Source organism: Pangasianodon hypophthalmus, chromosome 18 (assembly GCF_027358585.1).
Source record: "Pangasianodon hypophthalmus isolate fPanHyp1 chromosome 18, fPanHyp1.pri, whole genome shotgun sequence".
Lineage (NCBI taxonomy): Eukaryota > Metazoa > Chordata > Actinopteri > Siluriformes > Pangasiidae > Pangasianodon > Pangasianodon hypophthalmus.
This window is the reverse complement of record NC_069727.1, coordinates 10,224,226-10,296,314: the sequence shown is the minus strand read 5'-3', so window position 1 is coordinate 10,296,314 and position 72,089 is coordinate 10,224,226. Positions and strand designations below refer to the sequence as shown.

General features: G+C 38.1%; 2 protein-coding genes and 1 long non-coding RNA gene across 3 annotated transcripts in view; 1 reads left to right on the top strand and 2 right to left on the bottom strand.

The window, feature by feature from the left end:
- lrig3 (leucine-rich repeats and immunoglobulin-like domains 3) overlaps nt 1–8,037 on the bottom strand; it is a 25,543-nt gene extending 17,506 nt beyond the window's left edge. The window contains exons 1-3 of the mRNA XM_026923310.3: nt 7,624–8,037; nt 2,208–2,279; nt 2,055–2,129 (exon numbers count right to left, since the gene is read on the bottom strand). Of these exons, the coding sequence (XP_026779111.2) occupies nt 2,055–2,129; nt 2,208–2,279; nt 7,624–7,829 (353 nt within the window). The 5' untranslated portion in view covers nt 7,830–8,037. The remainder of the gene's footprint in view (nt 1–2,054; nt 2,130–2,207; nt 2,280–7,623) is intronic.
- Nucleotides 8,038–40,902: 32,865 nt separating this feature from the next.
- Nucleotides 40,903–52,618, top strand: zgc:165507 (monocarboxylate transporter 2). Its single transcript, XM_026922648.3, has 4 exons — nt 40,903–41,116; nt 45,170–45,313; nt 45,651–46,451; nt 47,980–52,618. Exons 1-4 carry the CDS (start codon nt 40,903–40,905, stop codon nt 48,237–48,239), a joined length of 1,419 nt encoding a protein of 472 aa, XP_026778449.2. The 3' UTR covers nt 48,240–52,618.
- On the bottom strand, nt 40,994–45,142 carry LOC128321220 (uncharacterized). Its single transcript, XR_008304815.1, has 3 exons — nt 43,354–45,142; nt 42,582–42,738; nt 40,994–41,110 (listed from the first exon to the last, which is right to left on the bottom strand). It is a non-coding gene; the product is annotated as an uncharacterized LOC128321220 (long non-coding RNA).
- Nucleotides 52,619–72,089: the final 19,471 nt, after the last annotated feature.

The following is a 72,089-nucleotide window of genomic DNA, read 5'->3' as shown; positions in this document are numbered from 1 at the left end:
GGCACTTTTCACAAGTTGCTTACACTAGAGAGACACAAATGATCTGATATGCCCTGATCCAGGCAGAAAATTGTAGCTTTTACTTATAATTAGATTGGATTTACAGATATGTATTTTTTGAATCAACCATTCATAATCATTTAATAAATAAAGTTGATGATCTGTGTAATCACAAAGATTTTTGTTAACTTTTGAAGCTGTATTGCCAGGGGCTTTCACATTTATGTCTGCCTCCATTTATATTCTTTGACACACAGTCAAGTGCTCACACTCTTTTCTGCTGGCTCACAGCAGTCATGGTTCTTATTACAGGCGCCACTGCACTGCAGACGGAGTCATCAGATGGCTTTGCCAACTTCTGTTCTCCTTCCAGAACGAAATACCACACACATGCGCACACAAACCTACTAGAAAAAAATAAATCGCTGATAGATCCTCGACTGGGCCTTATAAACATGCTGATTTTCAAAAGACTGTGTGGGGTAATATATTAAACAATCAAACAGTCTCTCAATCACACATCCTAGGAAAACTTAAAAAATTAATTAATTAATTAATTAATTTAAAAAAAAAAAAAGAAGAGGAATCCTTAAATGACAGCTGGATGATATAACATTGACTCTTTTATAAAAATTCAGTCACTTAAATGTTATTAAAAGTTTGTATGAATTTCCAAATGCCTGAAAGTAAAGGCTCACAAGACTTGATTTGAAAAAGCGTTAGTGAAAATCGAGCACACCAAATTACCCAGGGAGGCAGTTTCCAGAGCCAGCTATTTCCTCATTCACACCTGCACATATCAGAAACTGTCTGTGTGTGTGTGTGTGTGTGTTTGTGTGTGTGTGTGCAAAGCAGATCTACGCGAGTCCGCACTTGAACAGCCCTCGGCAGTAGTTCGTGCCCCAACATGTTGACTCTGGGGAGGATATAATGTCTAGCCTTTGGCTCAGTCATATATGATGTCTAGTCTTTAACTCTATCATATACCCCCCCGCCCCCAAAAGAAAAAAAAACCTCAACCTGTGTGATGGGTTACTTTTCTGTTCCCTTAGAAAGGAAGCTTATAAAAATGTGTGTGTGTTCACACACAGTTTCTGAAGCATTAGTTTAAATAACATCTAGGATTGCTGTCCTAGAACTGTATAGCTATCTCTAAAGTGTTGCATATACTCAATACAAAAAAGGGCCACAAAACAGCCAATTCACACCCAAGGCTTTTATGACGTGCTTTTCATTTATGTCTCACAGAACAGATAAGCCATCTTTCTAACTGGTGTTTTAGTCCACAATCCGACTCTGTGAGTCGACAACCGGTTGTATGAAAATGTAAACACATTGAGTCTCCTGTTCTATTTATGCTTCATGTCTGTTTCTTTTTCAGCTGAGAGCATAGGTGAAATCAGGCTCATTACACCAAGGTGGGAAACTGTAGAAATGTGCTGTTCCTCTATTCTTAATGGTACCACAAAAGGAACTGAAGCATTGTGGATTGGACAGAATGAAGATTACATTACACAGGCATGCCGCCTTAAGTGTCATATTCGGTAGGGATTCTGGGTCAGCATGTACTGCCGCATTTAAAAAAAAATTTTATAATGGCACAGCATTAGCTATAAGTAGGACTGGGTGTTTGACAGATATAAGGAGAATTAAAATTAAAAATACAGATAAAAAAAAACCCTCTTTCTTCTTTTTTCCAGTAAGAGCCCACAGAGACTAAAAGATGAAGCAATAGATTTCTATTGTAAGTACATTCATTTTATTACCTTATAAGGTCAGCCATAATTGAAATGATTGGAAAGATAAGTAGAGGGAAAGCTGAAGTCAACATTGACTTAGAATAAGTAGGTCAACATTTGCAGTTTGAGAGACTGAGACCCCAAAGCAAGATTATATGAGACACCTGACAAGCTGAAATGACAAGCGTTTACCAACAATGAAATGACCAACATCCCCAACTAACAGAGATGGACATGCTGAAAAAATGCTGAAAAAGTTCATAGAGCAAAAGATGAGGAAAAAAAGAAGAAGAAGAAGAAGAAAAGCATACTCACAGAATGAGGGTGCTGATATTGCCAGAGTAAGGGCCAAAATCTGGCATCGTCTCCAATTCGTTGTTATCCAGCTTTCTGCAACGCAAGCACAGACGTGGTCAGCACAAAGGAGAGACGGCAAAAACACCTTCGTGAGGTGGAGAGCATACTTACATTTCAGTTAGGTGCTGCAGTCGGGAAAACAGTGCTTCAGGAAGTGTTCGTAATTTGTTATGGCTCAGGTCCCTGTGAAGAAAGGCATTCATCAGAGGCGGGCATGCATCACAGCATGGAGGCTTTCATCACACACTGCACACATTAGCTCCTTGCTCAAATGCACAAGGGAGAATTTCTGCAGCACTTAATCAAATGTGGTTTAAATTGCATCGCAGATAAAGTGGACTAAGCACCAAGACAAATTAGGTCTGATGAATTTAACAGGCCACTGCACCATACTATTCTAGCACGAAATTTAAATGTTCTTATGGATATATGAGTCAAGCAAAATATGATAAAATGATCAGGTACTTCTGCGTAACCATTTCTATTCACACACCTGACATGAACATGTGTGGAGGTGAAATTGAGTCACATTTTCTTAACATGTCTTTCCTCAAATTCCAAAATGACACAGTTATACCGGAAGACAAATTATTTTTTTCCTCTCACAAAATCTAAAAGCACTTTCTATGTTCATATACAGGCATCATGTGATGCTTGTTTGTGTAGTTCTGTTTAAAAAAATGATGCATTACAGCTTGAATAAATATTGTTTTACAGCAAAAAAAATCCTTGCATTATGTTCATTTAATCTAAAAAGAGCATGTTCAAATGCAGTTTAAATGACAATGCTATTTGTTACTGCCGAAAGTCCTTGCTGTCTTGATTTTCTTCCCAGGACCTAAACCACAAACTGCTTGCTTACAGCAATCCCTAATCAAAATCTTTGTTGAATTTCAGTCGAAACCATCAGCGGGGAGGAAATCTCTTGTGGTATAATCCGAGCACTCAAACTATTGAATGTGACCGCCTTTAGTGATTAGTATTAATATTCTTTTGTTAATACTGAAACCTAGACATCATATTGTTACTTGAATAACTCATCCAGCTACTGGGATTACTTCATCAAACTTAAATCTCAGTTCCTCAGTGGAGAGACTGACTCTTTCATTATAGAGAGGATCAGATGAAAACGGGCCTCGAGGAGGGCTGGCAAGGCGAGGCAAGAAGGAATCTGTGCTCAGTAAAACTGGTGCTGGAGTTTCCTGACTTTGCGCTCGATCTCCATTGCGGTGCCATCTGGTCTCAATCAGCGCAGGCACAAAGCAGGGGGGAAAAGTAACAACTCTTAATCTATTCACATTGCAGGGAGAACGAGCACCGCCTTCAATTTCCATACCCATGTGTTGTTGTCCCCCCTGAAGCCAGCTTCTTTTCTGATACTTGACAAAAGTTCTGCTGGCATTTCACACAGGAGAAAATCTAAATGACTCTACATTTAAAGTCATTTAGATTTTCTCCCATGTGAAAGCATCAACAGTTCTGGAACCAATAGCACAATATTTTTTCATGTCCTTCCTTGTATTTCAACCAGCTGCTGTTCATCTATAAGTCCTGCGAATTTCGTACACTAGAGACTGCTTAGGAGTGAGTGCTGAAGTGTACAAACAGAAGTAGATAACATGGTGTGTTTATCGCAGCTGCATTTCCTCTGTAAATCCATGTCATAAGTGGATCAGATAAGGACCCTGCTGTGTGTACACTTCCACTTCGGACCAGGCCACTAGATGCTGCTGTGAAGTGTGAAAGAAAAGAAAAAGAGCCGACATATCCGGCCTCTTGTTTTGAGGAGACAGGCATGCCAGGTTTGTGGAATAATCAATCAGAGGGGAGAGTGGGTCACTGAAAGGCACGTGCTGATTATTTACACCCCCGCCCCACCCCGTGCTGTCACAAAGTAATGTCATTCAATCACACCAAATTTCATATTTAAATGCTTCAGCAACATCTGTTTACAAAAACGTAATACACAGAATAAACACCTGTGATTATAAAGTAGGGACTGGAAACAATTGATTCTTTGCGATATCACAATTCCTTCATGCATAAAATGTTATAAACAGCTTTTTACATGCAAAGTGGAACATGGCTCCTTTAGGGTTCTTTGGATGTTAAATGGTTCTTACTCTCTAAAAAGAACATTTACTGAAAGAGAAATTTTTTCATAGGGTCCACAAGGACAAAATGAAGAAGAAATGTGTTCCAGGAGAAACTTTTATTTCTAAGAGTGCAGACTTGTGCAATAATGTTAAAATGTCAACAGTACATTTCAGATATAAATTAAACAGCTACATTTCCTCAGATCTGACATTACATAGCAACATAAAAATGAAACAGTGCACTATATACTACTATACTATACACTATATAAACAGTGCACTCAATAAAATACAATCTGGGATTTATCCTCAAAAAAGTGACTAGAAGTAATTCACCATAAGTGACATAGATTTATTTATTTTTCCTGCAAAGATCATTTTGTTTCTATAGAATTCCACTTTGCAAGTAAAAGCAGAACCTCAGATCTTAAACAAACAAAAGTGTTTTTTGTCTTTTAATAGAATATTATGACACTGTAACCTTATTGCTTTTCATGGTGGATGAAAATACTCATACTAGAGAGAAATATATATAATATAAGCTAATGAAATCAAAAACTGAGATCCATAAATATGAAAAAAAAAAAAACCTGGTTTATAATCACATCATGGTATCGAAATTGAATCAAATGATGAGATCCCTACACACTCCCACTCCTGTTAAATTATAGCAGTTCAATGTGGGGAAAAAAAACTGTGTAGAAAACACTCATTATAGCTCACACTCAGGCTTCTGGAGATTCACAGATCCCACATTTTCAATTTTTCAGTACAGTACTGTGTTATCAGAAAGTCACATGAATCGAAGGATCGAATCAGAGTTTAAAGTGAAACAGTAAGTCTCTAACAGTTAGACGTGTGAAATACACACGCACCATTTGTTGACGCAACTGTTAGCAGGTAAAACACTTAGGTTACTTTATACACTTATCATTAACTATGTACAGCTATATTTTTTAAGTAAATGTAATGAGGAAGTTCACCTTCACTTGTTCAAAACATTACATTAATGTACCACTTTTGAGATGCTACATTATTTACACGACGTTTTCTTCCCGGCTCTTTGGGGGGCTTGAGGCCTCATTTTCTTCTCCCTCTTTTTCCCTCCCTCCCTCTCTCCTTCTCTCCCTCTCTCCCTGTGAGAGTTACACAATCAGATCCACATCGAGCAGCTCCTTAACGGCTTCACTACTAGGATTTAGCCGCTAATTCAGCAGAAATAATGGGCTGCAGGAAAACAAAGGGCCGGGGCAAACGGGGCCTTACGATGTGCCGGAGAGGCGTTTAGAAATTAGCATGGTGCAGCACAAAGAACTTCATTCCCCCTACAGCTATGACTTGTTTTTTTGGCAGAGAAGCAGAAGGAGGTGCCTGTCTGTGGTGGGAGAAACTTTCCACACTTCTTCTATACAGTGTTGCCAAACAGTTAGCGAAAGAAAGAACTGTGCACAGCCTGCTGGAATACAGCACCACAGAGACTTTTTTATTTAAATGTAATTAGACTTTCAGCATATTTAGCACTCCATATCCTGTACATACTACACAATACGCACCCAGTGTGAATGCACTGATTCTCGGCTAGAACGAGTACAAATTTAATATGTATCTTACTGACACTTCACTTAGCTGTGGGAGTATATGAAAATCCATGGTGTGACAACAACACAAACCCAACATGCCAGTTTTCAGTGCATCCCAGCTGCTGCTTAAAAGTGACATAAAACTGCTTCGGGAGTGTTAAATCATTTCTTCGTTTAAACATTCACACACATCCACAACCTCTAACCTAAACCTTGATTTTGTCATGTCTGGCACAAGTGTTTGAGAAAGTCAACTTGTCTCAAGAACCTACTTGAGTATAAGACAAACAGCTGTTGCAGGACTTCAGCAAATGTTCCACTGGAAACCTGCACTTTTCACATAAATGTTTAACCATCAAACCTTTATATATGAGCAACTTTACAGATTTTGCACTTTTTTTTTTACAGCCTAAAAGGTTTCAGCAAAAAAGGGAAAAAAAAACATTAAGCACCTTTTTAGCTGTTTACATTAATCAATTATTTATGTAGTTATATATTAAAATAGTCAACCTGCAAGCTTTTTACCAAGCAAAGTCAGGAAAGCTGAATGCACCAGACAACCAGTATAAGCACAAAGATTCATTTCAGGTGGAAAATAAAGATTTCAGCCTTCTTTCAAGCTGAACCTAATCCAGATATCAAATGTACCTCATTCTTTAGGTATATTCTTTAGGCCTGGGGGTAGGTAGGTATGAGCAGGTATTGTCTAAACCAAAGGATCTCAAACCTTTTTGTTACTGAGTTATCGAGGTTTGTATTAAAACCTATTCATCACAGTAATAAATATTAAACTTGGATAATGTCAGGGTTTTTTTTTTTTTTTTTAGATGATTTCCAACATTGCCAAATATTTTTTAAATTACTGACTCTCTGGATATGCTTCACAGATCCCTGAATGTCCCCGAACCATGGATCTAAACATGTGAAGACATTTACAGAGGACAATGCAGGCCTTAACAAACCACCACTATTATATTAATGCAATAAATTCATTTGTGTTCACTTTGTATGCTGGTGTGATAGCAACACACTGTATATGAGCTAACTGCACCTGTAAAGATTGCAATAAATTTGGGTATAAATATTACCAAAAAAAAATATTTATGTATTTATTTATTTTTTGCTTCGAGTATTTACTTCTTTCTACATTAAGGTGTGTATAACACTTTTGGTTAAAACTTTCAACACTGGCTAAAAACCTGAAAAGGCTCCAAAGTAGGATGTAGAAATGAGTTATAAAAGTTGTAAATAAAGAAGAGGGTCACTGCAGAGAGAGAGAGAGAGAGGGAGGGAGAGAGAGAGAGAGAGAGAGAGAGAGAGAGAGAGAGAGAGAGAGAGAGAGAGAGAGAGAGAGAGAGAGGGGAACTATCTAGGACCCCTAGGTGGAGGGACCCTAGACAGAAGAGAGTGCATGTTCAGGAGAGCTACAGAGCCTGGATTTGCACATGGCCCAGAAAAAATGTTCATGGGTGTAAGAGGAAAGATAAAGTTTGTTGGTCTTCCAAAACTCTCCATAGCATTTATTACATTTTTTTGTTTGTTTTTACATTTTTTGCAGTTTTATTTGGGACTGTTTTCCCACATGGTCCTACACCATTGAGCTTGAACAGAAACCCAGTGCTGGGAGTGTGTGTGCTCAGGACAGAGACACTTTCCCCAAACCAAACACTGCCTTTTAAAATGCCTTCAATACGCAATACGCAACACACACACACACACAGGATTTTTAGTGCTAGCTAGACTAAACTCAACTCTATCAACACACTTCCAGGACATCAACGAGGCGACTCTGTAGCACAGTGAAATGGTGTAAAAGTGTATTGTATTTATAAAGAAATGAGCTTCACTTACACTTGTGTGATCCAGGATGGGAGTCTGTGAAGTTTGGAGCCTTTTGTGAGTCGGCTACAGTCCAGTAAAGTGCCAGTGCATGTACAGGGACTGGGACACGGCTCTGTGCTCTCCTCATCCCCGTGTGTGAGCTCGGCGGCGGTGAAGAGCACCAGCACAAGAGCGACATATTTCCCAGCGCCGAGCGGCTGCGCCGAAGCCGACATTTTCCTCAAAACTCCCCCGAAAAACACTTTCTTTCTCCTTTACTCCACAAAAGTTCCGAATTCAAAACAAAAACGCTGTTCTTCCTCCAAAATACCAAACTTATTTTTGCTGTTTTACAGATAAACCTGAATACGCTAGTCCAACCACTTCACTCCGTCCATCCTCGTGTGAAAAACTTTTGCTCCTGTGTTTTTTTTTTTTTCTTCACTGTAGTTGAAGCGCGTCGAGCGACATTCCAGAGTCTAGCGACGAGCGCTCTGATTGGCTGACAAAGAGGAAGTGCTCCGAAGAGCACTATGGGTAATGTAGTCCAAGTTTGTTCGTGTTAAAACAACAAAACTGCACTTATAAGGCTAGACAAATATTATAGCCTAGGCTTCTTAGCGTTGGAAGGCGTACGACAACAATTTTATTTTCATTAATTCTAAAATAACACTGGGTGTAACAACTGCTGTTGTTTTGTTTAACAAGGGACAGGTCTGTTATTACCATTTGAAAGAACACACATAATTATTTGGCTATTGTCTCTGGGTTCCTGTGTGAAATGTGCATTTAAATACATTTCTTTTCTTTTCCTAAGAAAGTAACAGGGTTATTTTCCAACTTTTGGGAATATTTTCTAATACACAGGCTGGTTAATTTGTGACTGGAAAAGCAACAATAGTGCAATTTTCTTACTCCAGTCCACAATATCTGTAGTTTTTAACCTGTTACTTTTACTTTTTTTCCTGGTTTGATCATGCAAATGTGACTGAAAATAGAAGCTTATTTAAATTTTTATTGTCTTCACTTCTCACACAGCTTGGGACGCTTTTAGATCCCGAATAACAACCACAGTATACTGTATTCTCTGCACTGGCACCTAGAATGCAAAAGTTTGCAATTAACACAATTTCCAATATTAAACAAGCAAGATTTTGACGAAAAATGAAAAAAAAAAATCAGATATATAAATATGAAATGTGAGTGTATCCTGCAAGATAACTGCAATTCAAAGCATCAAACAAAATAAGGAAAAGTTTGAAATGAAGTTTTATCACTCAGTCACTCTCTCTGTTTCCGCCATACTTGCAAAAATTGTGTCAGGAAGAATAGACAAAGATTTGCCGAGCAGTGTTATAATTGCATTCAAAAGCTGTTCGGAGGATTAAAAAACAGGTTATTTTACATGAGCTAATTTACAAAGGACAAGGGTGGGCCAAATACAAGTGTTTTGAAAATAATTATATCCCATTGAAAAAGGGAACTGATATCATCTGAACTGATCTGAACTGTCTGAACTGATATCATTTATTTATATATAAATACATACACTCACCAGACACTTTAATACGAACACCTGCACCCCTACTAATCCATGCAGTTATCCAATCAGCCAATCATGTGGCAGCAGCACAATGCATAAAATCATGCAGATACAGGTCAAGAGCTTCAGTTAATGTTCATATCAAACATCAGAATGGGGAAAAAGTGTGATCTCTGTGTCTTTGACTATGGCATGTTTGTTGGGTTGATCTGAGTATTTCAGAAACTGCTGATCTCCTGGAAATTTCACAACACAACAGTCTCTAGAGTTTACACATAATGGTGTGAAAAACAAAAAACATCCAGTGAGTGGCAGACCTGTGAACGGAAATGCCTTGCTGGTGAGAGAAGTCTAAAGAGAAGACTGGTTCAAGCTGGCAGAAAGTCCACAGTAACTCAAATGACCATTATAGCCATGGTGAGCAGAAAAGCATCTCAGAATGTATAACATGTCAAACCTTGAGGTGGATGGGCAACAACAGCAGAAGACCACATCACTGGTTTCATTCCTGTCAGCCAAGAACAGGAATATGAGGCTACAGTTTGTACCCCCAAGCCATCAGGTGGCTCAATAATTCATTAGGAACACTTAAAACACAAATATCTGTTGTTACCACACTGCACTATTGGACACTGCAGCATTGAAAATGCCACACTTTATGTCTTCTGTGGATGGTGTATGGAAATGGTTGAATGTTGGATTGGTGTTTTTCTTTTGTCTACATCTCAGTAAAGTGACTCGACTTAAAGTGATTTATTGAAAAAGTTGTACAGGAGCCTTGAATAAAACAAAACGAATTAAGGAAATATTAAACTATGTTATACTATTACTGTAAGATGTACATTGAGAGGTGTTATATATCTTTCTTTTTTTGAAGCAGTCATTTTTTCAAAAGTACTGTGGTATACCCAATAACATATAATTAAGATTTCTCCAAAATGATTTGTCTAATGACTTGTTTAGATTTTCTGCCACAGGATAGAATCGGAATAATCTAGAGCAGCTTTGGTTTGCTGCAGGGCCTCACAGGCTGAAGCGATCACTCAGACATGTGTAAGAGAGAGAAGTGGATGACAGTCTTCCCTGACATGCCAATTGATTTAATCCCTCTAGGATTTAGCTTGACTTGAGGTTTGGGAGGGTGGATGTGTGCGTACTTGTTTGTGCATATATACATGCGTTGGTTCACATGCCTGAGTGGCATGAATCAGCCTTTTTTTTTTTTTTCTCATGATCAGTTGATTCTCATTTCATGCTGGCATAGAATAGGTTCTTTTAAGAATAAAAAGGCTGGATCAGCCAACTTTTCCCAACATGATCCATAGTATAAAGGGAAAAAATAAGTGCAGACTTGTTTGAAATACTGTGACTTAGTTATAAACTTTATATAGCAGCACCACAATATAGTCTCATGTTCAATGTTCTCAGTAGTCCTCTATTTATGGTTGGGGATATTTGAATATTAACTTGTTCAACATTTTAGCAAATAATAACAGAGAGTGCAATGTTTTTCTTTATGTAGATAATTGCCCTCATTTCTCCATTTTATAGAATTAACCTACACCTTGGTTTTGCTTTTGAAAACTAGCTAACCAGACTTCCCTTGCAGCCTTTTTCTCTACTGTACATCGTCCAAAACGAGATTACGCCCCTGAATCTCTGGAAAATGGAGCCCCAAAAAAGCCACTGCCAGGTATTTTGGAGTGCGTCCCAGGATCAGGCCAGGGTTACAAGTGGCCACATGCCAGTTATTATACTTAGAATAGCAATGTTAATAAAAAAAAAAAATTCTCCCAGCATGCTTTGCAGCAAGGAGTGTTCCGAGCCAGTAAAAGCATAAGCTGTGGGGTGGTACTGATGGATGGGGGATGGGAAGAAAGGAGGGGTATTCTTTGCAGGTGATGGCAGGCAGGCGGTGTTTACACTTAAATATTCCCTGAGAGTGTGGGGTAGAAAGGCCAGTTCTGTGCTGCCCAGAGCAGTATGGTGTTGTGTCTACCCCACAGACATTCCACTAGTGGAGCAGTTGGCTCGAAACCTGCATGTTACTGGCCATGTGGAGCTGAGGGGAGGTCTGAGACGACTAATGGACTCGTGTGCATTTTGGACCTGATGAAAGATATAATGACAGTATCACAGGTTTCATCCAATGAACTATGCCATGCTAAACAAGTGTACCTTGTTGTCTTTTTGGGAACTGAATAAGTCTCGAAATGTGTAGGAAACTGGACTTGTGTTATAATTATTACTGTGATTGGTACCATGAAGACGGCTTTGAACTGTAATTGATAAAAACAGTTTTGCAGTCCAGTCTCCATCAGTGAACAGTTGACAAATTCAACAAAATAGACTTCATGTGAAAACTACAATGAATTTCCTGGCTAAACAATTGCTCTTTTTGACCATGTAGTACACAGTTACAGAAGGGAATTATTTATAATTGCACTATTTGGTGTCACCTAGATGAGGATGGTTTCCCTTCTGAGTCTGGTTCCTTTCAAGGTTCCTTCCTCATATCATCTCAGGGAGTTTTTCCTTTCCACCGTCACCTCTGGCTTGCTCATTAGGGACAAATTTATACACTTAAAATTTATATTCTGAATTTATATATTTCTGTTAAGCTGCTTTGTGACAATGTCCATTGTTAAACGTGCTATACAAATAAAATTTAATTGAATTATAATCTTTAAAAGCATTTCATCACTAATCTGAGGACTTCATCAGCAGTCCTGACGAGATGGGAGACAAAATGATTTCATGATTGTAGCACATGTTCAGTCGACTTGACTACTATGAAAACAAATTTCTGAAACACACAACTGCAACATACAGTACATTCATTTTAAGGTCCCATAACTTCTACCAAGTGCTCATTCCAATGAGACATGGCTGCCATTCACATCCTACTTACCATGTCTAGCTCCCGCACTCTACTTAAGCTCTTCACAACATAAGAACTACAGCCTTTTCTGGGGTTAAACACTCATAAGAGGTTGTTGTTGATGGGTAGTGAAGGGTATGTAGAAGTGGTCTGTGTGTTATGCTGTGTGGCCATCGCCCATAACAGGTCAGAATGCCCAAACAAAATACACTCTGTGTCTGCCTTGCTCAGTTCATAAAGAGGCCAGTGTAGGTGCACATACTTGGTGGTTATGATACACATACATCTTATAATTAATGAAATAACAGACTGAATCTCTGAATGGAGCTTTGGTTGACAAAATATGCAATATTTCAGGGTTTCCAATTTTTTTTTTTTTTTTTTTTTTTTGGCATGATACTACAATTCCAGGGCCTGTCTCACACTTATTCAAACTTAACCATGTTAATGATCCTAATAAAGAATCTAATTATGTGAGTTTGAAAGATACAGTAAATTTTTTTCAGCATGCCAAACTGAGATAAGGTTCATTAAGTGACTGTCTATAGACTACATCATTAATTACAGGCGAACAATCTTCCAAGATTGGAATCAATATATAGTAAAAATAAATAGTAAACCCAATATTTTGATGGCTGTCTATTTTCTAAGATGGTACTTTAATTTCATGTCAGTGACTTCACCTTTATCAGTACTTCTCTTCCAGTCCACTTACTAATGCCATTACTAACCCTTTTACGGTAATATGGACACACAAAAATTAAACATTAAATACTTCAGTGACTATGACTCAAATAATACCAGTATAGACATATACTGTATATATTCATATATCAGCAACGTCTTGCGTTCATTTCTAAATGCAATTTTTATTACCATTTGTGCCAGGTATATGCTAGGGTTTGGTTAAATATCTACAGTGCATGAAAACCTGTAAAGGGATGTTCAATGACATCCTTTGTGTCAAACACCATTGGTATAATTGATATCATTCCATAACATGGCAATGGAAAATGTGTTTTAAATGTTATGAACATGTTTTGAATATACAACCAGACAAAACCAATACTTTATCCTCATATAGAAACTACCCAGCATCTTGATTTTAGAATAGGTGCTACACTGAGTAAAACCTTTTTTTTATTATTACATTGCAAATTCTCAAGCAAAGCAAACAAATCCTATACTATAATACAGAACAGTCATATAGACAATCACCCCATTGACCCTCTAACCATCTGAACAATTGAAGTTCTATATCTTATTTCCTTCACTTCTTTTACTTCTCTTTCACTCCATTGTCTGGACTGTTTGCCTGTAGGGGTCAGTTAACAATCCTAATCCAATCCAAACCCATATCACTTACGGAACACAGTGGGATTAGTTACTGGGCTCTAGTGTGTTACATTTGGATTGGGGCTGAAATCTGGAGGAATGCTGATCTAAAGATGAGGTTTATTGACTTTTTCTTGGAGTATCATGTGTCCGTCTCATCACCATTAATCACAAAGGTGAAGGAATCTGTTAATTCTTCTCACAATGGCAGTCTTTCCAACAACAAAGAAATATTTTTTAAAGTTTAAGATGGTTATTTTGGTCTTCAAATTGATTTTCAAGGCCTGGTTGGCTTGCACATGGACTTATTTAAGCAAGAATCCACACCTTACCAAGCCAAAGACTCCACTCCAATCTGACTTTATGCAAAATTGAATACTACTACTACTACTACTACTACTAATAATAATAATATTAATCATAATAATTGTAAGAAAGAATGATTTTATTGGATTTTATACAGAATTTAGTCACAGGAAAAATATGGGTCTGTATGTAAAAATCGTTACTGAATTACTTTTAAAATAGTCTTATAAGTATACTTAGCTAAAACCTGAGAGTGAAAATGTTTTAAAAGCAACTCTAAGCAAGGAATTGGAGTTAGTCCTAGGAGTAAATCTTAAGCATGAAGTACAACAGTGGTATCACCATAAACTGTTCGACTACAACCCATTTCTGTAGCATGAATAAGTATATCAAGATATGACAGAGGTGTCAAATTTCACCTGTGGATATCTCTCAGGACAAAATGATGATGATACATTAACCTCTTCAAGGCGTATGATAAAAATAGACAGATATTAGAGTCCTCCCACTTTGGGAGCCGTTTCACACCACATAGGTTTGTCCTTATGTAGTTACATTAAGATGGCTTAGAGCCGATCTGCTGTACTTCTTCAGAAGGGTCTAACTGTGTGTGGTTAATCATTAGCTGTAAATACATACATACTTTTTCTTTTTCAACAAATATGTACTGTAGGAATATAATCTAAAGAAGACATAGATGTCATGACTAGCATAAACAGCGATTAGAGGATACTGTGATGAAATTTCTGTAATTTTGTTAATTTATTTATATTGACTTACTTAAGTTGAGGACATACTTTTAAATGCCTTTAAACTTCTCAACCCTCAGTTCAAAAGAAGACACCTTATTTTGTAGCCTCCTGCTGAGGGTAATGGAGACAAACTTGTCTAGGAGGCCAGCTGTTAAAACATTGGCAGGGATCAGACCCCATGTGGGCCATTGGTCATGGGGTTAAACAGCAGGGGTTGTTTGGAGGTGTAAACACACATGGCTCTTCTCTATTATCATCTATTTGCTTTAGAAAGAGGTCTACAGCCTTACCATAGGGGTATAGGTTTGGAAACCTATATTGTTAAGGGATTAATCTTTAATAGGCTAACTTAGCCTTTCGAACTTTAACTTACCTCTGTTAAATAACTTACCTCTGAACTCTCTCACACACACACACACACACACACACACACACACACACACACACACACACACTGAAACCCCTCTTACATGAGCAAGCTGAATGTTTGTACAGTATCTCAAGGGATATCACACTCTGTACCTTTCTCTGTTGTCTGGAACCAATCATGGAATAACAGACATAGTTCTGCTCGCCTGAAGATGATTCAGTATATGGACAGAAGATGCTGATCCTAGATGATTGCATTCACTCAACGATCTTTCTGTCTCCATTTTGCTTAAGCTAGTATGTTGTGATTGGACCTCTTCATTTATTTCCTAGAGCAAAGCAGCTCCAGGAGCACTGACAGCTAAATGATGGATCATCCGTCCAGCTGGCTGCCAGTCTGTATGTGTCATTAACTCAAACAAGGATTTGCTGGTAAAAGCTGCTATACCTCTCTGAGCTAAAATATGGTTTATGAGGTATTTGACCGCAAGTCAAACTTATGGGGATGAAAAAGAAGTATAAAGTTACGGTTTCCAGACAGAACAATAATTCTGTGCCACACCAACCTGAACAAATTTACAAAGTAACTTCAAAAGTGGTTACTATTACTCCTTTCTTTCCAATGATGGATAAGCTTTGTCATGTTGACAAATAACATTTAATGTAAATGTTTAAATGAACTTTGTTTAGATGGTTGGATGTTTATGCCATTTCTAATGTTGTTTTTGTTTAATTTTTCATTGACCTATTATTGTAAAGGTTTAATAGTGATTTCTTATACAATATTATGTAGTTAAATGCATTTAAATAGGATATTGAAGTGTGAAACTGACAGTTAGAGAGAGAGAGAGAGAGAGAGAGAGAGAGAAAGAGAGAGAGAGAATTTATAGCAATTCCAGACGTGAGCTTTTCTGGTAACGAATTATTCCAAGACATGTGCTGCAACTCACTGAATTCTCATCTGGTAGTGATCAAGGGAGGAGATCTGAAGACATATTTGGACTGGTAATAAAGTGTGTCACACATCTACATATGTCTTGACGTGTTTTTCACATTTCATTTACAGCCATCTTTCAGCCATACCAGTGATGATAAGCATTAATTATCTCTTCACCACTTGAATCTTTCTCCCTTCTCTGAGTCAAATTTACTAGCAAAAAGAGCTTTCTGAGTCTCAGTTGATTGTGGATTTTTGAAAATTAAAGAGTTCACAGGATAAAAATTTGGATATAATGTATGACAAATATTAAGGATTAAACTTAAATCTCTAACTCTTGTTTCTGCTTTCTCTTAAATGATGCTTGTGAATAAAAGGGAAGAAGAATGTAAAGGAACAGCCATGAGGCTTTAGGGAAGTTTTGTAGAAGTTCAAAGTAAGAGTGTTTCACCAGCTGAGGAGCAGGAGGAGTCTAATAGTGCTTTTCCACTGGACTGTGCAGCAATGCTCAGCAGGTAAATTACACAAGTCCTTTACTTTGTCACTGTTTCCAGCACCAGGTGAGCTGTGCCATACTTGAGTGCTGAATTTGATTATCTTGTGGCCCAGGTACCATACGACCTGAGCCTATACATATGGGTGGACCTAAAAATAATGTAGCCCAAAAATGACATCTCTGCGAGTAAAAATATCTTATATATAATATAATTTATCTTGTATTATAAGATTACAGGAAACCCATTACAAGTCTTAAACCTATTTCTAGACATTTATACTAATGTCAAGTTTGAAATAGTCTTATTCTATTACCAGATAATTTTGCTAATTTTAAGCATTTATTTCTAGAAAAAAAGCAAAATTATCTGATAAAATAATAAGAAAATTCAAAGCTTGAGAAAAAAATATCTAGAAATAGATATTACTCTAGTAAGTTGCCTGGTTTCATTTCAAAATCATTTAATTAGATAGTAGCATTTAACATCAAGTCACCACCCAACAACCTTCTCCTACTGTCGTAGATAGAGTTGTGGTGATGGGGAAGCGACACATGAATTCAGCTAGAATACAGATAGCTCTGGGTGCACATTTGTTGTTGAGCCATGCTGTTTAGAGGAAAAACACTATAATTTTCCTCAGGCTGTGAGGTCGAGGGACTGCTGGTAAGAGGGTGAGGTTGAAGGTGCTTGACCCCTATTGAAAGACGATTATCTCACCAATCCTCCCCCTTCCCCTCCCTCGGACATCACAGCCCCACACTTAACTTTTGTTTAAGTGTAAAAATGTTGGTGTTGTTGCCAGGGTTTCCAGGTCTCTGATTTAACTACGGCTTAAAAAACACACAAAAAGACCTGAAACTAGCACAAAAAAAAATTGTGCATTTTAAAAGGGAGACTCCATTTTCTTCTTTTGCTCAATGTTTGTGTGGGAAACACTTTTATGATTTGAAGTATCTTAAATACACCTTTTTAATGTCACCTAGTATGGACATTATCCACTACACAATCCCTTTTCCCTCTCCTAATGTTTGCAGTATACTGTATCTTAGAACACAAAGGGGTCTGTACATCATAGATACACTGTGTACACTTACACTTTCCCTTTGTTTGCCATATGCTATGTTTGTGAAATTTGGATTTGATTTAATTGCAAATTGATTTGATTTCATTCCAAAATTGATTATTTGGTTTAAAACAAGATTTTGGCAGCCGCTTCCCCCACACCTCGCCCCCCCCCCCCCCACCCCCCACCCCCACCCCGCGCACACACACACACACACACACACACACACACACACACACACACACACACGCACGCACACACACCCACACCCACCAAAAAATAAATAAATAAATAAAAAACCCACCGCCTGCAGACTTAGGCTTAGTCCACCTAATAAAGTTGTTACCTCCTTCATGTTGGATATACTAGAAACCCAGAAGAGTGTTGGATATTTATACTGTTTTACACTGGAACTACTTAGGAGTTCTGAAACTACTAAAAAGGCCAAGACCAATTCTCTAAACAAGTCATTAACACACACTCTCTAAACTCTCTAAAATGGCCAGTTGTAAGCAAAAAGAGTCACATTTCATTCTGTCAAAGATTTAACAAAGTGTTCTCTCTCTCTCTTTCTCTCTCTCTCTCTCTCTTTCTCTCTGTGTGTGTGTGTGTGTGTGTGTGTGCGCGGCTGTATGTTTGCACATGCATGCTTCAGGTGCTGTGGAAAAACACAGCTGCTGGATATGTCTTCTCCCACCCACCTTGTTTCAGGGCAAGTAAGGAAAGGTTTGTGTGTGTGTGTGTGTGTGTGTGTGTGTGTGTGTGTGGTGTATGTGCGCATGCATACATATATGTTTTATTAAATGTGCAATACACTTGTATGGTGGTAAATTTTCTATGACAGCACACAGCCTCTTGTTTAAACAGTGTTACTATCCTAAAATGATAAAATAACCTGTTTCAGTTAAGCGGTATCAAAACATTATTGTTATGCTCATTTTATATTCTTCAAATTAATGAATAAAATATATTTTAAAACACACCATACTGGAATGAACCCTAACAACACCAAAACTGTGGACTAATAAATTAACATGGGACAAATAATAACAGATCTTCATCAAACTCTGTTTGCATTTTGATTGTGCAGTGAATTAAGCAGTCTGTTGTTATTTTATTTACAATTCATAACTAGTTCACACTTGTTCTTTTCCATTTACACAGAAAAATAAATAGTACTCTGATGGTGTCTATGAATGGGTCTTTATAATACTCGTTTTGCCTCATTTCAGGTACAAAAACATCTCCCAATAGCCGGGTCTCACTGGCTAAGTGGTAAAGACTGCCACCATGTGGTGGCAATGGACTAAACAGTCAAAACGACCTTTTTACATTGAATGTAATTTATTTAACTGCCTATTTTATGGGGTTTTGATAGACCATGTTCTATGCAAATAAGATATTTAATCCAGTGTTTTAAAACTACTACTACTACTACTACTACTACAACACCCAAGGTGTCTGCTTTACAGAGGAAGCAGAGTATTAAAACCCCAACAGACAAAAAAAAAAGCCCCTCATGTTTATTATAATACACTAACAGGAGAATGGGGTGTTCTAATGATTAGGTGCTCAAACATGACAAGTGAACCTCTCCACCATTTCCTTAAATGAAGGAATTATTAAATCGATTTTGCTGGGTCAAAATAACGTTACCTATAGGTTGTTTTTATTATTCTTATATGTAGAAAATTATTTTGTCATTTAATACACATTATGAGTCTAACAGATAAATAACTCTGTGGCTGTCATGTGATGGGGACCCAACAACACAAGTACTAAAATACTGATCTGCTGCACAAGCACGTCCTGTATATGGCAGAGCTGTCAAATTAATTTAAAATCTGCATTTTACTTACGTAAAACAATGAAATTAAATAAAAAAATAGGCTAGCACATGCTCAGTGGTATCACCACTGAAGGTTGCTGAAGGGTGCTTTTTAAGCAAAGAAAATCATGACATGAGGAGACAATGTCACACCTTCATAATCAGCATTACTGCTTTATATATACGCACTGCAGCCTACAAACATGTCGGCCCCGGACTCCACGTCCCATAACACACACATTGCCTTGCTCTCCATTACATGACTGAATACTTTAGCAAAAAACATGGATGCAGCAGGAGAGCAAGCCATCATGGCTCACAGACAGCTGATGGAAGAGCAGCAGTGACATTTGGCAGATCTCAACGCTAAGATTAATCTTCTCTCCCTGGAGGCTGGAGAGCAGCTCCTGACCATCGCCCAAGGGTCCCGCTGAGTGGCTGATATGCTCTTGAGTTCCATACCATCGTGGCGGGGTGTGGCTGAAACAACACAGCTCGGAAGGCAGCGTTTTGCCAAGGTTTAAGTCCCAAAATTCTCATGGAGATGGCGTGCTATGACAAGCAGCTCACCCTCCACTCATTCATTGACCTGGCCATCCGTCTTGACCACCTGCTCCACAACCGACCTCCACCCCACTTCGAGGGAGGTTCTCCAAGTGCCAGCATTCCTGCGGAGCCCATGCAACTGGTGTGTGCGCGGCTCAGTGAAGCGGAGAGGGAGAGGTGACGCTGACAGCATCGCTGCTTCTACTGTGGCCAGCTGAATCATCTCATTGGGCAGTGTCCCCTTTGAGTCAAGACCAGTCCTGCCAAGAGCGGCAGCCCTGGCCCCTGCTTGCACATGGTGAGTCTGTTCCAGTCTCTCTCTCATCAGGCTTTTTGTAATACAACACTCAGGCATGCTCTCTGTGTTAACAGCATTGGTCAACTCGGGGTCAGGTGGAAATGGGTCAGTGCTCTCCAACATGAACAGATTGCACTGCTGGTCACCGTTTACTCCAAACATCCGGTGATCCTGGGCTTCCTGTGGATGGAGCTTCACAATCCCCAAATCTCCTGGTCAGAAAAGCAACTCATCTGCTGGTCCACCTACTGTCTGAACCACTGTCTCCACGTTCCCAAGATCACCATAGCCTCTGCTTCCATAGAAAGCCCTGAAAACCATGCCTCGTTTACAGTCCTCCCGAGTACCAGGACCTGAGCGAGGTCTTCAGCACGACCATGGCTAACAGGCTACCCCCACATCTTCCCAATGTTTGCGACATTGAGCTGGCTGCCTGGAACCACTGCCCTGCACAGCCAAGTCTATCCCTTGTCCATGGCTGAGCAGCAGGCCATGGAGGAGTACATTCATGCCCTGGAACAGCTTTGGTCCGCCCAGTTCTTCATCAAACTAGACATCCGCAGTGCTTACAATCTGGTGAGCATTAGTGAGGGGGCGAATGGAAAACAGCTTGTAGCACCACCTCTGGCCACTATGAGTACTGTGTGATGCCCTTTGGGCTCTATAGCAGGCCCTCAGTGTTCCAGTGCTTGACAAATAACTTTCTGAGGGACATGCTGGGAAATACGTAATCGCCTATATTGATGACATCCTGGTCTACCAAATCCGTCAGGTCCTTCAGTGCTTTCTTCAGCACCAGGTGTATATGGAGGGGAGAAGTATGAGTTCTACCAATGCACCATTTCATTTCTGGGCTGTTATCAGCCCCAATGGGGTGTCCATGGACCAATCCAACGTGGCTGCTGTTGTTGACTGGCCCACCCCCCTAATGATCAAGCACCTACAACGAATCCTGGGCTTTGGAAACTTTTACTGTCGCTTCAGTTCCATCACTCACCCCCTCACACCACTGCTACTAAGAGGTCCCAAGTGCCTGGCATGGAACCCTGCAGCTGAACAGGGTTCAACCGAACTCAAGACCACTTTCACCACAGCTCCCATTCTCAAGCACCCTGACCCATCAAGACCATTTACTGCAGAGATAGACGCCTATGAGACGGTAGTTGGGGCCATCCTTTCATCCTTGGGGATAAGCCCAAGCTACACTCTGTCGCTTTCTTCTCCAAGAAGCTGTCCCCAGCCGAGCAGAATTATGACATTAGGAAAGGGGAGCTGTTGGCTGTCAAGCTAGCTCTAGTGGAGTGGCAGCACTGGTTCAAGGGGGCTGAGCACCCATTTACCATCTATACTGACCATAAGAATGTAAAATATCTCAGATCTGCCAAGTGTCTGAGCCCCACTGACTCACCGGCAGTGAATGGTTTCGACAAAGCGAACAGGTCTGGGGAAACAGCCACCAATGTCTGGAGAATGTCACTCATACAAAGCAAACACCGAGTGACACAGAGGTCGTACCCCCCACTACCAACCAGGAGACTAATTGTGGTTCGCCACTTGAGACCTGTGACAACCCTGAGTGGAATTATGACATTGGAAATCAGGAGATGTTGGCTGTCAAGATAGCTCTGGAGGAGTGGCAGCATTGGCTTGAGGGGGCCAAACACCCATTTACCATCTATACAAACCATAAGAACCTAGAATACCTCAGATCCACCAAGTACCTGAACCTCTGGCAAGACCGCTGGTCCCTTTTCTTAGCCCGATTTCAGTTTACCCTGTCCTATCACCCAAGCTCCAAAAACACCAAGGCAGATGCACTGTGCCACATCCATGCTGCTGAACCCCGGGTGGACAGTGAGGAGTGCATTCTTTCCCCCTCCTGTGTCATGGGTTTTATTGACTGGAAACTGGATCGGGCCATCTCAAGCACCCGTCGGCAGCAAATTTCTCCTTCATGCCCTCTGAATAAGCTTTTTGTCCCTAGCCACCTGAGAACCAGACTCAATACCTGGGCCCACACCTTGCTACCAGCCACCCAGGAACCCAGTGCACCTACCGTCTACTGTGGGACAAGTATTGTTGGCCGAATATGTCTGTTTACATGTACCAGGCCGTGTCTTCCTTTTCTGCCTGTCGGTAAACTCCTGCCACTGCCCATATCCCAATGGCCCTGGTCACACCTGGTGATCGATTTCCTCATTGATCTGCTTTAATCTCAAGGTAACACTACCATCCTAGTGGTCACTGACCTAGTGGACTCTAGTCCCTATGCCTTATCCCTCTCCCTAGCCTACCCTCAGTCTTTGCAATGGCAGAACTCCTCTTCAGCCATATGTTGTGGGACTTCGGGATCACAGAAGATATCATGAGTGACCAGGGTCCGCAGTTCACTTCCCACATGTGGGCCAGCTTTATGGAGAAACTAGGGGTGACCATGAGCCTAACTTCAGGGTATCGCCCACAAGCCGACAGCCAGGTTGAGCGAGCAAACCAGGAGATCAGTCGGTTCCTCCACACGTTCTGCATCTCTAACACAGAAGAGCGGGCCCAGTTCCTGCAGTGGGCACAGTACGCCCAAAACTCCTTGCTCCACTCAGCCACATAACTCACTCCATTCCAGTGCATGCTCAGGTACCAGCCCCTCTTTTTCCGTTGGAACACAAGCCCCACTGACTCACCAGCAGTGGACCACTGGTTTCGGCAAAGCAAACAGGTCTGGGAAAAGAGGTCAACCCGGGTCAAACCAAAAGACAACAAATTTCAGTTCCCAACATACACTGTAGTCTTCAAACATGGCCACCCCGGACTCAACTTCCCAGAATACACACACTGTCTCGCTCTCAGTCACTGGACTTTTGATTATGCACACTTGGTTTCAATTACACACACTCACACACTTTAAAAGAGACTTTCATTCACACACAAGTCGCAAAGTATATGCTCAGCTTACCTGTGTTTCTGACATTACCAAGCCTGTTTATCTCTGCCACTGATTTGCCACTGACTCTGGTTTGACCTTGACTTTGTTTCCTGATTTTTGTGTTTTGCCTAGCCTTGTTTATCCTGTTTGCAGATCACCTATTTCTGACTTTGACCTTGCCCAGTGTTTTGTATTGTTTGCATTGATTCACATTAAAGCTGTCTTTCCTGCACTTGCATCTGGCTCAGTCTCCATTACGTGACAACTAGATCAGGGACTAAAAATACCATTGAGAATATTTTGTGAAAACCGGTTGTTGTATGTTATTGAAATTAATTAAAGTATATTACAAAAAAGAAAGTGAGCCAGCACAAACTCATAAATTAGGACAAATAAAACAAGTCATTCAGTTATGACAAAAGAAATGTTGCCGTATAAACAGAGGAATTAAACGCTGACAAAAGATTAAGGTCACACTTATGAGGGAACAGATGTTTAAAGACTAGTCTTTTTTGGAAGAAAAGCATCTTCTTTTAACACTTTGTACCACTCAATATCCAGCACGTCAGCCAAGACACTTCAAACTATTTAAAAAATAGCAGTTTCCCTGTGTGATGTGCTTGCGTGCATGATCACCTGGATACAGCGTAGATCTTTTTTCTCCTTCATTTTCATCACACTATTTTCTTTTCACCTCATATAATACATTTACTGTAATATGTCTCTAGATATTGACATTTTCAGATGCTGATACACTGCTAAATATTTTTATTGGAACAGAAGTGAGTCAAAATAACTTCCACTTCTGCCTTCCTGGATTTCTTTCACCATTTAGTAGCCACAGTTTATTTCATGTTTTCAGCCCTCTGTGTGCTTGACCTTTTTTTTTGGAGCTTTGTGGGTATCACTAAATGCAAGTGAGCTGTGTCGAGCACGTGCTTTCCCCGTTACAGGTGATCAAAATATGTGCATTTTGATTGCACAAAAATGAGTGTTTCCAAAACTTTTGTAAATTCTAAAATTTGAACTTGATTTGGCTTAAACATTTACACACAACTTTACTAAAACATTGATAAATGAAGCACATTGAGCATAGCCCACTTCATGTGTAATTTAATGCTTTTCGCAGCATATGTTTTGGCATAAAAGGCTCATAAAATAAAAATACTTGCTCTTCAGCATAGTTAAAAACAACTGGGCTTGGTACACATGGTAACAACATAATGAATTTTTTTTCTTTGTGAGCCAGACTTTTGTCTGTATTCTTTTGCAGTTTTCACTACAGTCAGTAAACCAAGTACATTAAGGTGCATTTTACTGCAACAAAGTAAACCAATACCGCCTTTTAACTGTTGGCTTCTAATGTTGCCATGAGACTTACTGCAACATCCAGAATCCTTACTCGTTTCCAGGCCAATCGGAAATGCAGATAATGCACCACCTACTACAGTCTTTATTAATTTTTGTATTTTCAAAATACCTAACTGACTGTACATAAAGCAGAATAGGGTAATTTGCACTTGAAATACTTTCAATGGCAATATTCTTTACTTCTAAAGTATTTTGACTATTCGTGACCTTGCATTTTGATTTTAAACAATAAACTCATCAAGGTTCAAAACATATCTAGGCAAACACAAGTGAATGGCAAGGCTTTGCAATTAAACATTTTCACTGAAACAGATTATTTATTTTAGAACCAGGACATGATGAGGAGGTCAGAGTGCAGAGGTCACACTAGAATTTTGGTAAGCATGACCTCTGCTGGCAGGGAGGTGAAATGCCCTGAGTCCTTGGTACAGGCATTTTTTGAAATTGAACAGCCCATGGAAAGTATCTGCAACAGTCCTGTTGGTTAGTTGGTTAGTAATAATATGTTTTGATCTCCTGGTTTAGTCCTTCCACGTGGTACCCTGAGGAGAGCACTGACACTGCTTTTTAGTTTAAGACACAGTGCTTTCCAGAGCTGGGATGTGAATTATACACCTCGTTCGGCCATGATATCCTCAAGTATAACCATTAACATCTATTTGTTTAAAATAGGTCAATATCGATGGTACATCAGCCAGTACTGCTATCACTCACATTTCTTACTCTTGTTCTGCTTTCTGTTAACAGCTCTGTTTCCCCAATCTTACTATATTTTCAAATTTGCCAGGCAACACAAAAATGTATCCTTAGCTAACATGCCTAGATGTACGACTATGTTGCCTGACTGGTCTAGGTGTCATCACTAGAAAAATGAAAACCAATATGAGAAAGTGTTTTTTTTAATTAAGTGTATACTAGTTATGCCTTATGGTTTAAACGTCATAAATTGTTCACATAAACACTATTGACCTTTCATTTACAACCTGGAGAAAAAAAGACTACAACTTGAGACCACTTGGACTTAGAGGCCTGTGGACAATTGCCCAACTGACCCTATGGCTAAGCCATCATTGGCCACCAGTGTCTTGGCATTTTTCTTGACCAAATTAAGAGTTCTTTGAATACCAGGATGTCCTGAAACTACAGAAGTGTGTATCCACCAGATTAGCTGCTTTCTCATGGACTTGGGATAATTAACTTCTATGTGTGGAGAATGAAGCTAGTACATGCACACTTGGGTTTCTTGAGCTTTAGAGATGCCTGATTGGAGCCATTATGCAGCTAATAGAGAGAATGATTTGTTCAAGTTTGGATTCCACTTTTCCATCATGGATTCCAGAAGGGCATCTGCTTTCACGTTTTTCACTGAGTTCTGTTTTGTGTATTGTTTTATTCTTGATGAAAGTGCAGTGCGGAGGAAAAACAATAAAACACCAGTGCTTCTGCCTCCTCAATTCCCTCCTACCCACCTGGGTATCATAGTGGTGCCAAAACCTGGGATTTGAGGCCACTCCACCATGGAGCACTTGCCCCTCCCACAGATAATTGCATCTTTTCCTGACAAGTGCATCATCAAGCCCTCTACGACCTACAGGCCAAGCAACAGCAATGCTTTAATGCCCTTGTGACTGTGCAGGCCAAGGATCAACAGATGCTCCAGAGCCTGGTACAGACCATCAGAACTCCATTTGCCTTGCCCATGCCCGCAGGCTACATCACCATTACGAAGTTGACTAACCAAAAACATGAGGATTTAGATCTGGGCTCTGCCATTCCAAAACATTGATCATCTTCTTCTGTAGCCATTCCTTTGTTTACTTAAATTTGTGCTTGAAGGTGAAATCTTTCTTCACCTTCAGCTGTCTAACAGAGGCCTGCAGGTGTTGTACCAAAATAGATTGTTATTTGGAGCTATCCACAATTCCCTTTATCTTGACTAGAGCTCCAGTGCCAGATGAAGAGTAGCAGCCCCACAGCATGATGCTGCCACCACCATGCACCTTGGGTATGGTATTCTTTGGGCATCTTGACTTTGAGCCAAACATATTGTGAAGAATTGTGCTCAAAGATTCTACCTTGATTTCATCAGACCATAAGACATTTTGTCACATAGTTTGTGGTGAATTAGGCAGGTTTTAATGTTTTTCTTAGTGATAAAGGGCTTCCATCCTTCCTTCTAGCCACCCAACCCCATAGTCTAGACAAGTGAAGAATAAGAGCGATTGTTATCACATGCATGGAGTGACCAGCACTTCTAAGATATTCCTTTAATGTAATGTAGGTCCCTTGGCAGCTTCACTGATAAGTTTTCTTCTTGTGCTTTTGTCAGTTCTGGAAGAATGTCCTGTTCTTGGTAATGTCATGGTGGTGTTCTGTTTGCTCCACTTGTTAATGATAGCCTTCACAGTGTTGTGTGGTACATTAAATGTTTTGGAAATTCTTTTGTACCCCTCTCCTGATCAATACCATTTGACAATGAGATTGTGTGCATGCGGGTGCACAAAGCAGCGCCAATTAATGATGTTCTCCCCTGTTATCACTTTGTCCTCTGAAATTTGTTTTGAATGGCTCACATGAACAGATCATTCTTAAGAAGTGTAGACTCTATGAGTAACCAGACCAAATTGACTCTGGTTATTTTGGAGAAGATGTAAGCCCATACTTTTTAAAAACTAGACTGTGAATTTTTAAAGAAAAAGAAGTATAATTGTGTGTTACTAATTTAGACAGAATGAATGCGTTTGTCTATTATTATGATCTGACTACATTTTATGAGTAGTTGATGCAGTATTTCAGGTAATTCCAAAGGGTTCACAAACATTTTTGTGCAGGGGTAGGTGAGGTGAAGCTAGCTAAGATCTGGGTAGGGGAAAAGTTATGGCAAACATTGATTATATGAGCATATATTCATAAACCCTTTATAAATGGATAAACTATATCACATAGACAGTTTGTTGACAGCATCATATTATATTTTGGATTATACATAAGACTCATACATAGGAGCATCACACCCATGTTGCCATATAAAACAAGATGTGTTTAACATATGAATATCATTGGGAAATTAATGTTGGAAAGTGTGTTGACATACAAACATATTTATGACTACTAAGCCTATGTAACTGAGACATGACTTCCAAATGTCCTTTTAAATGTTTGGATAGAACAGTTAAAGGGCTCAGTAGGTTTTTATTAGATATCAATCTTATTCAAATAGCATAGTGGACATGTGAGCATGATTAAGTTATGTTGGTGCAGTACAGAGTAAAAGCTTGATACTTTGATATAAATTGTGTGCTTGTGTCAGAACATTGATGTTTATTGCATATAAAGTGCTGCAAATAGGTTGTATATAAACCTTTTTTTCTATGAGGCTGGGTTAATTTTGTGCAAATCTTATACAGACCTGTTTGGCTTTGTCTAATTTTACCATGGAGGAACTGATTTCACCAACTTAATGCTCATTGTGCTCATTGTGTCTTGTACTCAAAATGCATTATTTGTACTAAAAACACATTATTTGTTTATAAACAAACTTACATTTGTTTTAATACAAACAAGGATATAACTAGGAAAGGCCTAAACATTAACTGCAATTTTAAGGTATGAAATTAAATTACAAAAGATATTACATGTGTTCTTAAAAAAAAAGACTTTACTGTTTTTTTGGCATCTTAATATACTTACTAATGTACTTGAGATGTTGGAGCAATGTTGGGAAAATATGTGAAGGTGTGTGTTTTGAAATGAAAGCTATTTTACTCTATAATCAAGATGCAAATTATACATCAACTTTGATCGGGTTCATAATTTGAATATGGCACCACATATCTTTCATAACCCCACCTTTGCTTCAACCCTTTATATCTATATGACAGACTTGTATAATCCTCTTAAATAAATAAATAAATAACACCCAGTTAATCCATTTTTGTTCTTCATTTACAATGATATATGACACAAGCAATAATTATGAAACAAGCCACATCATGGTTCTTTTGTCTTCCTCTGTTTAAGCACATGGTGTATAGCTTCCTCTGTAATATACACTGTACCATGTGCTGTTGCTTACAACACCTGTGCCTTATTAAAAAAAGTTTTTAATATGTGTCATATTCCAGTTCATCCTGGCCAGGTGTTTTGGTGCTTTGCCTTACCAGTCTAGTAACCACCCATATCATATTTAAAGCTGCAGTGCTTAATGCCTGATGTTTTGGAAGTCCATTCACTTCACAGTCCATTCACTCTTAGACTCTTGGAAATGGAGGGACTGACTTGCATACATGAGGAAATGGGAGAGCTCTGGTTCAGAGGAGTGCTGTAGAGCCCCGGTCATCATCTTCTTGATCCCCAGGCTTATTGAAGAGTTCCAACAAACATTCTTGTCCTCAGTAAAAACTATGCACTGGTGCAATGTGTGGCAAAATGGTTTCCTAAAAGAAATCTCCTTAAGACTGGCCTGTTTTTGTGAGCATTGTGAACATAAACTGTATTAAGGGTAGACCCTCAGGATAAAATCATTGTTACAGAGTCCAAAGGGCCAAAATAAATTAAAATGTGAGACTGGAATTATGAAGGCTAAGACAATGAGCAAAGGTTTATTTGTGCAGATTTGTGCAGTCTGCACCACACCAATGCTATATATTGTTTTCTATTGGTTTCACCCAAGGGGCCTTTAGTATTAATGCTACTGTGCAGGTGTGTCAGGTTTTAGTAGCAGAGGCAGATGCAGATCAGAGTTTATTCTAAAACAAAACATGAACAACATGAACAATGTAAATCTTAAACTCTTAAACATTTAAAGAATTATTAAACAATTTTTATTAAACAATTATTATTAATGTTATTATGACTATTATTATAATTATTATTATTAGTAGTAGTAAATTATAAGTAGTAGTAGTGCAAATGAAAAAAAAATGCACATTTTTTACCTGGATTAAAAAAAAAATCTAACATAACTTTTTTCACATGGAAGTACTTCCTTATAAATCATAAACCAAAAGGCCATAGAGCTTTCCAGAGTAGTGATTCTAGAGTATATATTACATTCTGTAGGATGTTCCTGATAATATAATTAGCTTCCTATAGCAGTAATTCAAGAAAATATATGGATTTCTATAACAGTGATTCTTATGTGATGCTGTCCATAATTTAGGGACCAGAAGACCAGTAACAGGATTTCACCTACAGGCTGAAACGTGACTTGGGTTTTATTTGCATGTGCATTTCTCTGTGCAAGCGAGTGTGCATGTGCTAGTGTGTGCTTAAGTGTCTTAAGTGTTTGTGCGTCTTTGTGTGTGTGTGTTATCAGTCTGGGCTACAAAAGTGTTAATTTTTTTATGTCCAAATAAACATTGTAGTCTATTTGAATTTTGATGAAATATATATATATATATATATATATATATATATATATATATATATATATATATATATATATATATATATATATTTACATTTCAGCGATTTCATACCTTTGTTTCTCAAAATCAAGGTCTGATAACACTCAACATAAGCACAGTATTTCGAGTACAGAGATAGACCTGGCAACACCAGAATATTCAGACTTTCCCCTTTAAAGTAATGAATGAATGAATGAATTCCTCTTTATCTGATGAGGGTCATGGCAGCAGGCTGAGAAGGTCAGTCCAGACATCTCCGGCCTCAGATTCCAGCTCCCCAGTTATAATACTGGAGTATATAATGATTTTCTATTGCTGTGATGGTGGTATGTATTTTCAAGGCGTAAAGCTCTGAAAGATAAAGATGGCCCAGAACTAAACAGGGACACTAGAACATATCTAAAGACAGAGACTGTTGGAGTGGAGTTGAGTGGAGTGGGGCGGAGGGCCCAGTGGAAGCTATTCTAAGAGGAACATAGTATCTAGCATTGCCCCTGGCTGAGACTGTATAATAAAAGGAACCATAATGTTTTACATAGGATAACTTCACATTAATCCGAGTTAGACTAATCCATGCATCACTGATGTGCTTCCTACAGTTAGAGGAGGAGGGTAAGGCTGACTTATGGGGCTCATAAGGAATCATTAAAAGTCCACATGGTCTTCATATGCAACCTTTTGTACGCCCCTTCTCCACCCATTCATACAACGCTTTGCTATTGGACCACACTTCGTGCTGGTGTGTTTAGCTACTGTTTTGCTCATGCTGGCTTCTATGGGACACACACACAAACACACACACACACACGCACAAAGACAGACGCGCGCGCCACACGCCGCCCCTCCACGCTGCAGACGTCAGTGTCGCCCTCTGGAAAGAGGCGTCCAAGCAGTGCGTAAAGCGCGTCTCCCTGCAACACTGGCAAGGTCAGTGCATGAGGAAGGGACACACCACGGACCCGGTGCTTAACACTTCCCAAGGTAAACGGCCATTTCTTTTTTCAAAAGCTTGGTGATGGCTCTCGGTGAGGCTTTATTACCGCCCAGTGATACTTTGTTTTAAAAAGCAGAAGCCGGGATGATGCTCCAGTATTTTGAGGTGTGTATACAAGGCACACAAAAGAGCAACGTGTGTGTTTACACTGAATTATTCAGTGCTATTGAGTTTACTAATCATTGATTACATGTAGGCGTTCAAATGACGCGCATGTCAACTGGTTTCATCCGGTCTATAACAACGCCGGTCGCGCGCTGTACAGTGATGCAGAGAAGCACCGGACTGTTGCATCATTCTCATCCACCAATCATCTTTGAGCTTTTCTTCCACGTGCGGTTTGCATATTTAATTCTCTAACCCACAGACTTCTGGTCTACCAGTGATGCGCTCTGTGTGTGTGTGTGTGTGTGTCTGTGTGTGTGTGTGTGTGTGTGTGTGCTATAAATATCAGGGATTTGGTCAGGAGGGCTCTTCGTAAGAGGGTTTGGCAGGAGGAGAGAGGATGTTCCATGTAGGCCTTACATGGACTTAAATCAATGTGTGTGTGTGTGTCATGTGAGAATGAGTGAGTGTTCACTGTGACATGAGTTTATATACACACACAAAAGTAAATAATGGTAATGAATGTCTGATTAGGAATCTATGGAACATAAGCATTATGTGAGATCAGAATTGGACTACAGTTTACTGATGTCATGGTACAAATTTAGATTATTGTTTCCATTACAGGAAATAAAATCCAAAGTAGAAGAGACAGGCTTGCAGTGAGTTCTTAATTAATGAACGGCTTTCACTCCTTGCAAAGTTGATCAGGTGCCTAACCAAGAACTTGCTGATGCTCTGGGTGGACATGCAGCGTGTGAAACACTGTAAGCCCTAGTGAAACAGAGCACAACTGATTGCTTTCACTTTTCTTTTCTTTCTAAACCAGTTGTTTTTGTCAAAAACAATTTATTTGTACACAATTAAAAGAAAATGTTTCAAAGGTTCTAGGTTCATGCCAATATTTAAGACACATACAGTTTATTTTGCAGGATTTGACAGACCATGGAAAAAAAGGTTTATGGCAGAGGTGATGCTATTTGTGTGACCAAGAGAGGCAAATAAAGTGGGAAGGAATTGACTTGTATTACTCTCATTGTGTCCTAAAAACAGCCTGTTCAAAGTTGCTTCTGTTCATTAGTCAACTACAAATGGCAATTGGTATTGCTACTGAAAATAGATTTTTTTTTCAGAAAACATGTATGCTTATGTATACCAGTGTCCCAGTCATTGCATAATAAAATTATTAGGCATATGCATCAATTCTTCAGAGGTTTGCCTGCAAGTTGCCAAATGCAAGATAATACCAAGCAATAGAATATAACATTTAAATTCAATATATTATTCTTCAGTGTTTAAAACCAACCACATAGTGGCACAGCAGGCAGCATCACGGTCCCGGGTTTGCTCATGAGGTTGGCTTACTGTCTGTGAAGTTTCCATGTGGGTTTCCTCCAGTTTCTCCAGTTTCCTTCCACCTCCCAAAAACTTGGGAGTAGGCTAATTATCTACTCTAAATTGCACTTTGGTGTAAATCAGGGGGTGGACCTATGTGTGCATGGTGCCCTGTGATGGACTGGTATCCCTTCCAGGGTTTATTCCAGCCTTAAGCCCAGTGGTCCTGGTATCCACTGCAAACATAAAAGTATAGGTCATGTCATGATTTGCTATAGTTCGCTGCTTTTTACATGTTATGCACTTTGACCTGCTCAGAAAAGCCTATCATGGCAATTTGTTCTGATAAGAGAATATACTATGAATAGCCAATATTCAATGAATATCTAATCCACCAGAACTGGATGCTAGGTCACTTCGCCTAGTATTTAGCCATGTGATATGACTTGCCATGAATTACTATTTTCCCAACAGCTGTGGATTGTGGTGACCTCAGTCACCTCAGGATGACAGTCACATGCTGGCTAAGCACTTAACACATTGCTTTTCAAAGAATTTATAAAGGAAAATACATGCTTGGTCAGCCAGTGGTCAAACAACTCACCTTTCTAACTGTGCGACATTTATAGTTCAGTAACAGCTGCGGCTATACAGAGAGAAAAGTTTAGTTACTGTTAATATCTGGATTCTGAATCTTAGAGCAAACATTAATATAGAATATTTCCTTATGTGCTACTGTACTTTCAGTTATTTAATTTAATCTCAATAGCAGAAATACCTTTCATCATTATTTTTATGTTATAATGGTACTGTATTTGAAAAGGACATGTTTAGTGTTTGTTTTTAATGTCATTACATTTGCTTATTGTCATTATTATAAAAACACCATTAGGCTGACTAAGTGAGCTGACTAACAACTAACTAACAGTTGTGAGTTACAAGGTACATAAACAGTCTGTTGGGTGACATTGCATTATCTGACTAAATTAACTAAACTATGGAAATGTTGTCGGTAGTGACTAGGGGTGTAACAATCCATCGATATGGATTGATGTATCGATCAAATAACCAATGATCTGATGTATTGATGCAATTTGTAAACAGTGATGCATGTATTATTTTTAAGATGGACCTTTATTTAGGACACTCAAATTCCAGCCACATCCCGGATGTGATGTCCGTCAAAGTTTAAATTCATTATGGGTCCTTATTTGCAGGAAATATGTAGCATTTCATAGTGGAAAAAAAATCAATAAATTTTTCAAAATATATTTTGGTTGCATTTGTGAATTATAGAAATGTTACTGATTGTGTGAAATAGACATATCGTTTAATATTGAAGGCCCCTGAATCGATCAAATCGTAATTGCATCGTGGCAGTCATTGAGGTATCGGCAAATATCGAATCGCTGGTTAAAAGAATTGATATTAGATCGTATCGTCATGAAACTTGCAATTTATACCCCTAATAGTCACAATATTTTGAAGCATCTGTGATATGTGTATTGAATATTGTGGTAGATGGTGTAGTCAATTAAAGGTAGATATATATAATGGATAACAATCACAGACCTGGAAATGGTCAGCAATTTGCTGAATACCTTAATGGAGGGGTCCTGCTTGTGATTTGAAGTGTTTCAGGCCTTAATTGTGATCCTTGTTCATCTGAAGCCTCTCTTTAAATGGGACATATGAGTGATCATTGTCGCTGTTTTATTCTACTCGGCCTCATATGAAGAGCTTCAGAGCTTCCTCTGAAGCGGTCATTACTTTTATTCTAGTAGTTATTCAAGAGCAGTGGTGAGCGATATTAAGCAGCCATTGTTAGAACCCAGCATGTCATTTCTGACCTAGAGAGAAAACAGTGTGAAGTTGTGGTTAATATTAAAACTGTAGCAAACAGTCAGCCAATTTGTAAGGTCATACCTTCAAAGCTCAAGGTTATTGCTGATGTTAAGGAACATAAAAAGGGAAAAAAAATACACTGTATTTCTTGGTAGTTATATTGCAAATACCTGAGCATAATTTATCATATATGTGGAAGCCTGGAAAACCCTTGACATAGTGAAGTGTGACATGTTCTACTATCCTATGAAAACTACAGACTTTGAACTGAAATATGTTTCTATTTTATATGTATCTCAACCAGAAATAAAGTTATAGCATTCTAAAATCTGGTTACCCCAAATGTGAAAAAAAGAGAAAATTGCATCCACTTCCATTCCAACTCCACTGAAAGACACAAACACACTGATTGTCTAAACGCACTGCTATTTATAAGCTCTCATTTGCATTTCATTTAATACATAATAAATAAGATATATAAATTATAACAATGAACATGAAATCTGTGTCTTTTTTATACCGGGCTTTGTTCATATTTACGTCATAAACATTTAATCTCTATATAATCTTTATATTATTTCAGTAAGAATTATCCTGATTTAGTATTATCCTGAGGTGATAGGCAAGCAAATGCCCTGCCTACCTCTACATTTATAACCTAATCTATTTATGGAAAAATGACATTAGTGACGCTTTAGCAAGTCTCTTTGACTGTCAGGGTCACCCACATCAGTCTCTTACCTGAGTTAAATGTCACTTGTGGCTCCATCGTCTCTTCACTCGATTAATCAGTGTCTGTTACATCGGTGCAGAAGTAATTACTGATTAATTTGGTGAGTTCTGCTCTGTTGGCTATATATGGCTAAAATATTTCCATGCTGTTTTAGTGAAGTATATTTATAGCTTCCTGAAGAAGAGGAGTCAAATATATAATAGGCAGAATTTTTTTTGTCATTTTGGACTGTTTCCCAGAATTCAGCCACAGTGACATCTGGCATGTTTTCCCAGATCACCGCACATATATCCTGGGGTTGTAATCTGCTGCTTAGAACCTACAGTACATGTGTTAGATTGTTGTTTTTAATTATACAGGCATTATAGTCACAGTTGGGAGCCAAAAATGTTGAGCTCTCTGCAAAAGATGACTTGCTTCATATATGAAGTGAATTTTGATTTTACTCTAAGCACAAAATAATGAAATCACAAGAATGACGAGACGCAAGAATTGGTTTACTTTCGTTAGTAAAAGAAACAATCATAAAGTGTGTCTTAAGGGAAACAATCAAAATGATTTGTTATAATGTAAATATATAACAAATTTACATTTGCTATAATGTAAATGTGATATAACTGTAGATTTTCCCCTACAGATGTTTTTTTTTAAATTCTCCTGCTGTTTGTTTTGCATCTTCATAAACCCCTTCAACAGTATTTACAATTATTTGTCTTCCACTTTTTGATATAGCGTCTTTGTGACTGTCTTTTTACTGACAGTCACAAAGATGCTATATCAAAAAGTGGAAGGAAAATAATTGCAAATACTGACAGTTAATGATCTCCTTAAACACACTGGTATCTTTTTATATATTTTGTGACTTTGAAAGATCACTATTATCTTATTTATATTCAGTTTGAAGTGAGTAGATTCTTGACAGCTAACAGTAAACTGCCGGAGAGCCTGTATAAGACTTTATCTGTTTTAACTCATTAAAACACTAATAAGCTCTTTAGCGTGACCAGTGAATAAAAAAATGTTGCTACTTGACATATGTATTCTGATGTTCCATTGATTTGCTTGCCTGGATGTTGTACAATTGTAGGGCAACATGCTCAGTCCCCCATTTAGCTCTATAAAGTTATTATTGCACCTAATGATCTTAATGGGAACTGCAACAAGTGCTAACAGAGGCCCACTGGGGCAGGAATCATGCTGCCCCATGCTCACTCTGTGACCATTTTCAGCAATGGACAGGGGAAGGGTTAATGAGAGGAGTGCCAGGGTCATGTCTTTTTTTATGCCAAATTGGACTAGTTTAAACATAAACGGGCCCACCCTAAAATCTTGTTTTATAGCAAATAATTGGAATTAAATCTAATAAATTTCTGCAAACAAAGGCAAAGTGTAAGTGTAGAAATGTGTCTATGAAGTACTGAACCATTTCTATTTTAAGGAAAATTGCAAAGCATGGGAGAGAAGGTGGAACAGTGGACTTGCTTCTCACACAAATACTGAGAAAAGAAGAAAAACGTGCCTCCATTTTCCAGTGCCAAATCTTTTTGTGTTTTTTGAGATGTTGCTGAGCTGGAAATCTAGCAATCCTGGTTAATGATAATAGTGCTTCTGTGTGTCTTGCTGGTGACAGGAAATGCACCTGCTGTATCGAACACAGCTGAACAAAGGTATATCTAAAACCACTCAAAATGAGCTGCTAGACAATATGCTGGATGACTGCCTGTTAGGGGGTTACATTAAAAATGAACTAGATAGTATCCTATTAGGGTAACATGACATGATGCAAGGCGATACAAAAATGTGACAACGTGCATTGTGGAAATGTGGGATTATTATTATTCTAATGCAATTGCACTTTTTGAACATCAGAGATCCCAATATGTGCATCCTACAGAGTTAAAATATACAGAGAGCATGCTGGTCACATGATCACATTCTTTCGTGGACAGCCTGCAAGATTACCGGGAATCATCTGCACTTGTGAAGTGAATGATAGCTCCAGATCACAATGAACGACACGCATTATAGGTTATATGGTTACACAACCACATTATAACTTTTAAAAGCAGATCTTCAGTAGCTTTCAAATGACACCAGCCCTATGCCACTGCAATCTCAGTGCCTGACAAAGAGGCCGCGGAACTCAGGCATATTAGTCGACTTTGGAGCTCTATTTCCAGTTAAAATTATGCCTAGGTGCTGTTACAGAGCTCATTATGTTTCAATAAGTCATTTTCCCCTGGCTGTTGCTTTTACTACATCCACTATCTGTACGGAAGTACACTGCAGTTAACTTCCTGGATTATTCCTCAGGTTAAAATGCTAATGTTTAAAACTATGTTTTCAGTCTTGATTTAAAAACCTGGGATACTGGAAGCACGCCTATCAGGTTGGTGGCTGTTCAACAACCTTGGTGCAGACACTGCATAGGCACAGTCTCCCTTATCCTTCAGCTGAGATTGTTAAACCACCAGCAGAAAGTTAAATAAACAGGATCACTAATAAAGTTCCAGACCCGCAGTGTTTGTGTTCACACTATATCGAGTGTATAGGTGTATGAACAAGATTGTAATCTTTAATTAGTAATCTTTAAACTTTTTGTAAAACTCTCACAGGTCACATAATTTCAGAGACCAAAGTATTACCTGGGCTTCATTAGTAATGTGTGAAGAAGAGGCAACTATACACAGAGTGTTCATTAAAAATGTATGACACACTATCCACTAAGTGGGTGCAGGCACTGTTCCAAGCTCCACTCTGTGTGTGTTTGACCTTGATGGATGATAGTCACTATATACCTGCACAAAAGAGGAATGGAGTGATAGACTGTAGGTTTATATTTTATCAGGCTCTTGGTCACACATTTCACACAATAGGGCACACAATAGGTAATTAGTCGCTTTTCTTTAATGCTCCCTGTATGCTCACAGGTATTAGCACACTTTCATCTTGATCACAGGTTATTGAATTACTATCCCGCTGTGTACTAATGTAATGCTTTCTCAGGTAATTCTTCAGTTAAGCCGGTGCCAACCTGAACTCTGTGCTTATTGTTTAATTTTTAGGTGTGAATTATTTCTTCAGTTGAGAGTATCAGGTAACAAGAGCAGCAACTTGAGCTTTGCTCAACACACTACAATCACAACTAGTCATGTGTGTGGGACTACAGAATGGATGTAATGTGATTTATTCCTTTAACGAGGACTTATCATTCACTTGATATGACAGTCATCTTAGTGGCTGCTAAGAGACCGGTCATGTTCATTTATGTCTCTGTTTGAGGTACAGGTACAGATCCTGGTTGACCAGATGCCATTATATGCAGCAGGTCAGGGCTTTCCAACAATCTTTCACATAACAGATAATGTCAAATTTGACTCCCTGGGTTAGTGTATTTATGCTATTTTTAATATATATTCATCAGTTTCACAGTTTCATAGCTTATAATGATGGTAGTTCATATAGGATGTATCACTGTTGTGAATTATGTGAAATTATGCCTTACTTGATTAGTAGTTATGTAGATTTTTATAGACATTCTGGAAATGATTAATGAAAACCTATAGATTATTTACATTGGAACTTCACATTGCATATAAAAGCATATCCTGGGAGTCAGATTGTTTAAATAATGCTGTGAACTTTACACTGACTATAAATTTTTGCATACATTGTAAAAACTTTGAATGAGAGATATATACAAACATATATATATATATATATATATATATATATATATATATATATATATAAGTGTACCATCTATGATATTTATATAACACCTGACAGGGCATTTCATTGTAAATATTACATGGCAGAGTGTGACACTGAGTCACTGTTTTAAAGAAAGCCTTATAGCTGGTACCATTTGCAGAGTGTGAGAATATTATTGGAACTTACAGGATTAAGAACAAAGTGTGTCATTGTGACAGATAACAACTCCATAATAATACACCATAATAAAAGCATTCGCCCTTTTCCCATAATTCCCTCTTTGTAGAATCAGTCCTGGGTTAGACGTATTGTGACTGAGCTTATACTGATAACTGCTAAGCTACTGTTAGGAAAGTTGTGAGAAAAATGACAGTAAGTAGATAACCTGAGATAATAATTAGTGCCATTACATGATGTGGATATTTCAGAGATTGATTAACTGAATGAGGGTCAGTTCTTGAATGAATGATTCTGAATGACAAACAACACTGTCACACAGCACTACAACTATAGATGAAATGATACCATTTGGATTATTATTAAAAAATTTATTTGGTTACTGTTGACCATGGAGTTGATTGAATTTCCATTTATGCATTTAAAAAAATTACAATTCACCTCTGTACTGACTTGAATCTAGGTTTTACAAAAAATAGTTTTACAAACCTCCTTGTTTACTAGATGTGTTCAACCTACAGTTGCCTTGTTACCAAGTCAACAGGCTTTTCCTAGACACCAAGTCTCAATGTTTTTTCCTCTACTGCTAGGTGGTTATCTCCTTTGCCCAATTAGATAGAAATAAAAAACTGAAGATTTCTAACAGTTTTCTGACAGATTTCAGGATCAAAATGCTTCTAGTAGACATTATAGACTGTATTACGCATGGATTTGTATCATTATATCAAAGTACTCTTAGCACACCTTTAATAACTGTATATACTATACAGCTATTACACCTTAGCTGTGGACTACTATTAAGCTGTGGACACCTTATTATTGAACATCCCTTTCCAAATCCATGGGTATTAATATTGAATTGTTCCCCCTTTGCTGCTGTAACAGCCTCCATTCTTGTGAGAAGGCATTCCACTAGATTTTGGACCATGGAGGGACAGTGGATTTTTGGCTATGGGGGTTTGTGCTCATTCAGCTAAAAGAGTACAAGAGATTGGGCACTGATATATGATGAGGAGGCCTGATGCAAAGTTGTCGTTCCAGTTCATCAGTGGGGTTGAGATCAGGGCTCTGTGGAAGGCACTTGAGTTCTTCCACTCCATCCTTGGCAAACCATGTCTTCATGGAGCTCAGAGGCACAGGGGCATTGTCATGCTGGAACAGGTTTGGGCCTCTTAGTTCCAATGAAGGAAAATTGTAATGCTACATCATACAAAGACATTCTGTACATTTGTGTGCTTCCAAATTTGTGGCAATAGTTTGGGGAGGAACAACATATGGGTGTGATGGTCAGGTGTCCACATACTTGAGGCCATGTAGTGAACCAGTCTGTAAAATGAGGAGAATGTTTGAATTTAAGGCACAAAGTCAAAATACAACAGCTAACACAAGTTTTATTATTCAAGAGTGTATAGGTATGAGCAGCGTGTGTGTGTGTGTGCGCGTGTCGGAGGGGGCTTCCTTGGTGGTGAAGCATACTATATATTGTACATGCTAAGACACACAAGAGAAGGTGTTTGAGTTGTAAATAAATTTTCAAGAGCTCTTATATATGCAAGAGTAAAAACAAGATCATCTGGAGGTGAGTGTTATAGAACAGATTAACGTTGCAATTTCCTTTGAAATATAAACAGTGAGAAACATTACATACCATCCACATTTATTTCAAGCTTTTAGTTGTTATGTAATTATTTGATACCTTTTCCTCCCCTCCATATTCACATAGTATGTAATATTGTGTCTCTTTAAGACTGTAGTGTAACATACAAGACAATAAATAAATAATGTAAAAACAATAAATACAAGACATTAATGTAAGACTAGAAGGCAGAACTACTGTATATGAATACTATGCACAATAGTACAATAGACATTCATCCTCTACATAGTCTGGGGAAAATACAAGTGTTTCTATATTGTAGTCTTCAAATTACGTTGCATGTCCTACTGCTCTTCATATTCCATCCTCCACAGTGCAGTTGGCCAATGACAGATGTTGTTGTGGCAGTAAATCAGCTTTAATTGCAGGGTACTATATTTAAGGAGAACCATGTAGTAATCATAGCCTTATGTATTTTTAGCCATTTTATGAACCATATATAACTGGACAATTGTCCTGTTGTGTTTGGTTGCATGCATAGTCCATGCACAAGATAGTTAGGAAAAGGTAAGAATATTATAACATCACAGTCACTGTCTTGGCAAGTATAGTATGTTTGAGTATAAAGCCAAAACTGCAAAAACTGTGACATTGTCTAATTTCGTACAGACTGCTATGTATGAACATGAAGAAAACCTTATTTTACTTTAATTCTTTCTTTTTCTCTATCTTATAGGAATAGACCAGGGCTTACAATGCCATCCCCTGCTGGAGCTCAACCTGTGCCCCCTCCGGATGGAGGCTGGGGCTGGGCTGTGGTGTGTGGAGCCTTCATCTCCATCGGCTTCTCCTATGCTTTCCCCAAAGCCACTACTGTTTTCTTCAAGGACATTCAGAAAATTTTTGATGCATCATATAGCCAAGTTGCCTGGATCTCCTCCATCATGCTGGCTGTCATGTATGCTGGAGGTAAAAAAAAGGGGGAAAAGTGGGAGGGAAAAATGAAAGGGGTGAATTCTGAGGACAAGCTTGTCCATGCCCAACTGTTTTCCTTTTGTCCACAAGTATGTATGTTTGTAATGGGCTGAAACCTAAAGCAGTTTGTACATCACTTTCCAGCAAGCCAATGATTTATAGTAAAATGAAAAAATTCAAATTGAAAGCTGTGCTTGAAGACTTCACTTGAATGAAGTGGTGGGCATTGGTTTTGGATTTCCTGTTTGGAAGATCTTTTTTGAGAACGTTAATGGCCCTCTGTGTGAAAGGATTGTCCCACTGGTAAACATTTAAGAAGTACTTACTCATGTGAAGTACAAGAAGTACTCATGCGATCTGAGACTCCTGTATATGTTTACTCCTTTTATATATATGTATGATGCACTCTGTTAGTAATTGGACAGTGGTATGATGTTTGTTGTTTCGGCTTGGTAGTACAGCATGGTGGATTTGAAGCAGTGATCATGGGGTTAAAGTGCGGCTTGCTGAGGAGGTTTCCCCTCTTTTGGGTGAACCACATAGGAACCTGAGCCTGACATTCTTGTCGGAAATATACGATGCACATGTGTTTGTGTGTCTCATTGTGTCTTATTGATGTAGTGTTTTCTACCATCAAGAAAGCACCAAATATTGATAGAAAGTTGAAATGATCTGATAAAGAATGCTGCCACAAAAATGGGGAACAATAGTTTTTTTTATAGCCAGTGCACATGAAGCACCTAGTTTCATACAGTATGTATAGCTCATTTACTCCTGAGTTACTATTTTTTTTATTGTCTGTATTACCTTTATTTATTTAAATTTTTTAGTAGTTGCAGCCCTGGAAGGATGGAGTAAAAGTCTGGTTTGGCAAACATTTGATATACCTGACCAAGCATTTAAAAGACCTGACCAAGCATTGAACTTTATCAAGCTTTACAGTTCTCTTGCAACACCCCGAATTCTTTATGAGTTATATAAACTCACAGAAGATCTAGCACTAAAAAGCACAGAATGTAATAGAAATCAAAGTGTCTTAAGATTATAATTCGCTTCAGATTCGTTTATTTCTTGACAACATTTTGCAGTGTGCTGGTTTGGGTTAGAAGATGTAGTTTTTTCTCACATTTTGCTATTCTATGCATGTTTCTAATTTCATATTTGAAATTAAAACTATTAGCCTGTAACCAAAGATATATTGAGTAAAAAAAATCCCATGTCTCAGTTTCATTATAGATGCATATTAATAATGGACAGTTTTGTGCCAGAGAGAGGACATGACACTGTTGTGCATCTAGAATATCACCAGGCAACAGGCTTTGCCTAACGTTTAAAATACGCCAGTGCATCAGTGTGCAATGAGCTGTGTAATGCAGGTATGCTAGTCCTGGCTTTTGATCATGCATTTCAAAGAGCGAGGGCTGAGTGGGCTGTTGTCTCACATGCATTGACTTGTTACCTGTCTCCTCAGTGCCGTCTGTATCCATAATGAAATTATCCAGGTGTGACGCTCTTCACTGACCTCCTGCCACAGAAGGCAGTTACTCAAGTAACAGCTACAGAGATTGGCTTTCCCTGTTGTTGTATCTGGTTTCTTTCTGGCTGTGAATGTCAGTCTAGAATTATTGGCACAGGCAAAAATTACTCAGTTTTAGCCACATATCATTATCTTTCATTTCTATCATCTTTTATTTTATTGATTCATCTTTATTCAAAATGGCCTTATCCACTATCTTTGATAAGATTTGTACTGACAGGAAAATAGTAATCAAAAGCAGTTAACTCTTCTGTCCTTTTTTAACATAAAGTCAGTCAGGTCTATTCTGGCAATACAAGCATTAATTAATTAATTTACGCTACAGAGCTTGGATGTACGTGTAGTTGAATACCAGGGAAATGGCAAAGCCAACAGTTGTAAGGAAAAATCCTTAGGATGGCAATAGAAGGAATTAAACATGACAGAAACCAAGACATCCACCTCTGGTCAGTACTGCGATTCATAAGTCATTTTATATATGTGTAAATACATACATTTTATTATAATAGTTTAGGCCTACTGGTTTATATGAATATAAGTTAATGTCTAATGATAATTATATCAATGTACTAGATATCACTAGAATCGGTATAACTTTAAATGCAGTTATTATTCCTTTAACTGTAAGTGAAGATGGAAGATTGTTTAGCCAGCAATCAAAGATGAGGGAGCTTGTAGTAGAGAAAGGACATACTGTATGTAGGAGCTTCTTAGCTTCAGGATGGCAGGAGTAGGATCTGGATCGAAGCTTAGGCTTGTAGACCCCATGAATGGAGAAGGATTCAAGATGTAGAGCTTCCATGTTGTATGTTTTGCTTATAAAGCCATGTGCATGCTGTTTGGTTTCATGTCTTGTTTCCACCCCTGTCTTGTCATTGGTTTATCTTCCTATCTTGAGTCATGATTGTTCTCACTTATTTTCAGTTCCTTCCTTGATTGGTTTTCCTATTCAATCCCTGATGTTTCATCGTTTCAGGGCAAAATCTTATCATGCTGCCATGTCTTTTAAGTCTGGACCTTGACTTCCTGTGTTCATTTGACGCAGTTTTAACTCTTGCCCATGTTTTAGTTTTGTTCATGGATTGCCCTGTACTGAGGCTTTCTGCCTATATTTTGACTCCAACCTGTACTGCTGACTACAATTACCAGACTGCCATTAATAAATACCATGTGATCTTATGCAGTTGCATGCTGCCTCTTCATCCTACCACACGTTACAATAACTTTTACCTTCCTTCTTTTTTAGTGTGGCGATTTAATGATTATTTCACCAAGTCTAGCCACTTATGCGTATTTTAACACCAGCCAGTTATCTTTAGGAGCTGTGAACAAGCACCACATTTGTTACCTCATTCATCAAACTCTAGAGAATGAAGAACTGTGACATTATAAGCCTTTGAAAGCAGGGATCACTTGAGGCACTGATTGTCCCAGCTGCACAGTAAACTCTTGCCCTCACTGAGTCCCAGTGAAAATCTCCATCTGCTGTATATGCTAATAAGGACTTCCTGATAGGTGAAATGTATGTGGGGCAAATTAAGTGAAGCAGCAGCTCGTCTAACCTGATTTCAAATAGCACATTTTCCTGAATTGGTATTAACATGTCTCAAGACACTCCTTGGGGCAGTAGCACTTTTTTATTATTATTCTACCTTGTTCACTTATGTATTTTACAGAAATTGTGTGGGTAACTAGAAGATACTCTCATACCTAGGACAGTTAAGCCTTATGGTATTTCATTTGGATAGTTAAGCCTTATGGTATGTTAAGCGTTATGATATTTTGTTTTTCATAATGAAAAATGACTTTCAATATTTAGTATTATTATTCATCATATGACATTATATGTTTCAAATTTAAATCACAACACATATGTAGTGTATATAGAGTACTTGTGCACCCAACTGTCATCGCTTAAGGAGAACAACTTAACCCTGACTCAAGTACAGTCCTCTATCATTGTTAGTTTCCTGCAAATAATAATAAACATTTTGGTATAGATCACTGAAGAATAATGCAGTGTTGTATTTTTTAATGTTATTTAATACATTTAATAAATTTAGTAAATAGTATATATCTATTGGCGTAAAGCAGGATTTTGTTTTTGCGGTAGGCAAAAGTCAAGGACAAAGGAAAACTGAAAATGATCTTCTTTTTGCTTTTAATTAGATACTACATGATGTGTATTTGACTACTGTTCAAAGACAGATTTTAGATAGCGAGTTAGATTGAAATATTTTACAGTTATAGTGGTTGCAGTCCTACTATACATTTAATAAACCCTCTTCCACTTTTTGTCTTTATTCTGCAACTTGACAATCTAATTACTAAGTTATATCTGTTTCAGGGGATGGAGGCTCATCACCATTGGTTTTTAGAGACTAATGAGCTAATGTCACTAAGACTGCATGTTGTTTGGAAATTCATGTTCTTAGATGCACTGTTACAGGTTTGACAATAACAAGAAAACATATCAATTCCCTTCTTAATTGTTCTGTTTTCTATTTCAGGCCCTATAAGCAGTGTCCTTGTAAACACATATGGCAGCCGGCCGGTAATGATAGCAGGTGGAGTTCTGTGTTCCATCAGCATGATTGCTGCCTCATTTTGCAACAGTGTCATGCAGCTGTACATCTGCATTGGAATGATTGGGGGTGAGTGGATAAAAATTACATTAGAGTATTTTTTTTTATTATTTGAACAACAATATGCCACCAACAACAGCAGTAACAATAACAGTGGTAACACCAGACAACAAGTGATTAATATGCTTGTAAGCTACTGACTCTGTGTATATGAAACAAAAAAATTAGATGACAAGGTATGACAATCACGAAAAGGACAATTAACCCCTAAACTGAACTAAACAAGTAAATTCAACAAGCAACTTGACTCCCAAATTATAGCATTGTGAGCGAATAGTGGAATTGAAATGTTTACTGACTCACTGTGGGATTAATTTCTGCACTAACTACTCTCACCCTCCCAAAGGTTTTGGTCTTGCCTTCAACCTCCAGCCAGCTTTGACCATGATCGGGAAGTACTTTTACAAAAAGCGTCCCATCGCTAATGGCTTGGCCATGGCAGGTAGCCCTGTCTTTTTAAGCACCCTAGCCCCCTTAAACCAGTACCTCATCAATGCTTTCGGCTGGAGAGGCAGCTTCCTTATTCTCGGGGGTCTTTTGCTTAACTGCTGCGTGGCCGGATCCCTTATGAGGCCACTGCACCAGCCTTTGACAAAGAACTACACCAAAAGTGATGAAGAGGTTCCAGTTGCTAAGTCGGTGAAGCCTACAGTGTGGCAGATTATCAACAAATACCTCGACTTGTCACTCTTCAAGCACCGGGGCTTCCTCATCTACCTGTCAGGAAACGTCATTATGTTTGTGGGCTTCTTCGCCCCCATTGTCTTCCTTTCTCCATATGCCAGGGACAACGGTGTAGATGAGTACTCAGCAGCCTTCCTGCTCTCCATCTTGGCTTTTGTGGACATGTTTGCTCGTCCCTCCATGGGACTGGTGGCCAACACACGCTGGATACGGCCAAAGATCCAGTACTTCTTTAGCTTTGCTGTCCTCTATAATGGCGTATGCCACATACTGTGCCCACTGGCTGAGTCCTACACTGGCATGGTGGTGTATGCTGTGTTTTTTGGGTTTGCCTTTGGCATGGTGAGTGCTGTGCTCTTTGAGACACTCATGGACCTGGTAGGCCCTCAGAGGTTCTCAAGTGCTGTGGGCCTCACCACCATCATTGAATGCTGCCCTGTGCTTATTGGACCACCTCTGGCAGGTAAGACATGACAGGCTGATTTGTTTGCTTACTTGCCAAAAGTGAGAATGTTTGTAGTTATGACTAAGGCCAGCAACAAACCCTATCTAAGTGCAAATGACAAAGCCATACTTACACACTGCACACACCCACTTGTACACTACATGGCCAAAAGTATGTGGGTACCTGACCATCACACCCACATATGCTTGTTCAATTCAATTCAATTTTATTTGTATAGCGCTTTTAATAACGGACATTGTCACAAAGCAGCTTTACAGGAATATAGAAATTCAGGATATAAATTTTTGAACATCCAATTCCAAAACCATGGGCATTAACATGGAGTCAGTCTCCTTTGCTCTTCTGGGAAGGCTTTCCACTAGATTTTGGAGCATGGCTGTGGGGATTTGTGATCATTCAGCCACAAGAGCATTAGTGAGGTTGTGCGTTGATGTTGAGTGAGAAGGCCTGGGGTGCAGTTGGCCTTTTAGTTCATCCCAAAGGTGTTCAGTGGGGTTGAAGTCAGGGCTTTGTGGAGGCCACTCAAGATCTTCCACAGTAGCTTGGCAAACCATGTCTTTGTGGATCTTGCTTTGGGTTTAGTTCCAGTTTAGGGAAATCTTAATGCTACAGCATACAAAGACTTTCTATAAAATTATGTGCAACAAACTTTGTGGCAACAGTTTGTGGAAGAGCCACATATGGGGTGATGGTCAGGTGTCCACATACTGTACATAGTGTGTGCTCTTATGTCCTTCTGGAGATAATAAACCCCTGTCCTCAAGAGAGTGATACAGCATAAATCATATCATAAATGTATAACCATAATAATATATTTAATTCTTTTTTGAAGAATTGAGAAATGCCAGTCTCTTGTCAAGCTTTTTTTCTATTGATATTCTGTCTGACTACATCAAAATTACACTCCTGCTTCGGAAAGGCTTTCCAGATTTATGCAGAACAAAAAAAGAATAAATTATAGGAAATGCCACCACAGAAGGATCTTTTTTTTTTCAAGACTAATATACAGCAAACCAATGATGACTTTTAGCACAATACTGCCATAATAGATATACTGTAGTTCTTAGATTTTACCCATTTCTACTCGTACAGACCAAAAGCAAAGTTTTCAGGCTCTGCTTTTTCAATCCAACATGAAAGTGTCAATACATTCAGTGGATTTTTGAAGACATGTTGTTTGTGGCATTATTATGATATAATCTTATTTTTGATTTTAACAGTTACTCTAGATGCAGGTCAGGAGTACTCTAAATGAAAGAATTACCAATTCATTAATCTTTATATTATCATAATGTGATTGAGCACTGCTTGTTGATTCTTTTAATTAGGCTTTGAATCTAGTAAAGACTTATATCACATCAACACCAAAATCACGCTGGCAAGGATGCTATGCATTTAGTCCAAAATCACAGTAGTAAATGAGTACTATGTTTTTTTAAATACAATTTTAAAAATGACTAAGTACTGTCATACTCAACTCCATGCTTAAGCAATAACATTATGTCCAACCATTGTTGCCTTACAGGGAAATTAGTGGATGTTACTAAGAACTACAAGTACATGTACATATGCTGTGGCTCTGTGGTCATCCTTGCCAGCATCTGGCTCTTCATCGGCAACTTCATCAACTACCGTCTGCTGGAGAAAGAGCGCAAGCTGGAGACATACAAGCAAGCAGAACTTGAAGAGCCTGACAAGGGACCCGATCACACAGAAGATGGACAGGTATCTGAGGAACTCAGTGGGAAAGGGGAAGATGCTGTGCAGAGAGAAACAAACATTTAGGCTTCCTCCAAATAAGATCAGGGCTACACTGGAGTGAAGCAACACACAACTGCCAAAGCAAAGCATGATTGCTGTGAGGGGACCAGTAGAATAGTGTTTAGATAAAGCATTTAGATGGAAGTCAAGAAATATGAATGGTGGAGTGTATGAGAGTTGAATGGTTTAGAAAGTTGTGTGTAGTCAGTCAGAAAGAGAGCTCTCCTGAGTTAGGCTGCACTAGACTACAGATACACATTACCACAATAATAACATGCAGTTTAAAGCCGTTCTACTAATGTTTCATCTCAGGAACTGACCAGAATCTTTCCACCAATGCAGAATTTGCAGCAAACCCAAATAACTCTGCCAGTTTGAGACTTTTGAGCACTGTGGTTAGGTATTTGTTCAAAAAACTGACAAGCGTTAACCAGCGACACTCCTGTGATCTGCATGCCCATATCTGCTGCACTATAATCTATAATCTGTGTAGTCAACAAAACATGACTGAATGTAAATTATTATGCATGTGTTATTAACAACTGCCTTATAACACTTCTGACCAAAATGTCGGTAAAAAAAAAAAAAAAAAAAAAAAAAAAAGCTTATTGCTGGTGATTATCACATGTAGAACCTATCCAATCTTATATAACCTTTAGTCTTCTGCTGCGGTATACACAGGGAAATTCATTTAGTATTATTTTATGGGGAGTGCTATTTTTTTTAAGTAAATGTGCAAAAGTATTTACATATTAGGTATTGCCTTAATTGTAAATAATGCAACTAACATCCTAAAGCCAGTATATAGAGATCTTCCTATATGATGTGTATAGAAATGACTATTTATTGATGTGGCATTACTAATCAACTTGATTATTAACAAATGTGTCATGTTTATTTATATTTTAGTATGTCTGACATTAACATATTATCTAACTAATGAAGCTATTAAGTAATTAGAGCAATGCAGTAAAACTTACTGTACTTGAATGATATTCAGGATCTTTAGGGATTGGTTTAAAATGCGGACATAAGTACTGTGTCTTTTTAATCCCACACAGGCCATAACAATGTATCATGTATATAATATTCTATGCATCAAAGTCACACATATATACATTGTTAAAGTCATTTCTTTCAGAAATTGTGTGTGTCACATTTTGGCTGCACAGAGGGTCCAGTGTTGTGTATGTCCAATGATGGCTCCACAGAGGGTCACTAAAGAAAATTATAATAAAATACGGCAGAGGTGGCTCAGCGGGCTATGGATCAGAAGGTTATGAGTTCAAATCCCAGCAACTTAAGCAAGGGCCTTAACTCTCAACTGCAAGTTGCTTTGAATTAATGTTCTACACAAATGAACAAATGTATAAACGAACAATCAAAAATTGTTTGTTTATGCATTGTTGCTTGTTCATATACATAAAAAAGAAAACTAAAGAGAAATTTAACATACAAAAAGAATGTCCATTGGGTTGTGTACAGAAGAGTAAATACTTCATGGCATTGTGCTGTTAAATAATGCATTCACTGAGCACTTTATTAGGAACACTATACTAATACTGGGTGGGGCCTCTCGTTGCTCTCAAAACAGCCTCAATTCTTGGTGGCGTGGATTCCACAAGATGTTGGAAACATTCCTTTGAGTTTCTGGTCCATGCTGACATGACTGCAATTCCTGCAGATTTTTCAGGTGCACTTTCAAGCTGCAAATCACCCGTTCTACCACATCCCAAAATGTTCTATTGGATTCAGATCCAGTGATTGAGAAGGGCACTGATGAGCATAGAACTCATTGTCATATTCATGAAACTGGATTGAGATGACTTTGGGTTTGTGACATGGTGCATTATCATGCTGAAAGCAGCCATTAGAAGATGGGTAGATTGTGGCCATGAAGGGATGCACATGCTCAGCAACAATACTCAAATAGGCTGTGGCATTCAAGTGATGATTGATTGGTCTTAACAGGCCCATAGTGTACTAAGAAAACATTCCCTACACCATTACACTACCTCCACCAGCCTGAACTGTTGACACAAGGCAGGTTGGGTCCATGGATTCATGCTGTTGGCACAAAGTTCTGACCCTACCATCTATGAGGCTCAGCAGAAATCGAGATTCATCAGACCAGGCTACGTTTTTCCAGGCTTCAGCTGTTCAGTTTTGGTGAGTCTGTGCCCACTGCAGCCTCAGCTTTCTGTTCTTGGCTGACAGAAGTGGAACCCGATGTGGTCTTCTGCTGTTGTAGCCCATCTGCCTCGAGGTTCGACTTGTTGTGCATTCTGAGATGCTTTTCTGCTCACCACAATTGTACAGAGTGGTTATCTGAGTTACTGTAGCCTTTCTGTCAACTCAAACCAGTCTGGCCATTCTCCATTGACCTCTCTCATCAACAAGGCATTTCTGTCTGCAGAACTGATGCTCACTGGATGTTTTTTCTTTATTGTACCATTCTTGTTGATCAGCAGTTATAGAAATACTCAAACCAGTCCGTCTGGCACCAACAATCATGCCACAGTCAAAATAACTGAGATCCCATTTTTCCCATTCTGATGTTTGATGTGAACATTAACCAGCTGTCGGTCCGTATCTGCATGATTTTATGCATTGCACTGCTGCCACATGATTGGCTGATTAGATGAGTAGGTGTACAGGTGTTCCTAATAAAGTGTTCAGTGAGTATACAAACAGTGTATGAAAATGTTGCTTTTTCTTCATACCTGTCATACACGTAAGTAAATGCAGGCACATTATTCAATCTTTTGTCTTATTTGATGTATTAATTTTTGTGTGTGGTTGCTCGGTTAGACTGAGGTATACATCCACACTCACATTTATAAAATAGAACAAAGGGTTTAAAGGGTTACTTTGGGCAAATGTAGGTTTGGTCAGTATTGAGTTATTAACATATCAAGGGGCGTGAAAATGTGTTGGTAAGACAGTAAACCATGATGAGCTTATATATGTTGTTTTACCAGTATAGATAATGATGTCTTTTTTAGAATATGCTGAACTATGAAAATATTCCTGCTTATTAACAAACAAATATACAGTACAGAGCTTAAAGCAGTCACAGTGGTGTATCTACATTGTTTTGATAAACTATAGGAAACTAAGCATCATCCTTTCAAGTCTGTTTAAACGAAAATGCTAGCCTTTTTTTTTTTAACGAATAATTTAATATTTGCAGTGAACTTCAGTGCAATATGTCACATAAAGCTATCTTCCTTAAAACATGCAAAGTTCCAGGCAGATACCGTGAAGCACCAAAAATACCATAATACTGGGTTCTACAGTGAATTTTCCCATGCAGTTCCACCCCAGTGTATATCTTGTAAGTCAAGGTGATTCAGATTTCTGTTTATGATCCAGCCCTATGAATTAAAGCATGACTTTGTATTAAAATGTTCTGCTTTCTTTTGACAAACCGCCTACTACTCCACATAGCATCATGATTTATAGCTACACCCTTTATTCCTTAAATTGCTTTGGATAATCAAACCTTGATTATTATGAATCAGTGAGTAGCCCATGTATGTTTGCATATATTCACTATTATCTGAATGCTATATGTGTCAGTAACATCAGTGAATTCAAACAGTGCACTGTAAGTGACTGCTTGCTGATAAATGCTTTTAATATAATAATCTATGTTATGGTTTATAGTTTTCTTACAGCTATAGTTTAACATATGATGCAGGATTATATTGCTAACCATTGTAATTTTATTACACTAATCATTTACTTTGATTTGTTTTTTTTTAAGGTAGACCACATATATTGTTGCCTATTATTATTTAGTAATATTCTATATTTTTGTATGCATAAATATTTATTTTTATAGCCTCAGTACATAGTACAATTTGCCATTTCATGATATAAGACTGAGACTGAAGCTTTAAAACATTAGCACTTAGCACACAATATTTTTAGATCTTTTAATATTCCATCAGACCATGAGCTTGAGTTCCAACTAATCAAACCCCACTGGCCTTATTAAATAAAATAAAGTGAATGTCATATGTTTGAATAATCTGTGATATTTTGTTCAACATTTATTGTTTTTATTCAGTAAAACTATATATACAATAAAATATAGTGTATACCTACTAAAACCAGACACATATATAGTATGTGTTAATAATTATTTATAATCTATTGCAATTATTTATGTATAGTAATTTCATCCATCTCAATGTTTGATCACTGCTCTGAAATACAAGCAATTTTGGATATTAATTTTTATTAAGCATTGTCAGTGCTATACAGCCATTTCATTCATTGTGGCATAATGTATGGAGCTCTACACCATTCTTTGCACATGCAAAATGTCTTATCTGACCTTTTTAATATGTTTTTTTTCCTGCAGCTAAATAAAAATCTGTATAGTGCCACCATCATATTAGAATTATTTTAGAATCATTTTTTCCTATTAATTTACATTATTTTTTTTACAGAAAGCTAGACACCATTTTGTAATTTCAAGCAACCTTCAAATCTAAAGACTAGGCTTTTACCTGTTTTGAATGCAATATTTTCACAATGTACTTGCCTAATACAGACAGCATACAAATAAACCTACTAATATAATCCTGTTACAATCAAATTACATTTGTTTAGGAAAAAAACAGTTATGTAAATATTTAACATGTAATCTTATAAATACATGTTATAGAAAGAGGAAATGGCAAAGTTCAACACCTAGTTTATTATTTTCCTTAATAATTTATAAATAGGATGTTACATAGGTTTTATAATTCAGTATATGTAATAATTAAGCAATTAAAAAATGATTAAGGTCGCATTTTGTGCCTTATAAATCGGTTTTGCCCTATTCATAATCTTATATAACAATCCAGGACCATTTATGTTTATGCAGCATTTTGAATCAGAGACCTATTCGTAGATTTATTTAAGATTATTTAAGATATTAAGATATAAGTACTCACACTGTAACATATTGGTTCATCTAGGCCATGAATCCTTTTCCATTTTTTATTCCTACTATGCTCAGTGTAAAAGTAGACATTTTCTATTTCCCATAATTCACTGAAGTGTCTTCATCAATTCATTCATTCACTGAAGTGTCTTCATCAGGTCCCTGATTGTACTGTACAGCAGGAGAAGTGCTGGGTGTCTACACATTTACTCGCACTACCTCTGCAAATCAGTTCAGGGGAGATACAAAGGTATACGACTGTAAATGCAGCACTATTAAATGATGGGGTCAAGTGTATTATCCCTGTGTGTGGGTGTGTGTGTATTAATGTAGTGTCTGAATACGTTTTTCCCTATCAATTTCATTTTAAACCTATCATATTTTTAAACATTATGCTTATGAATCCATACATGAATATAAGTACAAAGTTAAAAGACATTGTGTGTAAACTTATATACTTGGATATATGGAAGGAAACAACAAAAACAAAAGTGTCTGAATGCTTTTTTTTTTTTTATTATTATTATTATTATTATTATTATTATTATTAGCAACAACTTTGGGTGACAGCTCCCCCTTGTGGTGAATAATTTTGCCAGCTAAACATGAGTAAATGAGTAAAAGAGATACAAGTCTGCAAGTCCAAGAGGTGATTTTTCTGATAAGACAACTATAAGGAAAGGATATGATACTGAAGTTACTGACACTGGTATCAAACAACTAGGACTGGAGTTTTAAAAACAAGTAGGACTAGAGTTTCCCAGAGTCCACAGAGACCAGTTTGTGAGCTGAGGTGTTAAGACACAGAAGTTCTATAAGATCTTTAGGGGCAAACAGCACTGTGCTTTAATGGCAAGGAGTGAGAGTTTGTATTTAACTAGGTTATCACATTTCTTATGTTTCTTTTATCTAATAAAAGGGTCTAGCGTTTTGCGTACTCTGGTATTTAACAATCCATGTGGGAAACCAGTATCAATGGCTGCAGCCCCTCTGGCGATGTTTCAGGCTATGTTTTAATAGGGTGTTGAGGGTCATGTCCAAGCACAAATAGCAGAGCAAGAGAGTGAGGGCTGAGGGCTCATCATGTGGCAATGCTCACAGCACTATCAGAACAAGAACAATAGTTAAATAAAAAGAGGTTTTGACCTGAAAACGGTACTGAAATTTTTTTGTTAGAAGCTAATGAGGTCAAGTCAAGTCAAGTCAAGTGGAGTTTATTGTCATTTCAACCATATACAGCCAGTTAGAACATAGTGAAACGAAACAACGTTTCTCCAGGACCAAGGTGCTGCATAAGACAAACACAGAACAACACAGAACTACAAGGGACTACATTAATTTATACATAAAGTGCACAAGTGCAGACAGCACAAGACTACTGGGATAGACAATGGGCGCAGTAAGTCCCAGTGCAGCGCCGACCAGTACACAGGTCTATTTGAAAGTGAATCCAGTGAGAATAGTGCAAAGAGTACAATATAAATAGTGTAAACATAAGAAGCAGCAGCCTATGAGTTAAGTCCTGGGTGGTGGATTCATAAGTAACTGATGACAATGGTGTAATGTTTTTATGGTGTGAAAACTCTCACTTATGTATAATGTGATAATTTGATCTTGTAATTAGGACTTGCCAAGACTGCTTATTAATTAAATATAACATTTATTTTTAAATGTTTAAAATGTTCATTGAAAGAGCATTAAACAATCTTAAATAGGCTAGCTAGTGATCTTTTAACTTACAGCTTGTCTGCCATATTGTGGACTGTCATAAATCTGAAAGATGGACACAAGTGCATGTTTTCTGTTTTTATTGAGAAAGGCTGTCCTATTGTAAAATACAGATTGGTCTGATCAGCTACTAGCTGCCTAAACATGGGCTGAGCTGGTAATAGCTGGAGTAGACCATCTTTGCCAGCTGGTAAATTATTTTAGAGGTTCTTTTTTTCTTCACTAAATTGATCGATAAATGATTGAGATTTTATACTGCTTACTGTTGTTTTATTTTCTTAAAAATATCATGCTTTAGTACTACATTACTGATGTGGCGTTAGCAGTAGTAATTCAGAAACAGTTCGTTTTCTACTAGCACTTATCAATTGGCAAAAATGGTCTACCAGTCCAATCATAAAGAAATTTGGATTATAGGACAAGGTTTGATGACACCAACCTGGACAAAAATTGATTGAAAATCTGATTTTTTGATATGCCATTATTGCTAAGAACAATTTGCACTCAAGTCTCCATCAGTGAACAGTTAATAACTTCAGTTCAATACAATAGACTTTAAGTTAACACTATAATGAATTCAGAAATTACTCTGATGCTCATACTCATAAGGTGCTTTTAAGTTCCTGTTTACACAATTAGCACTTTTGACTATATAGTATAGAGTTATAGAACAGAAATGATTTATAATCGCACTATTCGGTGTCACTCATGTTGTCTCAGGTAGTTTTTTCTTGCCACTATTGCCTCTGGCTTGCTGATTAGGGATGAATTTTTTTAATTCAAAACGTATATCCAGAATTTATATATTTCTGTAAAGCTGCTTTGCGACAATGTCCATTGTTAAAACTGCTATACAAATACAAATGAATTGAATTGAATGGTTTCAGTTAAGGCCTAGGACCAAAAGACTCCAATAAGTTTTATCTAAATTCACCTCTAGGTAAAAACTGCTCCTAACTTTTGAGTCACTTGACATCAAATCATAATACCTCTTTCTCTTGATTCCCTGCAGAGTGTTCTTGATTTAACAAATGTGCTGTGATTTGCTAGACAAGACATTGGCCAAGACATTGGAGTTTTTACCAAAAACAGTTTTTTTTTTTTTTCTTCTACAAATTTGTCCAATTCATACATTTATAAGTTTTTGGACACTTAAATCACAAGTGTCCAAATACTTTTTTGGGGCCACTGTAATTCCAACAAGTACAGACGTATTTCTACTTGTGCCACAGGCGGCTAGAAGAAACCTTTTTGATTGTGTGGTTGAAGGGTGTAAACACTAGTTCTATGCTTTTGTTCTCTCTAGGTTTTAATATCGTAATGCCTTGCTGTAGGTGAATACACAAGCTTCAATCAGTCAAGACCTATAAAGCACTATATTAACTGCTAATGACTTACAAAGCACTGAATGGCCTCGCCCCACAGTACTCATTATTATTGTCAAAGTAAAAGCAAATGATATTGTAAGCAAATATTTAAAAATTAATATACAGAGCTGTTACTGTTATTTGACAGCGAAAAAAAAAAAAAACTGAACACTGGGCTTGAGGCTGGAACTACAATGCTAGTCTGTCACAGGGCCCCTTCACACCTTAGAGTCGTCAGTTCACCTGTGTGTTTTTGGAAGATGGGAGGAAACCAGAGAATTTGGAGGAAACCAATTGATTTTCAAACATGAAACTATGCTATGTTATTGTGGAATATTTATGTAGCTCAATGGTCAGAAAAGTACATTTAATGCATTGTAAATTAAGTCTATACTACAATAAATTGTGCAAAAAATAGGTGGTGTCTGAATACTTTCTGTACGCGCTGTGTACTGTATACTGAAATAAAATTTCATATAAAATTTAAATATTTGGCTATACGTACTGAACAGAATAGAATGATATGAACATCTGTCTGAAAAGAAGACATAAGTCACTACATTAATAAGCCATTCTGCAGTTGTGTACTGTGCATCTTTCATAACCAAGCTGAGCAATTAGCTAAATAATGTTTAAAGACTGGACAAAGAATGTGCTTAGCATGAATTTGAAGGAGAACGATGTCAACATACTGTAGGACTGTAAAGGGAAAAGCTCTCTGTGTGTGATGAGACTGTGTTGCCCAGGGACGGCAGACCCGTGAGCAACAAGCTGCTCCAGTGCCCTGACAAGCCTCAGATTAACCTGCTTTATTTGTCTGGAGTGATTGTTCACTTTGACACACTGCCTATTTAACCTATTTCTTCTATCCATGGAAAAGCCCCAAATATTGTCATTTGTGCCATACAAGCCTTCAGGACAACAATGTGGCTTTACACACAGCTGCTTGTTGCAGATCTCCTAGAATATCATTTATTTTTCTGTTCATTTTATTTATTTTTTTATCATGGTCTGTTCGACTTTAAACGTGTATTGTGGATCAGATATGAATGCTAGTGCTCAAATTAGTTTTGTATCTCTCTATGTGTTGTTAAACAGATCTATGTTGGATTGTATTTTGTACACTTCAAAAATGTTGAATAAATGCATCTGCTAAATGAATACATGTAAAATGTTATGTAGACTGTTATTGCATGCACACACACTCACACACACACTCTCTCTCTCTCTCTCACACACACACACACAAACACACACACACATACACAGAGTCTCTCTCTCTCTCTCTCTCTCACACACACACACACACACACACACACAGAGTCTCTCTCTCTCTCTCTCTCTCTCTCACACACACACACACACACAGAGTCTCTCTCTCTCAGTGTCTTGCTCTCTAATAACCTCAGTATTGTCAGGGAAAGAGTCTTTCTTCTGCCTTTTCTATAGTTTTTTTTTAAAACTATATTATGTTTTTGGTGCATTCAAGAAATTTACCTTGAAACTTGAACACTCTGAAAGATAAATATGAGGCCTACTGTGAGAAGAAACAACTGATATTAAAGCTGTTAGGTAGGGGGAGCTCTTCTCCTTGTGATCTCAACAAAAAAAGAACCTTAACCTCTCTCCCTCCCTCTCTCTTGAATTAAGATATTTAATGGGTAGTGATGATGTGCATGTCATATAATCATCATTTAATACTAAAATTGATTATTATTATTTAACAGATACATATAATATTTTTCCCCCACAGCTGATTGAACATTTTCTACTATTTCTTGTTCAAAGCCTCAATATGACACTTTATTGCTTATTATTCCAGAAGGAGGGCATCACTACTCCATTATAGAGGTATAAATAAACATGAGAGTGCTGACACATATAGTTTGAAAGTGCCGCTAACAGGATAACAACTGCTTTTTGATCTATTTATGTGCCTTAAAATGCTAATAACCTAGCTATCTATAGAACTTGATAAGACTGACTTTTTTGCTGACTTGCATGACCAGGTTTTGTGCACAATAATAAAAGTAAAAGCAATAAAAGTGATAGAACTGTTCTTGCCTGGCCTTTCTATAACCTTCTTAAGTGGACTTGGATCAGACTTGTCTAAATCTTTGTATGCTGTAGCATTACAATTTCCCTTCACTAGAACTAAGGGGCCCAAACGTGTTCCTGCTTGACAATGCCCCTGTGCACAAAGCGAGCTCCATGAAGACATGATTTGCCATGGTTGGTGTGGAAGAACTCGAGCGTCCTGCACAGAGCCCTGACCTCAACCCCACTGAACACCCTGATGATGTGAAGTGATGAGCTGGAACGCTGACTGCACCCCAGGCTTCCTCACCCAACATCAGTACCTGACCTCACTAATGATCTTGTGGCTGAATGATCACAAATCTAGTAGAAAGCCTTCCCAGAAGAGTGGAGGTTATTATAACAGCAAAGGAGGACTAAACAAAAAGCACATATGGGTGCAGTAGACTAGAAGATTATCTGTGTGCAAAAAATACAAATGTGTGACAAAAACATGGCATTTATAGAAAGACTGTTATATTCGCAAGAGTGTGAACAAAACAGCAAGTGTTTTATATATATATATATATATATATATATATATATGAATCACAGGTTATTATCCATATATACGAAGCACAAGGTAAAAGTACTACCTACCTAGAGTAGTACAAATAGTGCAATAAACCAGTGACTGTATAGTCCTAATATTATTTGTTATACAACTTTACAGCCACAGGTATGAAAGATCTGCAGTATTGTCTGCAGATCACTGTGGGGGAAGCAGACAATCACTGAAGACATTTTAAATGGGCTAACAGTTTCATTTCATTTTTTAAAAGGTTTTCCTTTTATCAACTTCTGTCTCTTCAATTCTGGGTCACATTCATGTGATTATCAGTAAATAAGCCAAGCTTATGTCACATATCAGAGTAGAAAGAAATGGCCTAAACTAACTAACTAACTAAATAACTAAATAAATAAATAAATAAATAAATGGAAGATGTGATGCATTATTTCCTGTTAGTTTATGAATTGTGCAAATGCACTGATGTTTAATATTAGTGTTATTGCTAAAAAAAAAAAAGTACCATGGTCATGTCATCTCAAGGTAACGGAAGCTCTGGAGCAAAAGCTGATTAACTCTCCTTTGAGCTGGCAACCTGGCAGTATTTGTAGAGGTGAGAAGCAGAGAATAGGTTCACCCTCACCACAGGGCTGAGTCAGATTAGAGTCAGATATCAGCAGGTTGCCAAACCCTCTTATCACAGTGCAAAGTTTGGAAGTTGCTTAGTTGCTTTTTTTGGAAACATACATGCTGACAGAAAAACTTCAGGGATACTTTTAAAATCCTCAGAAACACTGATGTATATCAAACATACTAAGGTGTGTTATGCATTACTACAATACTAATGTGTTTAGTGTATTAACCAATCATGACTGAGTCTTAAATGGGTCAAAGCCAGGTTAAGATCGAATCCAAATGAAAGTAAAACAAAGTTCAAGACTGAAAACCATCAAATCCTTTTACAGATCAAGCCTTTACTTCAACTGTTTGGTTTCTTTCATGCATAGCACCAATGATTAGGCTATATTTTCTACGTTTTCAATGATTAGGCTATGTTTTCTTTATGCTATCGGTAGATCTACTGCCAGTGCTGCAGGCTATATGGCTAAAACAAACAATACTTTCCTGGTTAACTGAACTATCAGTCAATCAGACAAATTGGTTTTAATGGCAAACAACATCACAAGAGCTAAAGAACACAGAACTACTGTAAACTGTTGTACTAAATCTAATGTAAAATTGGTGGTAGTAAGGTGTCTATGAGACCTTACCTTATCTTGCAAGAGCAATGTACAACAACCTCTTTGCATAAAAAATTACATACAGTGATTACAGTCAACATGAGGGCAAGACATCCCAAGAAATTTCTCTTTTTGTGTGAGAAGAAATGATTTTGTGTGAGATCAAGCAACAACAAAGCAGAAATATGCTGATAAAGATCGCCTGATGAGACAGCCTTTGTGCCACTGTATGCACATTATACACATAAATATTACACACACATAATCTTTATGTAAGACCCAAATTTGATCCTGTATTTATGACACCTGCATCTAACCATGTGAAACATCAGCCAATTACATAATTCTTCCCTTTTCTCTCTGACTTTTTTCTTCCATGCCTCACACTGTTGGCATTTCAATCTAACTAACTTTCTTTTCCTTTCAGTCTGACTCTTGTTGTGACATGTCATGTCTATCTGATTCTTTCTTTTCCATTTTGTTTGAGTTCACCTTATCCTCTCAATCCAAATCTTCTGTCTGTGTTTGAGAGAACCTCATGCACCAGCATCCGAATCACCAGAGTTAAAACTGCAGTGCAACAAACAGTAGGGTTGCTAAAATATGACCCCTGTGTCTGAGACAACTAAAATCAAGAAATTTTCTCATAAAAATAAGAGGTGAAAAATGAATGCAAAATGTTCTTACTAGAGCCTGCTACACTCCTGATAGTCATCTTGTCAGAATAAACTGTCAGAGAAGTATCATTCTATTTCAGCCTGCTCTATTAATGTGTACTCTGTGCCAAAGGACAACATGAGGACTTTGAGATCTGCTGCTCCCTCCAATCACCTTGCAAAGGTTAATATTGATGCAAAATTAATGGACTAGACATTAGGACTCTTGCCACCACATACCTAGCTGTCAGCCATTTTCAAGGTTATTTTTGACATGTTAATGATGTAAATTGAGAGACTATTAAGGTAGCATGGCACTTTTTCATTTTGATGATGCTCTGAATATTCCATCAATGCAAAGGAAATAAAATAGGGTTCTTTGTTTACATGCAAGTTTATTTCAGTCATTTAATTTGAAGGTGAAATATTTTCTTGCCATTCATTACAACGTAATTATATGAATTATTTTGCCTTCTCTGCTTGATAAGTTAGACTTCTGTTTTTCAGTGATTGGCACTGTTTTCTTAACCATCTGCTTAGCGTCAGTATTATCTTAGAGTGCCTGTTGGTAAATGGCTGATTAGTTGTCTCAGGTGTCTAAAGAGTGGTTTTGGGCTTCCCTTCCTTCTGAACACAGAAAACATCTACCAGTTTTCTCTCAAACTGACATTTTTCCCTCTATGCCTCACATATTTCACTCTAGCTGACTCTCTCCTTTTCATTCCATCTGACACATTTTGTGGCTATCTGATTCTTTCATCCTACCCACAATTCACACTTCTCTAAGTTAAGAATTGTGTGCAGGGCTTACTCTGATATATTGAGGCAGTATCCACTATGACACTAGTGCACCAGTTTGTTAGTGTAGTTAAACAACTTGACTTCTTCCTGGCTAAGTGTCACCCTTACTTGTTTACCCCCAGTTATTTTCGCTTTTGTTCCAAACATGTCCCTTACTCTCAGACCTCACAACCTCATCAACTCTTCACTGTTGTCTCAGTCCCCAGTGGTAGAGGTAGTAGGTGGGCTCTAGAACTGTCAGCCTGTCATCAAGAATGCTGATTTCATCTCAGCTTTAGCTTCTCTTCACTTTCTCCACTTTCTGGCACTAAGACATTTGGTCACTCCAGAGAATTCAGTGATGCTAGCTGCTCTGTCTCTAACACTTCATGAAAAACCAGCAGGGATGGTAGCATAGACTTGCAGTGACCAAATGTCTTAGTCCCAGAAATGGTGTTTCACATGTCTTGTACTTTCTCATCTTAACATATAATCATTTGAATTTCATGCTGTTACTGTTAGCTCTGCCATTAATCTTCAAATTGTTGTTACCTATTACCTACTTGACACCCTAGGAAACTACACACAAGAGCTGGACATCCTCCTGAGTTTCTTCCCTTCTGGCAGCACCACACTCACGCTCCTTGGAGACTTCAACCTCCCTTCAGACAAGTGCAACTCCTCCCTTTGTTGTAATGTTTTGACCTGACCATCAACAACTGCCCTCAGACACATAAGTGAAGAAACTTTCTGAATGTGGTCTGGACTTTCCTCAGCTCTAGACACTTATGTGGCCTTGCTCCAATTATCAGAGTATCACTTCAGAGTGTATCTTTCACTCTTTCAACAACTGCTCACATGCCTTTCCCACTGGCTGCACCCTCCAACCTATCCCTTTGTCCCTAGCATCCTAAAAACTCTACCCTGACTCCGTTTCCTCTCTACTGCTCGAATCAGCCATCCACATATCTCTTCATTTTCCTCATCCATGGACCTCCTCGATTCTCCAGACCAAGAAAGTCTAGTCACCTGGCTCCTTAGCTGTCAGACATGGTATGCAGCAACTGGAGAGTTGTAAAAGCATTTGAGAGAAAGTGGAGAAAAATCACAACTCAATGCTGATCTCCTCCCATACTGCTCTCTTCAATTAAAGTTCTCCATTGATCGCTGCCACGATATCCTTCTGTAAGGTAAAGCATGAAGCAGCTGTTCAATGCAACCTCCATAGCATTCTGTTCTCTTCTTAACCCTCTCCCTCCTCCCTAACTGCCAGTGACTTTGTCACCTACTTTGACGAGAGTATGAAAATCTTCATTGCACTGCACTATCCCTCTTGCCTTCCCATCTCCTTCACATGCTTATCTCCTCTTTCTACAGAAGAGCTGTAGCTTCTTTTGTCCCACAATCCTATCACCTCCCCACTTAATCCCATCCTTCTACAATGCTGCAGACTACCTCACAAGATCTCCTTTCATCATCATCTCCTTCCTTTCATCACTTCCATAAGTAAATCACTCTATAACTGGTCAGATACTGACTGTCTTCAAGACAGCAAGTGTTATTCCTTAAAAAATCCACACTAGACACTTCAGACATCAGAACTGCTTGCCAGTATCACTTGTCTCATTTCTTGCTAAAGTTATTGAACATGCTTTATATAATTAGTTGTGTGTCCTTCTTACCTAGAACAACCTCCAGGATCCTTGGTTCATTGGTTGTAACCTTCTTCTGTCCAACCACTTGGAATGAGTGGCCCAGCAATGCATGGCTTCCTTCCTACCTGGACAGACAGTCAAATCAGGTAACATGGATGGGAACAACATCTGGTCTATGCAGACTCTCCATTGGTGTCCTGCAAGGCTCATCGCATGGTCCTCTTGTATTTCTCACCTATACCTGCTCTCTCAGTAAGGATATATCCTCAGTGGCAATTCATATCACTGCTATGCTGATGAAACTCAACTCATCCTTTCTTTCCTCCCTCAGACACTCATGTTTCAGCTTGTATCACAGCATGTCTGGCAGCTCATGAATGGCAGCTCATCATCTGAAATTAAATCCCAGCAAGACTGAGCTGCTGTATATCCCTGGAGATACATCCCCACATCAGGATTTTTGTGATCTTGCTTGAGAACTCTCAGATCACACTATCTGACAATGCACACGACCTTGGTGTAGTTCTGGACAATCAACTATGATTCTCTCCTCATATCACTAACCCCTGTCATATAGGCTTTTCCTTTACAACAGTAGGAACATCTGTCCATTTCTCTCCACAGAGGCCACTCAGGTGGTTGTTCAGTTCCTTGTCATCTGAGAACGATGATTAATGTGTCAGCAAGGGATTGCAAATTGTATTAAATATCAAAACTTTCCTGTATAGTTTCATTCATAAAATTAAATGTCCACCAAAAGAGTAGAACTGTAGATTGCATCAATTCATTTAATGTATCTTGATTTGGTTTGAAAGGCAGCAGTGAGTTAAACTGGGCTGCTATCAGCTATGTTCAATCTGTGTGCTGTGTGTCACGAGTGTGTATCAGGGAACGTAGAGGGCAATGCACAGTACTCCTATTACATATCACCCCCAACCGCAAAAGACTAACTCAGTGCTGATAACACCTCGAGAGGTGAGAGACACTGATCATAGACACTGATATACGCTTGGGGTACTTTCTCACTCTCTCTCTCTCCAGCACACACACACACACACACACACACTGTGTCCCTCTAGGTGTATATGTGTGGTGACTTGTGGTTCCTGTCTCTCTTCAGAAAAAAAAAATCCTATAAATTTTGTGTTGGCATAGGAGCATACTGAGAGCTGTAGAGAGAAAGAGAGAAAAGGAGATGAGGTTGAGGTTCTAATGCATCCTCTGTAAATATTAGATGAGGTTCAGCGTTTAATGGAAGATAAAAGCTGAAAAGCACTAGTAATGGTTTTGGGGCAACTCCTCAGGAGAATATATGTTCCATGATCATGTTCTGCAGAACCTCTGAGGCTCAAGATCAGCATCTTGAGATGGCTTACGTTTCATCATATGATGCTACAGTATCTTATGCATGCTCCTTTTTAAATTGTGTTACATGCATGGCAATTCTGCTTGTGCAAAAATGTCTGTTAATCTTCAAATTTCAATTTCACAGTAACTTTATTTGCCTGCTGTTCAGTGGAATCCATAATTCCATTTATTGTGATTGCAGGTTGACATGCTAATGACTAACTGATGTCCTGTTAAGTAAGAAATAAATTGTTCGATCTGGTGCCTTTTCTGCACTCCCCTCAGGCTAAGATACACATGTCTAGACCGAATATTGAGGTATCTGGTGCGGTGTTTGGTTGAAAGCATTAAGTCTTCAGTGTCACTTGACAAAAGTGACAAAAGTGCATATTATATTGAAAAGTAATTTAAGCGTGACAATGTATCCCTTAAATTCTTGGTAAATGCAAGTAGCCTGCATTTGTGAAAGATTATTTCTCTGACCTTTTACTTCTAATGCTCTGTTTATGAGGGAAAAACCTACGTGCATCTGTCAGATCCAATTGGTGCAAGTCCATTATAGTTGTTTTTTTCCCTCAAACAGCAACGCATAAAAAAGCTACAGCTCCCTGTTGTGGAGAGTCTTCTACCTGCTAAACGTGAGTAAGTGTGTGGCTGGCTGACCAAGCAAATGATGGATGGGTTGACTTTTATTTTTTTGGCAAAAAAGAGGATAGGTCACATAACAATTTTCAGGTGATACAGCCTAGCCATCCGCATGAAAGAAGAACTCCTTCATGGGGCTCATTCACTTTTCCAGATTTCACATCAATGTCATATCCGTATCTGTCTATATCTGTATCTGTATTTGGATTTAAACCCAAAGTAGGTGTGGCCTAAACCAGAAGTTTTTTTAATTGAATGTGAACATATTGAAAATATGAACAACTAGTAGAATAATTTAAACCACTGTGACCCAGCAGTTATTACGGATGCTGTAAATGTACTGCCCAGTGGTCTTTGTTTGCACTGTGAGCTTCCTATTTGACTGCTCGCTCACACGTGAATGAAAGTAAAAATCTCCCACTTCTGCAAATTTTTTGTTGTGTCCCATGGGAAATTAGATGAGCTGGGGTTAAATATATTTAAGAGAGAGACATAGTGATACAGTCAAACGGACAGACAGAAAGAGAGAGAGAGAGAGAGAGAGAGAGAGAGAAGCCATGTTTTTCTAAAATCTTTACAGATAAAATAGCTTTAAAAACTAGATAATCCGAAGTAAAATAGTAAAAAAAAACAAAAAACACATGAACTACAGGAAGAACTGAGGAATTATCTAGTTCTTAACACTAATAGAGTATATTCAAAGACTTCATTCATCTCCAGTAACTGCTTTATCATGGTCAAGGTTGCGGTTGGCCAAAAGTTCAAAAAGTGAAAAAAATGTCATACAAAAGGATTCATATGCGAGGCTTAACAAGAAAGAGATGCGGTTTCTAACTGAATATAACAAATTCCAACATTTGTGCAAAATATATTTTGAGAAACTTCAGAATGCACAAATTCTTCCATTAGTCCAACACTCACAAACTACCATCCTGTTAGGAAAAATGAAAAAGAACAGTGCTTCAGCAGGACAGTTACTATCTGCTTGCCACAGTATGAGGGACAGCGAGTAACCCATCCAAACACACACACACACACAATTGTTATATCTATGGTTTTATTTACTTTTTACACTTGTTACTGCTATTCTTATTGTCACTGTTATTAATGTTCATACCTGTTCTCCAATCTCCAGTACTTGATGTAGACACTGATATAACAAAATGTGTGATTTTAGTAAGTTATACTCTTTTCTATGGTGCATTGGCAATACTGTAAATGCTTTTATTCATGCCAGTAAAGCTTACTGAATTATACTTTACAGACAGTAGAACTTTTCCTTTCCTCCTATTGTGTTTTGAAGTACTGGAATTGATGGAAAGGCAATTAAATAACCAAAAGCAAAACCTATTACTATTTTCATTTAACATTCATTTAGGAAAATTTACTGAGGAAATTTTTTATTGTTTTATAAGTTTTTGTGTTTTTTCACCACATAAAGTGAAGTTAATAGCAGAACCTTTTGTGAATATTACATTACTGCATTAGTATATTTAATGAAATACCACTAAAGATTAAAAAATCGGATTAACCTAAAACCGAATTCAATATTTGTATCATTCAACACCTTGCATTATTTGATGTCATTGCAAATTTAATTAGCAAATATTAGATGTTTGAATCTGTTTTGATCTAAATGAATTTAAATGAAATTCAGGTTTCAATTAGTTGAAAATTTAGCACCTTATATTCACATATTTGTGAGAATTCATGTAGTAGAAATTTATCATAAAATAAGGTCATGGTAATAAGGTTTTGAAAATTCACATTGTAGAAATTCATTGAAATTAGAAATGGGGATTAAAAATTCTTTATCCAGCTCATTATTCCATTAACCACAACTTTAACCTTCACCTTTGTATTTTCTTATATGATTTGAATCAAGCAAATTTGCAAGCATGTGATCATGTTGGACCATTTCTTCAAGTGAAACATGCAATAAACTATTTTTTTAAAGGTTTAATATTAGATCATTCTGTTTAACGCATCTGTTGTGAAGCATTTTGCGCTCAGAACTAAAACATGTCTCTATATTTTATCAGAAAAACTCTCTGCTAACAAATTGAATAGTGATAGAAAAGGTGACTGAAGGCAATAACTTCATTAGAATGCAGAATCTCTCTCTCTCTCTCTCTCTCTCTCTCTCTCTCTCTCTCTCTCTTGCTCGCTCTGTTTTTTTTCATACATATTTTCTTACATATCAGACATTGCCTCTAGCTCCAGAGAACATACTCCAAAAGAGGATGCAACAGAAATAATGCAAATTGATTTTATCCGAGACTGAGGCTAAGCAGTCAGATAACCACAGCAACTTATTTAGGTATAAGATGTTTACTGCCTTGCTGCTTGCTTGTTATAATGTCATGCTCAGGATTACACATAGAAAACACATGGGAATTTCTGACTTAATTAAATGAATTCTTCAAACTGGTAGTTTGTCCAAAGACCTTTTTTTTCAAATAGAGATGCATAATTTACTTTAACAAAGAACAAATAAAAAATACAGTAATATGACAGAAAAAAAGGAATACGTACAGTTTGCAAAAAAAAAAAAAAAAAAGAAAAGAAAAAAATATTTCAATGGTCAGTAAACAGACTTGGTCAGGTTTTTCTGAAGGAAACATTTGGGCTGTTGGGGGAAAAAATGCTGGCCAAGGCATAACCTGAAATCTGAGACCTGAAGCAGGAAGAACTTAAAGCTGAAAGTGTTTCAGCTGTAAATCAAAAAGGAGTTGCCTGTGAAAGAGGATACTGATCCCCAAAAGACCTGATCCACGCATAAAGGTTTTCTCCTTCATTCTCCTCCTCAAGGTTGGAAGATGGACAAGTATTTCAGTTGCTAAAAAACGTATTTAACACACTCCCAGCAGCCAGAAAATTGAGTTTTTTTTTTTTTTTTTTTTTACCTCTGTAATAGTTCCTTTAAAGTTAGAAATAATTGCTATTACCTATGTTTTTACCTGTGTCTGTTTTAGTTGATGTTTCAGCCACAGAAATCGGCATTTTAATTTATTCTCAAAACCATGTCAAGTTTCCCTCGCCAGTGTGCTTTATGCAGAGTCATGCTGAGGCAGAGAGGTTAATTGAGCTGTGCTGATGTTTAGTGACAGGAGGTGAACCAGACACAAAGCTGTTTACTGAAATAAGTACAGACACCCAGTTTGTGTTTAACAATCAGACAGGGCAAACTGTTCAATCATTATACAGGGTGTCTCAGACGTAATCGTGCATTTTCATACCTGATATTATAAAGCCAAAATAATGAAAATTTACATAAGTATTTTCTTTCTAGGAGGCAATAAAACCGTGTGGGAAAGCAGATTGAATGGAAGCAGCCCTTCAGAAAAGATATTTCTATGACCAAGTTAGGAAAAGATGTGAGAAGGTGGACTGCAGAGTGTCCAAACTAAGGCCAAATCTCAAGTAAGAGCACCTCTGAACTTAATAATCACTTCATACCCATTGTAGATTGTTGCTTTGGAGTATCTGTCATTGGGTAAGCCAGAAGATACCTATCCATATATTTGTGTCATCACATTTTCTAGGTATGGATGGGCTATATCTACCATAGACCAAACAGCAGCCACTATTACATAAGCCTTGTTGGGAGGTGTGATACAGACACGAGGGTGTCCATTCTTGCCTGACAGAGAAACTCTGCCAGATGCATGGTTGCGCCAAGATATGCAGCACCTTGTACCATCTCCAGGGGATTGGTGCCTGTGAACATGAATGTATCTGACCACCTGGCCAACCTTACTGTTTGCATATACCAACACAGTTCACTCTAGCTGGGTCTAACACCATTTTTGGTCTGAGTCTAACTCCATTTTTGTTTTGCATGGCCGTCATGCCAGGCTACTGGGGAAGATTGCCACTGGAGCACCACTGAGGAGCAGAAGATATGATATGGATGCATGGATCCATTCCCACCATCATGTCCTCACTGATGCATTCCAAAATTGTAGTAGATGCTGGCATTTACAGTCTGAATATAGACTATAAGTATGGCTTTCGTTCTAAAGAAATTAGTGATGATATCAACAAAAGCTGCATGTCATCTTTCAAAGCAATAAGTTATGAAATTTGAGCAGTCTCATTGTTGTGGAGCACTCAATAACTGAACAGAACAGTGTCTCCTTGGGACACGACATAACATGGCCAAGTATTTGGGACATCACAAAACAAATATTTTTACCATCAAAAAATCATGTTCCAGCAAGGCAATAATAAAATACAGCTTTTTTTTAAAAACAATGATCTATTTTGATACATGTCTGTTCTTTCATTTAAGTGAGTAGTCATTGGTGTGCACTGCTTACATTTTGGGACAGTAAGACTTAAATTAAATTAGTAAAAGATCGGGAAATTACCCTATTTTGCCCTCTGAACAAAGGGCAAATTGGAAGGCACCAAGAGAGGAACAAACAGTGCTATGACCACAGTAGCACATACGTGCCTCTGATCCCAGGTGACAGAGTACTGCTGCAGAATTACTACGAATGGGACAAATGTAAATCAGCATCTCATTAGCAATGTACACAGCACCCTAAATCAGTAGTAATGGAAAGGAGACAGGGGCTTCCCAAGCCTCACATCTGGCAAGTAATTCACTCCCAATGTGAGTCCAAAGGAAATAAAACCATTGATGTACGGGGATTAGGATGGGTTATAACTGACATGGTGTTTGGGTCGACCACCCAAATGTGGGAGAGGTGTTACACAACCATGTGTAAAGGTTTTATCAGTATTTAAGGATTTTGAGCTTGATCACAATTTGTACAATGTTGTGCTACCCCAAGGAAGTGCTTAAATTTGGATCCTGTTGTTGCTATTAATACATTTTTCACAAATTCTGTTTTCACAAATGCTACAAATTCTCCTAAGTATACTGAACTGGTGACTTGCCAGCTTGTAGCCTCTCGTCCTATAAAATGACAGGGGAATAGACACAGGGTGTAAGGCTTCCCTTTGACTCGTCAGCTCTGGGTATATTCATGCACCACTGATCGCTTGCAGTGACGCAGCTCTATCCTCCTGGAAGCCTGGATGGGGAGAATATTGATGAGTGCACCTCTCTTGATGGAAAGAGAAGCATGAAACAACCCTTCTCGTGTGTGTTTTATCTGTACTGTGTCTATTGTAGCAGTGAGTTTTCTTGTAGTTTTATTGTCAGGTGCAGCCCAAAGATCATGGAAGCATTTGCAGGGCATGCACATGTTCCAGCTAGCAATGAAACATTGTCCAAATACTGTGCTTCTGGTCGGCCGCTGCTGAATTGGACACAAAGAAATCTCAGCACGGAATCATCACTATAGCTGGATCGCTTGCATTGACTATTTTTGTCCTTGCCTCCACTGACACTTGTCTCTTTGTGGTGTTGTGGCCCAAGATCTTTAAAGAACTTGAGAAAAGAAGTAGGGGTAGGCTTCTTTGGCACAGACCTGTGACATATACTGTGTTTATATATTGTGCAACCTTGACCAGGATGAAGTGGTTAATAAAGATGAATGAATGAATGAATGTTATCTGGTTCTGACTACTGCCCATGTCTTTTGTATAATGAATATGCCCACTTTCATCCTCTCTGCTGGGTTTTGACCACAGGTAATAATTTTTATCATGACTTTATCAGTCTCAGGGAAGACTGTGCATGCATTCTGTCCCCTCCCAAACATTACACACAGGGTTGACACCTAACATACTGAACAGGGCATTAGAGTGCATGCTTAAGTCAGTGTCAACATACCGCTCAGTTTCCAGCATCGTAGCAGCCACCAACAGAGACCATGGCATTCTGAGTGCTTCAGACAGATCTCTCTCTCTCTCTCTCTCTCTCTCTCTCCAGAAGAGCTTCTCATTATCTATGGCAACAACAGCTGTAGTAAACAATTTTATGGCCAAATTATATAGTAAAATTTATGGCAAAAATTATAATAAAATTTAATTTTGATAGTTACACATGAGCTCCTGAAATGTGGGAACTATTAATAAGTGGGTTGTGGTTCTATTATAGTTCATCCAACATATACTATGTTGCCAAAAGTTTGTGGACACTTGACCATCACACCTATATGTGCTTGTTGAACATCCCATTCCAGATTTAGTCCAATTTTCCTGTTATACGAATCTCCACTCTTGGAAGGCTTTCCACTAGATGTTGGAGCGTGGCTGTGGGGATTTTCCAATTCAGCCACAAGAGCATTAGTGAGGTCAGGCACAGGCAAGGAGGTCTGGGGTGCAGTCAGTGTTCCAGTTCATCCCAAAGGTGTTCAGTGGGGTTGAGGTCAGGGATCTGTGCAGGACACTCGAGTTCTTCCACTCCAACTTTGGTAAACCATGTCTTCATGGAGCTCGCTTTGTGCACAGGGGCATTGTCATGCTGGAACAGGTTTGGGTCTCTTCGTTCCAGTGAAGGGAAACTATAAAGCTACAGCAAACAAAGACATTCTATACAATTGTGTGTTTGCAAATTTGTAGTATCAGTTTGAGGAAGAACCACATATGAGTGTGATGGTCAGGTATCCATATACTTTTGGCCATATAGTGTAGATTATACATACCTTTTAAAAAAATTATGACACTGCCCACTGACATACAACCTCCCATTCAATATTACAGTATAATATCACAGAATTTTATGACATTCAAGATTTTAGCCAAAGCAATTTCAAGCATTTTGCGGAACATGATTGTCTGTTTGCACTGAACTGGAAAGGACCTATGACCACACAGCGAGATCACCATGCTGTGTTAATTGCATAGCCATGTGCTTGTGTAATTCAACACTAGCAGATCTCATCTCTTCAGGATCTGTCATGACACTATGCTCTATTTTAGGGGCAGTCTGGTGTGCATTTGTAATCGGTAAAAGCTTGCAAGTCTTTGATGAACTTTTAATAAAGCTGTTAACTTTAACAGTCTTACTA

Coding starts and splice junctions, on each gene's coding strand:
- zgc:165507 (XM_026922648.3), top strand. CDS start 40,903: ATGCCATCCCCTGCTGGAGCTCAACCTGTGCCCCCTCCGGATGGAGGC. Junction 45,314..45,650: donor CTGCATTGGAATGATTGGGG/GTGAGTGGATAA, acceptor ACCCTCCCAAAG/GTTTTGGTCTTGCCTTCAAC. Junction 46,452..47,979: donor TATTGGACCACCTCTGGCAG/GTAAGACATGAC, acceptor GTTGCCTTACAG/GGAAATTAGTGGATGTTACT.